Source organism: Dendropsophus ebraccatus, chromosome 5 (genome assembly GCF_027789765.1).
Source record: "Dendropsophus ebraccatus isolate aDenEbr1 chromosome 5, aDenEbr1.pat, whole genome shotgun sequence".
Taxonomy (NCBI): Eukaryota; Metazoa; Chordata; class Amphibia; order Anura; family Hylidae; genus Dendropsophus; species Dendropsophus ebraccatus.
This window is the reverse complement of record NC_091458.1, coordinates 116,408,821-116,480,909: the sequence shown is the minus strand read 5'-3', so window position 1 is coordinate 116,480,909 and position 72,089 is coordinate 116,408,821. Positions and strand designations below refer to the sequence as shown.

General features: G+C 41.2%; 1 protein-coding gene across 1 annotated transcript; it reads right to left on the bottom strand.

Moving 5' to 3' along the window:
* Positions 1-31,003: 31,003 nt before the first annotated feature.
* LOC138794186 (zona pellucida-like domain-containing protein 1) lies at positions 31,004-71,009 on the bottom strand. The gene is made up of 11 exons (XM_069972960.1): positions 70,977-71,009; positions 51,184-51,301; positions 47,165-47,385; positions 45,902-46,086; positions 44,471-44,543; positions 41,320-41,417; positions 38,869-38,949; positions 37,131-37,302; positions 34,872-34,977; positions 31,798-31,821; positions 31,004-31,167 (listed from the first exon to the last, which is right to left on the bottom strand). The coding sequence occupies exons 1-11, from the start codon at positions 71,007-71,009 to the stop codon at positions 31,004-31,006; spliced, it is 1,275 nt and encodes a 424-aa protein (XP_069829061.1).
* Between the last annotated feature and the right edge of the window lie 1,080 nt (positions 71,010-72,089).

Sequence of the window (72,089 nt, the reverse complement as noted above, 5' to 3'; positions counted from 1 at the left end):
CTCTTCTTACCTCACGCACGGTAGCTGGGGCTGTGTACACTACCTGCAGTCACCATGTCTCCTCATGGATCTGCTCTTCTTACTTCACACACTGTAGCCTGGGCTGTGTACATACTCCCTGCAGGCATGACTGATAGGTCACTGCTTGTACAGATAGCTGCCATTACTGTGCTCTATGAGGGAGCTGGGGGGATCACAGGTAGAGAGAGGAGCAGCCTGGGCTGATGGAGAGAAGGACACATACATGAGGAGGAAGATTATTCAGTATGGAGACTGCACTGCTCCCATAATCTCTACATGTCAGTGCAGTGTACACTGTCCATACTGTGTATGACTGTGCTGTATACTCTGAACATGCTGTGTATACTATCCAGGCTGTGTATAGTGAATATGCTGGGCAGGACAGGTTTATGTTACAGTGACCTGTATACAATATAATCTGCAGCTTAGTCCTGTTTCTGCTGTATACACATTATTAGTTACCTCACGTGTTGTACATGGGGTCCCCAGGTCTGTATATACTGACTGCTGTATACACTTTATTTGTTACCCCACTTGTGCCATGGGGGTCCCCTGAGCTGTATCTATACTGACTGCTGTATACATATTATTAGTTACCTCACTTGTGCCGTACATGGTGTCCCCTGAGCTGTATACATACTGATTGCTGTATACACATTATTAGTTACCTCACATGTGTTGTACATGGTGTTCCCTGATCTGTATATACTGACTGCTGTATAAACTTTATTTGTTACCCCACTTGTGCCATGTATGGGGTCCCCTGATCTGTATCTATACTGAATGCTGTATACACATTATTAGTTACCTCACTTGTGCGGTACATGGGGTCCCCGGTGCTGTGTATATATACTGATTGCTGTAAACACATTATTAGTTATCTCACATGTGTTGTACATGGGGTCCTCTGATCTGGATTTACTGACTGCTGCTTACACTTTATTAGTTACCTCACTTGTGCCATATATGGAGTCCCCTGAGCTGTATATATACTGATTGCTGTGTACAGATTTAGTTTCTTCAAATATACTGTACATGGAGTCCTCTGATTTATATACCTTTTCTATGTTAGCCATATGTGGAGAGGCAGAGTCCTGCCCAGGCTCCCTGTTCTCTGTCATTCAGAGAAATGGTTTTAGTATTTTGGCATAGCGCCATGTGGCAGGTTCGGGGGTCCTTGGGGTTGGTGCAAAAGTCATTGAAGAGGTGCACAAGGAGATGTGAACCCCCCTTATTAATGGTTCATCCAGTAAAGTTAAGTTATGTGGTGTCCCGGGACTGGTTAAGTACTACAGGCTCCTGACTAGGTGGTGTTACGGGTAGTGGTTCTGTATTACAGGCTCCTGACTGGGTGGTTAGGAACTGGTGATTGCCCATCTGTTTAATGTTTTAGAGGGCTCCTGAGCCAGTGGTTTGTGGCTGGGGGCAAAAAAACTAATAATTGATGAAACAACTTCCGGTGACTGGATGTTTTTAGCCTCATGGACCCCCTTCCATCTAGTCTTTAACTAGTTAGGATGGCAGCCTTCAGTCACTTTATATATGCCATTCTAAAGCTGCTCTCTATATAATGCTTATGCAGCTTACAATGTATTAAATAAGTACAGGATGTGAATATGGTGTTTCCTTTATTCATGTGGTGACTGGGGAGCACGGCCTGTCTGTATCCAGATGAGTTGGCCTCCTATACCTTATTACTATATTATGGGGCGAGTGTAACTAACTAGGACCCCATAACAAGCGGGGGACCCTACCAACTGGTTCATAGTAAATTGAATTGCACTAATGCAGCTATAAGAATAACTGTTTATTTGAGTAGCGATGTATCATTTTAATTACACCCACACTATATTATATCCTATAATGCGGCATCGCCCATCACTAACATAACATACTCTGTGGTGGGATCTTTCCTAAGGGGTCACCTGTAATGTTCCATCCTGGTACACACAGAAAGCTGCCCAAGTCTTCCCTATAGTGTTCCCTTTATATTGAGCCCATATAGCTTAGTTACAATGAACTTTTTTTTTTTTCTGTTTTTTTTTTTTAAACACATGATGGGGAATGGGCTGGAGCAGCTCTGATAAATATAAATGGTGACACTTAATAATTTGTTCTTATCACTTTAATAATTTAAATTAATATAACACTGTAGGGGTTATGGCTCCTTGAAGTTACTGAAAAATAAATTGGTTGCCTAGGCTCATCACTGTAGGTGTTTCCTGATATGGGGGGGGGTCTTGATGTGGCCCCTGGTGTGGAAATGTAATCATCCCTGTATGACTACCACTCTAGTTGAAGCAAACCATGTACTTTACCGGACCCTATTATCGTACAGTCCTTGGGGTCATGGAGATTACATTTCAAATGCCTGCACAAAACTAAATATGGAGTCCTGTGATTTAAATAAAGCTATTGCCATCTTAACACCAAAAACTGTGTTTTGAGCCTTTATTGCATAGTCTGTATTTATTGTTGTTGGAGTGTTTTTAAGGGAAAGCGAGGGTCCATACCATATCCAAAAGTCAAGAATCCCTTTGAGCCCTAAGCAAAGGGGGACATGACTTTGGGAGGGGGGGGGGACCTATATCCCGAGCAGTTTTATCTGTATACTGCTGTACATTTAAGCACAGGTGGTTCTGCTTTAAGAGGGAGGAGTATAGGGATGTAGGGATCTTCCCGGGGGATGGTGTGTTTGGACACAGTTCACAGCAGACTTGGACTTGTAAAATAACAGCTTGGCGTTTATTTGCAGCATAAAAAGTCCATAACAGAAATATAGCAACACTGTGCTTTAAGAACAAAACAAAAGGTCTTGCCCGTCTGGGCGCTAACTAACAAAGCAGGTTACCTCTCTGACACTTCAGTCGGCAGTATTGCGGGGTGTGAACAGGCCCCAGCAGCGGCTGTCTTCCCAGCTCTCACCAAACAGACCACGCAGGCTGTTTACTCCTGTCTGAGAGCCCCCACCTGCATCTCTGTGGAGCTCTTACCTTCTCAGGCTGATTGCTCACCTGATGGCAAAACCCAAACTGGATCGGGGGGAGGGAATGGCAAGTCCCACTACCAAAACCTACCTGCCATTCCATGTAAATCCAGGCCCGGTAAAAATAAATAATAACTCAGCAGCATAGCACTGCTGAGCAACAGATCCCTCCTGGACTTACCATCTCACACTATGCATCAGCCTAGGTGAGATGTACATCCCCTCGAGCACATCTCCTGTGACCTGTCTACAATGCCTAGTGTATTGGTATGAGCAGGGTGGGGTTTAGGAATAGATATAACTTCCTGTCTTTCTCTCATCCTCTCTTTCACTAGAAGATCTGGAGGAAAACATTTCCCTCCCGCCCTCCCTTTTTTTCATCTTTACTTTAAAACTGTTCCAGCCGTCCCTCATGCCGGCCCCCCTCTTCAGCATCATCAGCTGCTCAGCCTCGATTGGCTGAGCATAACCAAGATGGTGGCTAGGGTCGACAGCATTTGAGTAAGTATACTGCACCACACTTCCGGGGTGGGGGGAACATGGGGAAGGGGGCCATTCACTTAAATAACACAGATTACAAAGTTGTATAACTTTGTAATGTGTGTTATTTAGTGAATAAATGTTAAACCCCGCACTACCCCCTTAAGCCTCTAAGCCCAAGGGTAGAGCAATCCTTCAACCATGGTTCCCTCCACAGGGGTTTTTACCTCTCCTGAGTGCTGGAGGATGACTCTTTATGAGTCAAGGTTTCAACTTGTTTTGCACAATTTTCAAAGTTTTGCCTGGGCTTTTAGTTTTAAAGTGGCTGTACCACCAGGCCCAGGCATAAGCACTAGAGGCGGGCTGACCCACCCTTAGTGAGAGGAAACCCTAGCCCCTCTATGATAGGGTTCCATTGATTCTAATAGAGTCACGTCATGGAGGGGCTGGGGTTTCTTTACACTAAGGGTGGGTCCGCCCGCCTCCAGTGCTTCTGCCTGGGCCTGGTGGTACAGTCACTTTAAGTTATACGTTCATGGCATTGAATTTAGTGTACACAAATGTGTAAAAGATAAAAAAAAATGGAAATAAAATATGCATATTTTATTTTCTGTCACAGCTTTGGTTTGGTGGCTCGGGAGTCAGGTGAAAGTTGCAGGTAAGTTATGGTGGACTTCTTTTAACTCATAGAGGATGTTAAATGGTGGTGAACAGGCTGAGCCTTGGAAGTGGCTGCCTTAAGGATGTTAGGATGGTAATGTCATCCAGGGGTGGGCACGGTGGTTAAGCACAGGAGTATGGATCTTTAGTAGGGTCATTGGGGCCCTATAAGTAGATTGGCTCTTCTAGGCCGGTTGCTGTATTGTAGACAGCTGAGGATCTCATAGTATACGTGAATCCCAGTGACCTAGCACTTCATCTGACTCCTGTGATTGTTTTAAGTGTGTTTTGAGCCTTCATCTCATAGTCTGTATTTATTGTAGTTGGACTGTTTTTAAGGGAAAATGGGGGTCCATCCCATACCCAAAAGTCAGGCCGGGATCACTAGCGGCGCTGCAAAAAACTCACATGTCAGTTTTTCATGGCTGCTATTCATTGAATAGCGGTTACACAGAACCTGTCAGTTCACACAATGGAGCATGCGGCAAGGAATTCTGATGCGGGTGCACACTGATGCAGCCGCATCCGAATTCAGCAGAAGTGAAGATGTTCCGGCCAGTACTGCAGTACCGGCCGGGATGATCTTCAGTAACATCGGCCATTCTGTGATTCGGCCGGTTCACAGAACGGCCAGTGTTATACGTTGTGTGAACGTAGCAATCTGTATGGCAGATACTTTGTTAGGCACCATATCCTTTCCTAGAAGCAAGAGAGAACCCCTTCATTATACAGCATGTGATGGAAAAGACTACTGTTTTCTTACTCCCTTATCTGGACGGCGTCTTTAGTCTAGATGGAGCCTAATATCAATAACCATTTAAATGTTAAAGAGAATGGGCAATTTTTTTTTTTTTTCAATAATGATAATTTTGCTCATAAGCATCACACACATTATGGACTTTACAAGTTCAAAACAATCTGTAGCGGCAGGTACCAAAAATTAAAAATAAATACAGAAATATTTATTGTAATATCAAACTTCATTTCATAAGGTCATGACATTTGGAAACCTAGCAAGAAGCAAACACTTAAGAACACAATTACGCTCCTCTGTGAACACAGAACAGATTGAGAATTATGTATTTACACCACATGAAATTCTTTAAAATCATTTTGTTCCACTCTTCAAACATTCAAGCTGTGTGTTAGGAACCGGACAGCAGGACAAGACAAACAGTGAGCCCTAAGCTCAGCCCCGCCCACTGTCCTCTACCTATTTGCCACAATCCGCCCTAAAATGGCGGCGAGCAACTGGGCGGCAGTCCCTGCGCTGGCTAGGTGGGACACAAGGACAAGACAGACAGACAAAACACAATAACGAATGGTCAACAGTCCGGGTCACAACAAACGGGCAGCAAAAGTACAAAATCACAATCCAAAGGCGAGGTCAATAAACAGGCAGTATGGTCAGGGGCAGGCAGCAAGCAGGAATGGTCAGAAATACAAAGCAGGGTCAGAATCAACAGAGCAAGAATAGAAACAAAGAACCAGGCAGAGACAAGCTCAATATCCGGACAAGATATCCCAGACTGAGGTAGTTATATAGGAGGCCAGGGTTCTGATCCAGAACATAATTGGACCATCCCCCTGATCTCCAAGCACAGACAGCTGAGAACAAAACAGATCCACTGGCAGGATGACCTGTCAGTCACAGCAGAACCCAAACACAGATTAACCATGACATGGCCAGACAGAATTCAGCAGGTGAAGTCGGGTGTGTCTCCCAACAAAGGTGAGCATATAAACCAGTGTTCACACACTACAAAACAAAACACAGAAACAGAATGCAAGAAAATCAGCACCTTCTCGGCCGCACAGCATGAGCAGAGGGACGCATGACGCTCCGCAAAGATACCATCCTGACAGTACCCCCCCTTTTATGAGGGGCCTCAGGACCCTCACCAGACAAACCAGACCTGGGAGGAAACGGACCTCTTACAATACATGTCTCAACATCGCTAGAGATCTCATCGTCCGTCTCCCATTCATCAGAATCAGACTCCAAGTGATGGACAACTGGTCTCCTGACAGATCTCCCATAACCGCTCAAATCGGTACCAGACACAGAGCCAATTTCAGCATTACATGAAGACACAGATATGGCACAATCACCAGGATATACAGAGCCAATTTCCACCTTACACAAATCAGCAGACTTGGTATCCTCGGCGGGACACACACTAACTACACCCACCTGGGCGCCCAGATGACCCTCCTGGTAGCCACCTGGACGCTGATGATCTGGCCTTGCAGGACGCTTGGTACAAAAGCTGATGAAGTGTCCACTTTCACCGCAATAAAAACATAGTCCGTTCAGTCTTCTGTGTTCTTTACGGGCCAGGGATCTTTTAATTTTGCCCAGTGCTGAAGGTTCCTCTATGGTGACCAGAGGACGAGACATAGAAGGCAAAGGTTTAGAGGGGACAGAAGGAACATCATTGACACAGGGGTGGTCATGGCTTAGTCTTAGCGTGCGATCAATTGTAATTGCCAGGGAAATGGCCTCTTCAAGGGAGCTAGGGGTGGGGTGACTAACCCAAGCTTCTTTGAATGTCAAAGATGTGTTCAGGTCCCCTGAACACTTGTCAGGCTCCTTGAGCGTGACCACTGGGGTGGCAGGAGTGGTAGCTGGTAGCTGCTGGGCCAATAGCTGGACCTGCTTGGTCAGCTCAGAAACGAGGGTAGCAAGACCCTCAAAGCGGGCAGATAACTCCTGTGCTGAGTCCATTACTGGCCACAGGTAAGGAGTTAAAAAAATATTGTATGGCCGGATATTCTGTTAGGAACCGGACAGCAGGACAAGACAAACAGTGAGCCCTAAGCTCAGCCCCGCCCACTGTCCTCTACCTATTTGCCACAATCCGCCCTAAAATGGCGGCGAGCAACTGGGCGGCAGTCCCTGCGCTGGCTAGGTGGGACACAAGGACAAGACAGACAGACAAAACACAATAACGAATGGTCAACAGTCCGGGTCACAACAAACGGGCAGCAAAAGTACAAAATCACAATCCAAAGGCGAGGTCAATAAACAGGCAGTATGGTCAGGGGCAGGCAGCAAGCAGGAATGGTCAGAAATACAAAGCAGGGTCAGAATCAACAGAGCAAGAATAGAAACAAAGAACCAGGCAGAGACAAGCTCAATATCCGGACAAGATATCCCAGACTGAGGTAGTTATATAGGAGGCCAGGGTTCTGATCCAGAACATAATTGGACCATCCCCCTGATCTCCAAGCACAGACAGCTGAGAACAAAACAGATCCACTGGCAGGATGACCTGTCAGTCACAGCAGAACCCAAACACAGATTAACCATGACATGGCCAGACAGAATTCAGCAGGTGAAGTCGGGTGTGTCTCCCAACAAAGGTGAGCATATAAACCAGTGTTCACACACTACAAAACAAAACACAGAAACAGAATGCAAGAAAATCAGCACCTTCTCGGCCGCACAGCATGAGCAGAGGGACGCATGACGCTCCGCAAAGATACCATCCTGACACTGTGGCTTTCTGTAAGTCTTTATAGACCATGGTAAAATACAAATATCATTTAATCAGATGTCCATTAACAAACTGTATCTCTGCATTAGACTGAAAACCAAAATACTGTGGATCTGTGATTCCTTATCTAACTGCCCTATCCATAATGGGCTTTTTAATGAAAAGTGAAACCCCATTCAGACATGTTTAGCCCCAGAGCAAGCAATAGTTTTATTAAGAAAAGATTGCTATAAATAAGCATTTCAGTCATCTCATACTGTGAGCCATTGGCCATGTACATTTAGGTTGATGTCACTCATAGCGTTTTCTGGAGGGAAAAAAATAATTTTGTGGGCATTTTTACTTTGTTGAATAACACTGGAGCAAAAAAATATAAATTGGAAAACATTCAAACATGAGAAGTAAATTCTGACTTTTTCTGTTTTTCCCCCTTTTATGACTCCAGGTAATGGATTCAAAACTGCCAATGAAATTCACAATTTTTTCTGGCGACTTGGTGGTAGTCGGGAAGGTAAAGATAGGCCTGGTCTGTAAATGTACATGTTGGAACATACTAAATAAGAGCTTCATTAATGTGGCTTTTGCTCCAAGTTCTATAGGGCAAATGTATCAAAATGCAAAAAGTACAATACAAAAAGTAAAGTAAATGTTCATAGCAACCAATTAGATTTGACTTTGTTTTTTTCAGAGGTTAAACTTATGCCCCTTGCATTTGCATGAGTTTTGTTATGTCCGCCTGGAGATAAAAAAAGGTTAAAGGAGAAGTCCAGTGAAAATTTTATTTAAGTATTGTATTGTCCCCCAAAAGTTATACAAATCACCAATATATACACTAATTACGGGAAATGCACACAAAGTGCTTTTTTTTCCCTGCACTTACAGTACTACTGCATCAAGGCTTCACTTCCTGGATAAAATGGAGCTGTTGATAGTAGAATGCAGGATTTTGTGGCTGCTGGAGAGGATGATGGCAGGGACACTGAGGGACATTGGGCACTGGAGGGATGCCTCTGCCATCATCCTTTCCAGCAGCCACAACCCACAGAGCTCTGGGAGTGGGGTCGTGACATCACCATTTTATCCAGGAAGTGAAGTTTTAATGCAGTAAATGCAGGGAAAAAAAGCATTTTATGTGCATTTCCCATAATAAGTGTATATTGGGGATTTGTATAACTTTTGGGGGGCAAAACAATACTTTAATAACAATTTTTGCCGGACTTCTCCTTTCAAGTCTCTAGTTGCGACAAGCCTTCTTTACTAGTGATGACCGAACATTGAATGGTAGTGAAGTTCGGTTCGAAGTTCAACTCGAACTCGAAACCCATTAAAGTCAAAGGGAGATGTTCGGGTTAATTTTGACCCCTATATGTAGTAGGAGAAACTGTAATTATCATCCAGAAGAGTAAACTGGAAATATGGAACAACTTATAGCCTGAAATTTGGCTTTAAGAATGAAAGGAAAAAATGGGCTCTGTACCCACTCAGGTTAAATTTAACCACCAACTCTGTACGAAACATCGATACATATGAAACAGATAAAGAGATTGATTTAAAAAAAATAAAAAAATATTCAGCAATGTAAACTGACCACCAACTCCTCTGTACCAAAGATTAACTAATCTAACAGATGTTCAGATTAATTTAAAAAATATATATTTTGCAATGTAGACTGACAAAAATGGGCTTTTTGCTCACTCAGAAAAAAACTAACCACCAGAACATGGCAGCAAAGATGGAGGCATTTAAAAAATAATCATTTGGAGGCCTACAAAGACGACGAGGAGAAAGAGGTGTATGCAGTGCGCATCAAGCTCATACAGGTGTATTTTTCAAAAATACATTCAGCTGTAACACTTGGAACACTAGCTGTGGGCAGCAGTAGAATCCAATTTTTTGAAGCAGCAGGCATACGAACTACAGACGTGAGATATAGTGTAGTGGAAATGTGTATTTCACATTTTCAAGAAGACATGCTACAGTTTACTTGTCAGTAACATCGGCAACCGGGGCAACAAAATGGTCAAAGATCCTCGCTTGACTCATTTTTATAAATGTCAAATGATCCACATTGTCAGTGAATAGACGGATACGTTTTTCAGTTATCACCCTGCCAACTGTGCTGAATGTGCGTTCCGAGATAACACTGGCTGCAGGGCAAGATAACTCTCTTATGGCGTGCCGAGCAAGGTCAGGCCATTCATCCAGTTTGGACACCCAGAAGTTAAATGGGTCAAGACCAAGTCCAAAAACATCGATGGTAAGGGACAGATAGTCATGGACCATGGTCTTAAGGCGGTCTCTGTGTGTCATAATGCTGCCCTGCCTTGCCGGCATTGGTGAGGTGGTAAAAATTAATTGCCAAATGTCACCCAGTAGGGTTCTTCCACACTGCCTGTTGCGGCTACTTGTGATTCTACTGCTGCCGCGTTGTGGACCCTGTTCCACCTTGACATTAGAATGTGAAGACCCAAAAGATGTCTCGAGGTGGTCAAAATCCTGCATTCAACTATCAATTTCTCTGGGTGGAAGGGAATTTCTCACTTTGGCCTTGTAATGTGGATCAAGGAGGTTTGCCACCCAGTAATCGCTGTTCATTTTTATTGCCTTGATGCGTGGATCATGTTGGAAGTAATGTAGCATCCAAGCACTGTGTGAGATGCTACCAGGATGTCCCAAGCCACGGGGTTTAGGGGCACCAACAGGATCTTCATCCTCTTCCTCCTCCTCCTCCTCCCACTGTAATCTGTGTCAACCTCTTACCAGTGAAGGGGAATCAGTACCAGTGGTGTCCACCTCTGCTTCCTCGTCCTCCTCTACTTCTTCCTCTTGAGGATCATCAGAGGCCTAGCTAGCCTCATGCATTCTACCATGGGAGCTGTACTGACATCCTGCAACTGCCCTCGACCTAGAACCAGTGCCTAAAGGAGACTTATACAATTGTGAAACAGTTGGGTCCTCTACATCCTCTGGTAAGTTTCTGTGTCTGCCTCCTCCTCTTCCTCCTCCTCCCCCTCCTCCATCACTGCTTAGACCTGCTGCCGCAGACTGCCTAACCCTTGTTCCAGTAAAAATATCACCAGGACGGTGATGCTGATAAGGGCATCGTCTCGACTGATCATTTTGGTGGCCTCTTCAAAACTGGCAAGGGGGATACACAGATCTTTCACCTGTCTCCACTCTCTATGAGTGAACACCCCGGGGTCCGCACCACTGCTAGTCAGGCCATGCGACATTTTGTACTGCATAATAGCATTACGCTGCTGCCACAACCGCTGGAGCATGTGGAGCGTGGAATTCCAGCGTGTTGCCACATCACAGATGAGGCGGTTGACGGGGGGCCCAGATCCCGTTACAATGATTCCAGTCATGCTGAAGCAGGGTGTGAACATTGGAAGTGGGAGCTAAGACCTCGAGCCTTCTTCAGGAGTCCGTCAACACCAGGGTAGCCTTAAAAAGAAATTTCTGCACAACCAGGTTCATGACGTGTGCTAGACAAGGCACGTGCGTCAGTTTGCCGATCTTAAGGGCAGCAAGGAGATTGCTCCCGTTATCGCACACCACCTTACCTGGTGCCAGGTTCTTAGCACCCAGCCAGTGGTCGTTCTGAGTGCGCAGGGCCCTCCACAGCTCTTAACCTGTGGGTTGACGGTTTACAAGACAAATTAATTTAAGAACGACCTGGTTTCTGTTAGCACGTGATGCTACCTGTCCAGATTGAGGATCCTGGCTGTGCACCATCCCAGCAGTTTTGGAGACTGTCGATGGAGACCCAGAGGCACCAGAGGCAGTGTCAACCACCAAAGTCACCCAGTAAAGGGATATGTAATGACCTTGACCGTGCTTACTGCTCCATGTGTCTGTAGTGTGCTGGGCCAGGGTAGGAACAGCTTTTCTTGCAAAGAAATGCCTGCTAGGCATTTGATACTGGGGACATGCCAGAATGTGGCGAAAATGTGGCGAAAGCCATCTGTGTTTACCAGGCAGAAAGGCAACATTTCCAAAGCTAACAGCCTGGCAATGTTGACATTTAAGTTTTTTGGCTTTGAGATGGTTGGGTTAAAAGCGTTTCTTATGCTCCCACATCTAGTACACAAAAAAATGGCTGCCGGACTGGCAGCTGTACGGCGTACAGGTCACACTGGTGGTAGGAGAAGGTGTCAGCAGTGTTGGTGGCTTTGGGGTGCGGCCGACAGTATCTTTGAGTGGAGATGGTGCTGGGTCGTGCTGTAGCGGCACATTGGCAGAAGAGGGCCACTTTGGCTTGGAAGTGGAGGAGGAGGAAGCAGTAGTGACTATTCCACAGAAATTCATGCTTTCCCTGCATGTGCCTGTTTATGCTCGTGGTACTTAAACACTTTTCATTTTTTCTCTACTGACGCGTTGCCGGCAAATAAGACATATCACCTCAGTCGGAGAATCAGAGGCTTGATCAAAAAAGGCCCAGGGTTCACAGGTTCGGGACCTCTTAGATGGCGAAAACCTAGTACCGGTCTCCCCACTGCCACCACTGACCATGGCTGGCGCAGTAATATCAGCAGACTTGTGCGACCGCCCTCTCCCTTTCTTGGGTGGGGCCCGCACTGTAACTACCTCATCCTCCTCATCTTCCACTGATGATGCCCTCGGCAGCTGTCGCTCCAAAGACCACGTTGGATCCGCAATGTCATCATCATCATCATAATCATCATCATCGTCATGACAGGTGACTTCCTCTATCTGACAGTCTACATCCTCCAACTGCAGGCTAGAAGTCACAGGCACTTTCAGGTATTGCTGACCGCTCTGGATTTTTGACGACAGACCAGCTTCTTAATCCTCCTCTGAGGGCATCAGCAATCGGGAGTCAGATCAGACAAAATCATCCTCTTTGGCCTCTTGATGTTTTGAACCACCTTCTGACCCCAACTGCATTGTGTGGTCAAAGAGCTTTTCAGAATCTGGATTATTTTCAGTGGCCTGTATATTGGGTAGGAACATTCTACCCATGTTTGCTTCCAGTTGGACTGACGATGATGATATTTGTTACCGTGACTGAGAGGAAGAGGAGGTCAAAGCGATTGATTCAGGGTCTGATAACCACTGAAGAACAGATTGACGACGCTGTTCATTAATAAGGCGCACAGGAAACCTAGCAAGAGAGGACAGGCCTGATGGTCCTGCTACTGATGATGTTTCTGCTTGTATGTTGGCCAGAGAACTTTATCTCCCATTCCTACACTTATAAACATGCAACCATCACACCCATCCTTAAAAAGCCATCCCTTGACCCTACTTCCTTATCCAGCTATCGCCCCATCTCGCTTTTCCCTTTTGCCTCAAAACTCCTAGAACAGCATGTCTACCACGAACTATCCTCCCACCTTTCATCCTACTCACTTTTTGACTCCCTGCAATCTGGCTTCCGCCCCCACCACTCCACAGAAACTGCCGTGACCAAAGTGGCCAATGACCTGCTAACTGCCAATACCTCACGCCAATATTCTGTGCTCCTTCTCCTTAACCTATCTTCTGCCTTTGACACAGTCGACCATTCTCTCCTCTTACAAATTCTTTCATCCCTTGGCGTCACTTGCTCAGCCCTCTCCTGGATCTCCTCTTACCTCTCCAACCGCACTTTTAGTGTCTCCCATTCTCACACCACCTCCTCTCCTCGTCCGCTCACAGTTGGTGTTCCCCAAGGATCTGTACTTGGGCCTCTTCTCTTCTCCATCTATACTTCTGGCCTGGGACATATCATAGAGTCCCACGGCTTCAGCTACCACCTCTACGCCGATGACACCCAGATCTACCTCTCTGGTCCGGATGTCACCTCTTTGTTATCTAGGATTCCAGAGTGTCTGTCGGCCATATCCTCCTTCTTCTCCTCCCGCTTTCTAAAACTCAACATGGACAAAACGGAACTTATTATTTTTCCCCCATCCCGCTCTACCCTGCCGTCTAATCTGTCAATCTCTATCAATTACTGCACTTTGTCCCCTGTCCCCCAAGTCCGCTGCCTTGGGGTCACCTTTGACTCTGCCCTGTCTTTTAAACCGCATATTCAGGCCCTGACCACCTCCTGCCGCTTTCACCTCAAAAACATTTCCAGAATCCGATCTTTTCTCACCCCTGACTCTACCAAACTGCTAGTACATGCTCTCATTATTTCCCGATTGGACTACTGTAACATTCTTCTCTCTGGCCTTCCTTCTAACTCCTTTACTCCCCTCCAGTCTATCCTTAACTCTGCCGCCCGACTAATCCACTTTTCCTCTTGCTTTGCCTCTGCCTCTCCCCTCTGCCAATCCCTCCCCTGGCTCCCCATTGCCCAATGTATTCACTGTAAATTATTGACCATGACTTAAAAGGCCATCCACAACCTATCCCCTCCGTACATCTCTGACCTGATATCCCGCCACCGTCCCTCACTCAACCTTCGATCCTCTAGTGACCTCCGTCTGCATTCTCCCCTTGTTCGTACCTCGCACAACCGCCTCCAAGACTTTGCCCGAGCCACCCCCATACTCTGGAACTCGCTACCCCAACACATCTGGCTCTCATTCACCATCAAGTCCTTCAAAAGTGACCTGAAAACCCATCTCTTCAAACAAGGCTACAACCTACAATAACTCTGCATCACACTTGAATGGCTGCACTTTACCTCCTGTTTCTCTCCCATTACCTTATAGACTGTAAGCCCTCGCGGGCAGGGTCCTTTTCCCCATGTATAAGTCTGCCATCTGCCTTCATGTAATGTGTTTTGATCTTGTAATGTTCTTGTTTGTTACCCTTGTCGCCTGTATAAGTGCGCTTTATAAATAAATAATAATAATAATAATAATACACTTGATATTGCTCGCCTACCACCTCGGGTTCTCACCATGTTCACAAGATAGATATGAAATCTTAGACAGAAGATACAAAAAAAAAAAAATCAACAGATCTACCTATTCCCGATAAATCCACGTACACAAATCAGATGAACGATTAATTACTGGGTATAACAGATGTCAAGTATTCCGCATTTTTTTATGATGGACAAAGAACGTATGTCAGCTGATAGGAATGCCGCTGTAATCACTGAATAAATGCACGTACACAAAAGAGATGCACCTTTAATTACTGAATAACAGATGTCAAATATTTTGTATTTTTGGTGATGGACAGAGGACTTTTTCAGCTTATAGGAATAGAGCTGTAATCACTAAACAAATGCACGTACACAAATGAGAGGTACGTTTAATTACTGTATAACAGATGTCAAGTATTTTGTATATTTGATGAGGGACAGAGGACGTTTTTCAGCATAAAGGAATAGAGGAATCCTTTTCAGGGCTAAGGAATAGGAATAGAGATGTACCTTTAAGGGTATGTTCACATCTCGTTTTTCTTCACACGTCGGGCTACGCATCAGGAATCAGTGAAATAAGGATGCGGGCGTGCAGGCCGAGGTGCGGCCAATGGCCACATGATGGCCACATTGACTTTAATGAGCAGGACGGAGTCATTATGTGACTGTATTCTGCTCATTTGCGAGACGTAAACTGCTTTTGTGCAGGACTCAAAAGAGTAGTCGACCACCCTTTTGAGTCCTGCAAAAAAGCAGTGTACGTCCCACAAATGAGCAGAACACAGTCACATTATGACTCTGTCCTGCTCATTAAAGTCAATGTGGCTGTCATGTAGCCGTCGGCCGCACGTCGGGCTGCACGTCCGCATCCTTTTTTCACTGATTCCTGATGTGTAGCCCGACGTGTGGAGAAAAACGAGATGTGAACATACCCTAATTACTGTATAACAGATGTTAAGTATTTCGTATATTTGGTGATGGACAGAGGACGTTTTTCAGCTTATAGGAATAGAGCTGTAATCACTAAACCAATGCACCTACACAAATGAGATGTACCTTTACTGTATAACAGATGTGAGCAGACCAAAATACACTTTTGGGCACTATGTATAAATTGGCTAATCCAATATGCAGCCTGCAATACCAAAGCTAAGTAGTTCTGTAACTGCAATGCTGCCAATGGACAGGAAAATGCTTGTTGTAAATATGCTAGAGATGAGCGAGTAGTGAAATATTCGACTTTCAAGAATTCGAATCGAATAGGCACCAATATTTGACTATTCGAATGAGTATTCGATCCCATTATAGTCTATTGTAAAAAAAAATTGCGTCACTTGGAAATCAAAATTCGACCACTTGGAGGTCACCAAGTCCCTCATAAAACCTCCCTAAACGATGCAAACACCTCCAGGATGACACTGGGACATTAGGGGGAGCATGCCTGGGTGCACCCAACACCCCAAAATCACTGTATAATGCCACTCTCTGCAGTTGCGAAGGAAAAATATTTGCGAACGCTTTACAAACATTTATGGCAATGTTCACACATTTCGTTCGTATTTCTTGCGCAGTGTTACATACATGATTCCAATGTTCGTCCGCAGAGCTACTGGAACAATATGTATCACGTGCCTTTTACTGGGCTACTGAAACAGTATATTTCAGGTGCCCTTAGTGAGCTACTGGAACAATATGTATAACGTGCCCTTAGTGGTGTTAAACAGGGACACTATAAGTCACTTGTACACACAGGGTACTGGAATGAATACACCTGCTGCTGATGCTGATGCTGCTGTTATATAATCTATTTCTTAGCACTGAGAAGTGCTTTTGATTCAGAGATGACTTTTTTGCTGTATCTTAGCCCTGAAAAGGACTTTTGGGTTCTGTAGTAAGCCTGCCTAACCAAAACGCTACTAAAACCTATCTCTCCCTGCTGCAAGATCTTTCCCTGGCTAGGTTGAAAGCTCATCTGCGGTCGAGAGGCGGGAGCAAAGGATTTAAGATTCAAGGTAATGTGGTTCAGCCATCCAATAAGGGTAGACACCGTTTTCGGGCTGCGTGCGTACTCCCAGGGTCCCTCACGGCCTCCCTGCATGGTCAGTGGATTAAAAAAAGCGACAACTGCAATGGGACGGCTTTCAAATGTTTCCCTCGTATTCGCCTCACTACTCGATTGAATTGTAATCTTTCGAATACCGCAATATTGGATCGAATACCTTCTCAATTGAATCATATTCGCTCAATCTCTAAACACTCCACTAATCTAACTTCTTATCTGACTAATCTCACTAATCTCACTTCCTATCTGTTTAATTGAAATGCCAGCATGCAGCATGCAATGAGACACTGAGAGAGTACTCTATCCAGCACAGTGAGTGAGCTGAAAATGGCGTCCAGAACGCAGCACAGTGACTTTTATATGAGACGGTCATGTAATTTTAGCAGTCAATGAGACCCATACTTCTCAGCAATGACATTTCAGACACGTCTATGTGCTCTGTACTGATTGGCTGGCAAAAAGGAGCTCAAACGCTAACTAGAACAAACAGTAAAAGGATCGGTTCGAGTTTGAGAGATATTTGACTCGAACCTAATATTGTATTTACCCATCCATTCTCCTTCTCTTTATCCCCTCTATTGGTTGAACATGATGGACATGAGTCTTTTTTCAATTGTACCAACTATGTAATAATTTTCTACATATTTAAGCCAGAAAAAAAGTCATTTATACATGTTAAATGTGCCCAGAGATGAAAGTGATGAAGTTCTCCCATTCATTATAAGTACATGTTCTTATTGAAAAAATAATGATGCAAACATAATACCCCTGTCAAGGGACAGACTAAAAGAGTTACCACCAAGGGCTTTAAGGACCATTTTAGAGAAGAATTCTTGCATGTTACTGTATAATACATAAACCATGGGACAAGGAGCTGGCACTGTTTTCTTTTATTGTCCAGTATTATACTTATCTTTATTTCTCAATTAAGCTACATTTCACCAGCTCTGCTTTCTCTCCACTGTTTCCTGAGACAAAAGACTTATCTGGGAAGTTATAGATTCTTTTATAATACAAGCTAGTCATATTGGATTATCAAGCGGTGCTCAGAAGGAAATTGTCACATTTTTTATTCTTTACAGAAATCGAGAGCTCTTGCATGTTTCAAAGGACTTTTAATTAGGCTATTGGCTAAAGACTTTTAAAAAGGTCTATATTAGGCGTGATAACAGCGGTGCAATTACATCTCAAGTGTTAATGAATTTGTTTAATCTTTTTGAATTCGGCACAAAATCTGAAGTGCTATATTTTAAGATTTTTTTCCTTTCATTGATTGTCAGATAATATGATTTATGTAGACCGCATTAAAATAAATTAATAAAAGTGTTTAAAGTTGTCTGAAAATATCATCTGCTATGCAATATATATCTTCTGATATAGGTAAATATAAACACATGTAATAGTATGGCTGATGTAATGAACGGGCTGTTACTAATGACCTCAGACACACTTATTTTACTCTGAGAAGTGACATTTTGTACAACTTCTAGTGCTGGATTGACACAGTGTTGTAAGGCAAGCATTTTGGCTTGCATCCCAGCCTTGGGCTATGTTCACATAACGTTTAACAGTGTCTGTTAAATAGCATTGTCATGATCATTATTTTGACGTCCACACACACAACATCCGTCATTTTATACACTGTGTGCATTGGATGTCCGTCATTTCACGCATTGCATTAAAGTCAATTAAATCACCCCAATAACGGACATCATTTTAAATAGAAAAGGGTGACATCTTTTCTCTTTTCTTTTGTTAACATAGCCTAAGAAAGTAGCAGATTTATAAAAAGTGGTTTAGACTTTTTGAAAATCCAGTATTAATCCAGTACTAATCCATTACAAATCTTTTAACTAACTAGCTTATGTTATACTGCGTTTACATGAAGCGATAATTCGCCCAATCGATCGTTTAACGATTTTGAAGTAAGAGTTTGGTTTTTATAACGATCAGCGTTTAGACAAAAAAATCGTTTTAAGATCGCTTAAGCCCATCTTTTACATAGGGTGAATCTTTGAAAGACTGTTTACACGAATCAATCTGCAAATTTTTTGCGAACGATAAACGACAATTTGAGAACATGTTGAAAGATCAAAATGAATGATTTTTTGCTTGTTGCTTGATCGTTTCCTGTGTTTACACGGAACGATAATCGGTTAAATGCGATCGTTATAGTGAAAGTTCGAACGATAAACATTCCATGTAATAGGAGCATTACACAATTTTCAAATTGGCTTATATACTTTTAGCTATTTTGGTGAATTTTGGCTCAATGGTATCCCATTTAACCCCTTAAGGACAGAGCCAATTTCGATTTTTGCGTTTTAGTTTTTTCCTCCTTGTGCTTAAAAGGCCATAGCACTTGCATTTTTCCACCTAGAAACCCACATGAGCCCTTATTTTTTGCGTCACTAATTGTACTTTGCAATGACATGCTGAATTTTTGCATAAAGTACACTGCGAAAAAAAATTCAAAGTGTGGTGAAATTGAAAAAAAAAAAAAGCATTTTGTTTATTTGGGGGAAATGTGTTTTTACGCCATTCGCCCTGGGGTAAAACTGACTTGTTATATATGTTCCTCAAGTCGTTACGATTAAAACGATATGTAACATGTATAACTTATATTGTATCTGATGGCCTGTAAAAAATTTAAACCATTGTCAACAAATATACGTCACTTAAAATCGCTCTATTCCCAGGCTTATAGCGCTTTTATCCTTTGGTCTATGGGGCTGTGTCAGGTGTCATTTTTTGCGCCATGATGTGATCTTTCTATCGGTACCTTGATTGTGCATATACGACTTTTTGATCGCTTTTTATTACAATTTTTCTGGATTTGATGCGACCAAAAATGCGCAATTTTGCACTTTGGGATTTTTTGCGCTTACGCCGTTTACCGTGCGAGATCAGGAATGTGATTAATTAATAGTTTGGGCGATTACGCACGCGGCGATAGCAAACATGTTTGTTTATTTATTTATTTACTTTTATTTATAAGCTGGGAAAAGGGGGGTGATTCAGACTTTTATTAGGGGAGGGGGCTTTTTACTATTAACAACACTTTTTTTTTTTACTTTAACACTTATACTAGAAGCTGCAGAGATATGCTGCAGAGATCCATGAGATAGGCACTCGTTTACTTCCGGCTGCTGCATCTTGGAGCGGTCCCCGGCCGGCTTCAGAAACGGAGATCGCTCCTCCGGGATAACATCCCGGAGGAGCGATCTCCTCCACTAGACACCAGGGAGATGCTGGATCCGGTAATCGGATGCAGCTGTCATGTTTGACAGCTGCATCTGATGACTGTATTAGCGGGCACGGCGATCGGACCGTGCCCGCTAATACCTACGGTCCCGGGCTACACGCGGCACCCGGGACCGCCGCGGTTAAGAGCGGGGTCGTCGCGCGGCCCCGCTCTGAACTCCCTTACCGGCATCAGGGCGTAAATTTACGCCCGATGTCATTAAGGGGTTAAAGCAAGAGGAGTTATGAAAAAAAAGGTTAAAGGAGAAGTCTGTCGAAAATTTTTATTAACCCCTAGACTACCCTGGACTAGGGTTACGTCATGGAAGTCTTTCCCCAGACGACCCATGACGTAACTCTACGTCCTGGGTGTTTCTCCCGCTATGAAGCGCGCTCCGGAGCGGAGCGCGCTTCATAGGAGGTGGGGGCCGGCTGCAGTGAGCAGCCGGGACCTCACCGGTAATGACACGCTGCAGCAATCGCGCTGCCGCATGTCATTAACCCCTTAAACGCTGCGATCGCGGCGCGACCGCGGCGTTTAAGTGTAAGTGACAGGGGGAGTCCCCTGTCACTTACCGACCAGGACCCCCGCAGTGCGTTTATGGGGGTCCCGATCGTTCGAACGGACCGCCGGTGGTCTCTCACCTGCCTCCGTGCGGTCCGATCGGCGATCTGCTACACTGAGCCTGCACAGGCAGGCTCAATGAGCAGAGCGCCGATAACACTGATCAATGCTATGCCTATGGCATAGCAATCATCAGTGTAAAAATCCAAGTACTGTATGTACAAGTCCCCCAAAGGGACTTCAAATGTGTAAAAAAAAAAAAAGTTCAAAACACTATAACACTACCCCAAAACCCCTCCCCCAATAAAAGTTAAAATAACCCCCCCATCCTATTATATAAATAAAACATATAAAAATAAATAAATAGATAAACATATAATATACTGTAGCGTGCGTAATTGTCCGATCTATTAAAATATAACAAGCGTCATTGTGATCGGTGAACGGCGTACACGAAAAGAGGGAAAAAAGTGCGCAGATTACCGATTTTATGTTACATTATATATTAAAAAAAATCAATAAAAAGTGATCAAAACGTCCAATCTTCACAAATATGGTATTAATAAAAACTAGAGATCATGGCGGAAAAAAATGACATCTCATACAGCCCCGTAGGTGAAAAAAAAAAACCGTTATAAGCGTCAAAATAGGCCCATTTTATTAATATTTAATTGACAAAAAAAAGGATTTCATAAAAAAAATACATATATAACATTAGAGAATCTGTGTAACCTGCATATGGTTGTGTTCAGACTGACCTACAGAATAAAGGTATCATGTCGCTTTTACCATATAGTGCATTATGTAGACACAGGAACCCCCCAAACGTTACCATATTGCCCTTTTTTTTTACGATTTCACCTATTTATATCTTCATAAATAATATATTTGGAATTCCATCATACATGTTATGGTAAAATAAATGACGCCATTACAAAGTACAACTATTCCTGTAAAAAAACAAGCACTTACATGGCTTGTAGATAGAAAACTGAGAGTGCTAGAGCTCTTAGAAAGGGGGGGAGGGAAAAACGAAAACACTAAGATCAAAATTTGCGCGGTCCACTGGGTCATTTTGGGCCTGGTCCTCAAAGGGTATTGTATTGCCCCCCCCCCCCCCCAAAAGTTATACAAATCACCAGTATACACTTATTACAGGAAATGCACATAAAGTGTTTTTTTTCCCTGCACTACTACTGAATCAAGCCTTTACTTCCTGGATAAAATGGTGATGTCACGACCCGACCCCAAGAGCTGTGCAGGCTGTGGCTGCTGGAGAGGAAGATGGCAGTAAGTGCAGGCAAAAAAGCACTTATAAGCATTTCCTTTAATAAGTGAATATTGGTGATTTTTATAACTCTTTGGGGGGGCAATACACTACTTTAATTAAAATTTTAGACAGACTTCTCCTTTAAACTACACCTACCTCCCACTAAGCTTTTCCTATGGCCAAACATTTTTTAATCTAAATATACCAGTCTAAATCAAAAATATAGAACACATACTTTTATGTACACCCCCTACCCTGCCAACACTTTAGTTTTTACATTTAGGCTATGTTCACACTACGTAAAAGTATGGTGGCAACAATGGCTGTACCTTTTGCGGAGCGCAACATAACCTTATTTGATATGGGATCCCGGCCGTATACGCTCCGGCCGGGATCCCATACGGGGCCGCAAATAACTGACATATTAGTTTTCTGCGGCTGGAATTCAGTGAATTCTGGCCGCAGAAAGCCCTCCAGCCACTCGCTTCACTAATTGCTATGGGAAGCTCTGATGCGGGTGCGCGCTTAAGTACCGGTCGCGATGATCCGGGCACAGACCGGCCGTTCTGCGACCCGGCCTTGGTCACGGAACGGCCGGTCTGGTACGTTGTGTGAACATAGCCTTAATGGAATAGCAGTATTTTGGCACAACTATTACATTTTTATTTCCCCCCAAGCCCCTTTGATGTATCTATAGATGAGAAAAAAACTTTCACAAAGATGGAGAACATCATGTATTAATGCACTTTATGGCAGTTTTCTGGCACATTTCATTTTATAAATGAGAACCAGTGTGTCATCATCACCATAAGGAAAATATATCATCACATGGGGATAATGCTAGCAATGGGTTGCGTTACCGTTCAGTTTAAATACCTTTTTATGCAAAGCACAGAAGAAAAAGACAAGGAGCTCTGCCAGAGATAAAGGTGTTAGTAGGTAATTCAGTTCATTCTCTGTATTAAGTGGACCAGTGTGAAAAGAAGTCCATTTAGAATTAGATCAAACAGTTAATAGGTCAGTCAGCTCATTGCGCTAGTAATGAAGTCATTAAAAAGTCATTTAGCTTATCTTTCTGTTGACTAAATGATTAATGGGCCAACCCCTTGCTGACTTTAGGAATAAAATACTAAATGGGGCAGCCAAATTTTACCTCTAGCAATAAAATGCTAATGGGCCAAATCATATTATTGGAAATGTATGGATTAATGGACCAGATTACATCTAGCTGTATTGAAATAGTTAACCTAGAATGTCTAACATTAGATGTATAATTTTCAAATGTTCGTCATTCCAGTCTTATTGACATTAGAATCAGTTGTAAACAGGACAACGGAAATGGTAATAGCGATGAATGTGTCGCCATGAACTCTGTCCTGTCATGCAGAATTATTCACAAATATTGAGTACAGTGTAAATGAAGAGAATAATCCTGTCAGCAGCTTTATTTTTTCTTATTCACTTGTGAATACAGAAATACAAATGAGAAGTTTGATCACTTTGGACAGAAAATCAATAGAACAGTTTCCTTCCCATATATCAGTTTATAATGCACATTTATAACCCAGTGTAGGAGAGGTTAATTGCTCTGATTGGAAAAATGCTGAACAGTGGAATTATACAGTACCAGACACAATCTTCCCCTCAATCAAAATGTAATTTTTGCTGATTTATGTTTCTCATGAGATGTGGTTACATTAAATACACTATGTACCTTTTAAGCAGAAATAACCATTCTTGTTTGTGAGGAAATTATGATTTACTAGCAACTAAAAAGAAAAGAATTAAAGTATTAGATGCTACCCAGCCCTCATTGCTTTTTATCAGTATTAAAACTGGAAAGATATATATTGGACAATATAATCACAGGCTGTGGTGCTGTCCCGTCTCAGTCAGTCACTGACTGAGCTGTCAACAGGCCGGAGGAGGCCAAAGAGGATGCTAGGGGAACGTGGATGGGTAAGTGATCTTTGGAAAACTTTACTAAAACAGCTAAACAATTGTTTAGCTGTTTTAGTAAAGTTTGTTTTGATTAAAATTTTTGATTGTATACTTGGAAATCTTTCGAGTAGTGCAATATGGAGAATTGCCTATATACAGTACTAGTAGCCTACTGTGATCAAATTGCCCAATAGACTCCTGAGCTATGGTTGGTGTAACAAGGATTTATGGTTAGAGGAGCTTATGATGCAATATCTACTGTTACAGTCTGGGCACACCTCTTTTTTTCAGAAGCGCTGGGGAGGATAGAGGAAATAACATGTTCTCACCTCCCCAGCTTGATCAGATCGGCGATATGCAGACACCTGCACTGGAGAGGAAAAGTGAGAGCATGTTATGTCTTCTATCCTCCCCCTCCCTGGCACTTGTGAAAAAAAAGGTCTGTCCAGCGCTTTCCTTTAACCCCTTAAGGTCAAAGGCAATTTTAGTTTTTGCACTTTTGCTTTTTCCACTTTATGTTTAAAAGTCCATAGCGCTTGCATTTTTTCACCGAGAGACCCATATAAGCCATTATTTTTTGCAAAACCAATTGTACTTTGCAATAGCAGGCTTTATTTTTCCATAAAATATGCTTCGAAACCGGAAAAAAATCATTTGCACTATCAAATTGAAAAAAAAAAGGAATTTGTTTGGATTTCATGGAGTTTTGCATTGACGCCATTCGCCCTATGCTAAAAATGACTTGCAACGCATGTTCCTCAAGTCGTAACGATAACAACGATATGTAACATATATAACTTTTCTTTTATCTGATGGCTTTTAAAAAATTCAAACCATTGTTAACAAATATATGTTCCTTAAAATCGCCCTATGCCCAGGCTTATAGCGCTTTTATCCTTCGGTCTATGGGGCTGTGTCAGGTGTCATTTTTTGCGACATGACGTACTTTCTATCGGTACCCGACTTTTTGATCACTTTTTATTACATTTTTTCTGGATTTGATGCGACCAAAAATACGCAATTTTGCAATTTGAAATTTTTTGGCGCTTACGCGGTTTACCCTGCGAGATCAGGAATATGATTAATTAATATCTTGGGCGATTACGCACACGGGGATAAAAAACATGTTTATTTATTTGGTTATTTATGTATTTTTATTTATAAAATAGGAAAAGGGGGGTGATTTGAACTTTTAATAGGGGAGGGGATTTTTTATTAATAAAAAAACATTTTTACTTTTTTTTTTACTGTAACTGATAGTCCCCCTGGGGGACTTGTATATACACAGCACTGATCTCTCATAGAGATCAATGCTGTGCATATACACAGCAAAGATCCATTAGATCGGTGATAGATTGCTGTGGCCTGCTGCAGGCCACAGCAATCTATTGCCGAGCCAGGATCAGCGTCATTGCGACGCTGAGGCCCAGAACAGGCAGAAGAACGGTCTCAATCCGACCCCCCCCCGCGCGATCGCATCGCGGTGGGGAGGTCCGACCCACTAGACACCAGGGATGTGAAGTGTAAAGCACTTCAATGCAGCTATCATGTTTGACAGCTGCATTGAAGTGCTTAATTAGCCGGCGCGGCAACGGGTCCCACGCCGGCTGATAGAGGCACTGTCCGGCTGCAGATTGCAGCCGGGACCGGTGCCGTTCACACCGGGGTCCTGGCGGGACCCCTCTCTGAACTCCCCCAGCGTCACCATGACGTACCAGGTACGTCATGGGACGCTAAGGGGTTAAAGGAGAGTGCCAAACTAGACAGAAGACCTCTTTAACTCAAAAGTAATTTGAATTTAGAACTTGAATAAACGTGTGGGACTTATTTCACTCAATAGACTGTAAAGATAATCAACAAATGTAGTAGCAGTTATAAAACTAAAGAGTTAAAACAAATCATTTAAAGAGGTTGGGGTCCACACCTGATTTTACCATCTTTTATTTATGGGATAACCTCTTTAATTTAAATGAAGACCGAATTAGGGGCGCGGAGAGCATCAGGAGCGGCACAAGTGAGCCCTCTCATAGACAGGATAGGGCACACTGAGGCAGGCGGAGAGTTCTGACGCGGAATTCCGCCATATTTACTCAGTGTGAACATACCCATGTCTAGTCTTGAAAAGTAAAATTGAATTTATCTCATTGTTGTCGCCCCCCCCCCCCCCCCCCCCCCAGCAAATCTGAACGGGAGGTGGTAGACTAAAAAAAATAAAATAAAAAAGCTGTTTTCTTCCCCCTGCTCCCTGGTGCTGCCCCCCTGTAAGTTGCTGCCATAGACACCAGACCACGGGAAGGAGCAATGTAAAACTATACAAATGTACCATCTGACCTCATGTTGCATGGCATCAAGCATATTAGGCAGTGCAGCCTTATATTAAAAATGCAATAGGAGGTTGTGAAGGGAGGGGGGGATTCGTTAGCTCTTATAAGCTGAACATGTAGCTGGTGATACATTTGCTGCTTCTGTGCAGGTTTGATAACAGCTGTAAACTCTACATGTAGGTCTTTTGTGATTATATAAAAGTCATTATACACATGAAAATAGCATGATTTATTATATGTATATGTGATAAGCTTTATTTTCTTGCCCTACTGCTGAAAATAATTTCATGTATTAGTTTCCAACATGAAACAAGGTTTCTAACATGAATTCCCTTAGATAACAAATCCATACCATCATTATCATCATCATAATCATCAAGCATGTGCATCCAGATTTAATTTCCAGTTTCAGACCTTTATATAATATACCATTAATGTTTAGATATTTCATGAGTATTTCTCCTCTTCCTTTATGTAAAGACGTAGTCCTATAATACACTGCATATTAAGATGGATAAATAAGATAGCTGCTTAGTGAGGTTGTCTAGGGGTGGGGTTTTCTAGGGGGGGGGGGGGGTTAAAAAGTTATATGTAAATAGGGGTGGTGTAATTTTTTTTAACACTATACTCATGTAGCCCAAGCCACCATTGCTTCCATCCTTGATGATTACTGCTCCCCTCAGGAATTGGCCACAGCAGTATCTCACCTTAGCCAGTGATTGGCTGAGCAGGCACTTACTTCAGGGGAGCAACATGACCAGGAACCAGGAAGTAGTCATCATGAACAGGGACTGAAAGCATTGGCCTAGCAGTTATATACAGTTCAACCAAGACTTTGAAACCTTCAACTACAGTAAAATGTCGGTGAGATCCATCCCTGAACGTTAACTATTTTAAACATTTGCATTCAAAAATAATAACTGAATTGAGAATCAATTTAAGAAAATGCTAATTCATTAAATAGTTAAGAGAAATTGTGTTTCTAAAAGTAATTCTTCCTTTGTTAAAGGGGTTTAAAAAAAGTTTTTAAATCAACTGATACTATAAAGTTATACAGATTTGCAAATTACTTCTATTTAAAAATATCAAGTCTTCAAGTACTTAGCTGCTACATGCTCTACAGGAAGTGTTTGTTTGTATGTTTTCTTTCCAGTCTGACACAGAGCTCTCTTTTGCCTCTCTATTATTTTCAGGCAATTTTTGCTTGTGCAAATTAATTCAATTTAAATATCAAAAAAGATTTACAAAGCCAGTGATGAAGAGCCTGCAGCACAACTAGCACAATATATTAAAGTTAACCTAGCACATGGTATTAATGTTTGGATATTCATATTTAACACCATACCCATAAACTGTGATTTTTTATTTTTTTTTGTTAAGGCTTTGACAGTAATTTCTAATTAACTTGTTTATAGCCAGAGGACAATCCAATGAGATATGTTTTCTTCTTGAAGTCGAGATGGTTAAGAAAAGCCTATTTAGTAAGGGAAATTAACCAAAGCCTACATCTGAAACCTTTGCATATTTATACATAGTGTATGATAAAAATGTAATGTATATACATTATAATAACTACAATGAAATGCAATGTCACAATAACATAATAATACTTATTTTTACACATTGTTATAATAGGTCTACATAGTTGAACATTTGCTAAAATAGTGTATTTTTAGTCCACTTTTACTTTTATAAGTTGGTATAACCAAACTGCATTGCAAAGTGCACTACTTTTCTTTTCAGTACATCTTTTTTTAGTATACCTTTTCTATTGTTTGTCCATGGCAGATGGATGCAATTACATAGTGGAAGTCATATAGTTTCATCCAAGGCATTTGTTTAGCAGAACACTTCAAATGGATCTACTGAACATATTGCCCAGACTCATGTCATGTTTCTATGTGGCCTTATGGAATCCTGGCCGATATGTATACTGTGTGTATGCACTCGGACGGGATTCCATAGGACACAATTAGGGATGAGCGAACTTTTGAAAAGTTCGGTTCGGTTCGGCGAACTTTCGTGAAGTTCCGATTCGTACAAACCGAACCTAAAACGAACCTTGCTAAGTGAAATATTTGAATATTCGATAAGCGTACGCATATCTCCTGATATTCGAATATTCGATAAGCATACGCATATCTCCTGATATTCGAATGTTCGATCCCATTAAAGTCTATGGGAACAAGTATTCGATTATTGAAAAACATCTATTCGACCACTTGGAGGTCACCAAGTCCACAATGACACTTCAGGAGATGATGCCAACACCACTGGAATGCAACTGGGACAGCAGGGGAAGCATCTGACACCCCAAAATCGCAGTATAAACCAGCTATTAACAGTTAGTTACGCGTGCGTATATAGGTACGATATGTGTACGTCTAGCGATGCGTACGAAGTTCGTGCGACGGATACATGACATTCATGCGACCATTGCAGTGTGCACAGCAGAAGACAGGAAACATGGCAGAGAGAGCTGCCCCATTCACCAGGCCCGAATTAAAGATCATGGTCCAGTTCTTTGATGACAGGGACTATGATTTAAGACAGGGATGTGTGAAAAACCCCTAACCAACATAAGTTAAAAATTATACAGAAAGTTCTGCGTGCCCTTCGGAGACAGCTAAATGTCCAGAAGACCAGAGGGCAAATCCAGCGAATTTAAAATTAAAAATCCCTGATATCCTGACCGAGCTTAGAAGAGAGATACGTCGCGGTGAGTAATATGACTGCATACCTCACAACTTTTTGCATGGTCAAAGAGGGACATTTCAGCTAAGTTCACACCTAGTGATGAGCGAGTGACAGTGACAGCAAACTAGGTTAGTGGGTGTTTGCATTCAGTGACAGCAAACTAGGTTAGTGGGTGTTTGCATTCAGTGACAGCAAACAAGAGAACTGGGTTTTTCCATTCATTGACAGCAAACAAGGTTACTGGGTGTTTGCATTCAGTGACAACAAACTAGGTTACTGGGTGTTTGCATTCAGTGACAGCAAACAAGGTTACTGGGTGTTTCCATTCAGTAACAGCAAACTAGGTTACTGGGTGTTTCCATTCAGTGACAGAAAACTAGGTTACTGGGTGTTTGCATTCAGTGACAGCAAACTAGGTTACTGGGTGTTTGCATTCAGTGACAGCAAACTAGGTTACTGGGTGTTTGCATTCAGTAATAGCAAACTAGGTTACTGGGTGTTTCCATTCATTGACAGCAAACAAGGTTACTGGGTGTTTCCATTCAGTGGGAGCAAACAAGGCTACTGGGTGTTTTCAGTCAGTGACAGCAAACAAGGTCGCTGGGTGTTTCCGCTCAGTGACAGCCTACAAGGTCGCTGGGTGTTTCCATTTATTGACAGCAAACAAGGCTACTGGGTGTTTCCATTCATTGACAGTAAACAAGAGTACTGGGTGTTTCCATTCATTGCAGCAAACAAGGACACTGGGTGTTTCCATTCATTGACAGCAAACAAGAGTACTGGCTGTTCCCATTCTTTGACAGCAAACAAGGTTACTGGGTGTTTCCATTCAGTGACAGCAAACAAGGCTACTGGGTGTTTCCATTCAAATATGTAGTAGCAAATCTACAAATGTTAGTGCAAGCACTCTGCTGACCAAGTGCTTTGTGCTGCTGATACGTGCTAGACGTCTCGATCTAAAAAAAAGAGTAGTACAGTATGTGTGTTCATCCAGAGCTATGTGCTGCTACGTCATACATAAATGCAACGGGTGGTACAAGCAGACGGCTGTGCTACTATAAGGCACTCTGTTTACCAAGTGCTACGTGCTACATAATACAGCCGTCCAGCTGTACCTATAAAATATTCATACACCCTTTAATAACCAGGTAATTGACCTGTATAACATCGACTTTATTACCAGCGATTATGGGGTGTTAGATGCTTCCCCTGCTGTCCCAGTTGCATTCCAGTGGTGTTGGCATCATCTCCTAAAGTGTCATTGTGGACTTGGTGAACCTCCAAGTGGTCGAATAGATGTTTTTCAATAATCGAATACTTCCCATAGACTTTAATGGGATCGAATATTCGAATATCAGGAGATATGCGTACGCTTATCGAATATTCGAATATCAGGAGATATTCGTACGAATATCGAATATTCCAGATTCGTTACGAACTTTCTCAAAGTTCGGTTCGGTGACGAACCGAACTTTTTGCGAAGTTCGTAACGAATCTGGTTCGTTACGGTTCGGTTCGCTCATCCCTAGACACAATTAAAAATTATAAAAAATTTACGTTGTGTGAACTTAGCCTTAATAGATAACAGGAAACAAGAACTTTCGTTGCTTAGAAGTTACTTAAGTTCCTTTGTGACCTTCTGGACTATATACCTTACTCTTGGTGTGATTTTTGTTGGTTGATAATTCCCGGGAAGGGTAATATTGCATTTGAATTTCCCCAATTTGTACATAATTTATCTGACAGTCGATTGGTAGAATTCAAACTCTTTATATATATAATTTTTTGTAATCTTTTTCTGCCCGATAAGCAGCAACACCTCTTATTCTGAGGTCCTCAGAAATCTCCTTTATTCATACCATCAATCAAAAACATTTGCTTTCCTTGTAATTTATCTTGCGCTTTAATGGACCTACCACATTCTTTTTCTCCTCTTTTAAGTGGGGAATAGCTACAGAAGCATTCATGCATTATATGGGAAGTGTTCATTGCCCTATAGTGGTGCTGCAAGGTCATTAAAAACTTGACAGGCTTCCCCACATATTACAGCCGATCTCTGTGGCAGCAAAATACCTGTTTTATTATGAATTTGGAGATAAGTATAATTAATTGGGTTATCCAAAAGCAGACAACACTTTCAAAATACTAAAGGGACATAACACATGTGATAACTATGGCCTCTCAGTTATAGCTACTATCTATAACCACCATACTTAAAATATTCAATATAGCAAGGGAATAATTCAATACAATGTTTAAATGCCAAGTAGTTCCGTTTTTATTGTCTAGTATGCACAAAATCAAAATATTACATTGTAATCACAGTTAAATATTATCACAATAATTATTACATCTATGGACTCTATATCTCTCCACAGCTTATAAGCGACTTTGCATTTTCTATGTCTATAAACATACAGCCACTCTAATGAAAGTTGTTCTTCTCTGGATATCTGACTTTCTGCAGTCTCCTATGCATAAGAAGTACAATTCCTCCCATAAGTGTACACAGTAAAGCCAAGAATCCAACTGTTATTCCCAAACCAACAGCAGTGCTCACAATTTCATGAGAATCCTTGTTGGAATTGCCTAGAAGTTTAAAAAGCAATATATACGGTATGAATGACTACATCACAAAAAAAATCTTTGACAAAGTATTGCTTTATTGGAAAATATCCGAGACGCTACAATAGCCCAATTTCTATCATTACTCCTGTGTCACACCTCTAAACAAATGGTGCTGCACCAAGTATGTGGAACATGTCCGCCACACAAAGAGACCACATATATTTTGTACCAAATGTAAAAGTATATGGCCATGTTCCCATAACAGGAAAGACTCCATCATTTTAGCGCGTATAAAGAGGTCCTCTCTTGATAATGATATTTTCAGCCGGTATTAACAATGGTAATAGGGAACACAATGAAAATTGTTACAACGCAACAATGGAAAAATGGGAGGGAAAAATAGTTTGGGGATAAGGCCCAAATTGGTTTGGTCACTAAGTACCCGTTCACACTATGGAAATTAGTTGGAGATTCAAACTGGAACCACCTGCGAACAGGCCCCAAGGAGCCTATTTGACACAATAATAATATTTACGATCTAAAACATAACACACACACACACACACACACACACTTGCATAATATCTAATTTGCAAGAATGTACTGTACTCGTTTTTATTTAAAATGTAAAGGAGACTATTAAATACTTACTGGAAATTGAACTGGTTAATTCTCCTGTAAAGAACAAAATAATAAAAAATATTGATTATGTTATTATACAATGTAATACCTTTCTCTTACAAGAAAAGCCTGAAATTACTGGAATACAATAATTTTTGCATGATGTGAAAAGCCATGCTATAACCACTGCAGAAATTAAACATACCCTTTTTTTAGTAGCATGAAATAATTTTGAAAATAAATATGAAAACAGAACTTTTAAGGGAAACTACATGCAGGTTAATTTAAACCTGCTGATATCCTCCCATAGCCATCTACCTCCTATTTCTGGCATCAATCTTGGTATCTTGGTATGTCCTGCCATTTTCATGAAATATTTTTAGAAATAAATATGTAACTTTGCTCCTTAGGTGCACTGTGGGTGTTCCTCGGCCCTCCCAGTGCACCATTTAGCCCGCCACCTCCTATGGTAACGCCTACCTATTCATTTACAAGTATGCATAAGCAGGCCGATCTTTTTCACACATTTGAAATAACAGCACCTGAATATGCATACTTGAGTATGCATAAGTGGGTGTGGACAGAGAAGATAGACGGTGGGCTGATCAGTGCTCTGAGGGGCCTAAGAACACCCCCAGTGCACCTAATGAACTAATCTACATATTTCGCGAAAATGGCGGGACAAACCAAGATCCTAAAACTAGCACCTGAAAGAGGAATTAGGCGGCTTCAGGGAGATATCAGCAGGTTCCCACCTATGCACAAGACACACAAAAACTCAAAAGACACAACAGAACGCTGCAAATGGCAAGACATAAACCAATACAGATATAAAAATTGCTAAAAGCAATTTAAAAATAATATTTTTTTTTCTTTCAAAACAACTGGTGTCAGAGAGTGCCAAAGATTTGTAATTTACTTCTAAAATCTCAAAGTTTTACAGTACTTAGCAGCTGCTGTATGTCATAGACATAGATATAGATATGCAGGACATACAGCAGCTGATACGACTGAAAGATGTGAGATTTTTTAATAGAAGTAAATTACAAATCTCTGGCACTTTCTGACACCAGTTGATTTGAAAGAAAACAAATTGCCCTTCAACTTATCTCAGATCGTAATGGGCCACAGATTTACTTACCGACTGACTACATTATGGAAAGTGAATTTTTGGTGTCATTTACTAATTTGGTGCATGCGAGTTAGTAAATCCCTGATTGGATTTAAAATGGTAAGTAATTTGTGCCAGGCATTTTCATTAGTTTACTCAGCAGGTGAAAAAGTGCTGCTAAAACAATGTACAAAATTGTGTACCGAACTTTGCCGCTCAAGATGACTATATAGAGTTTGCATGTCATGAGATTACCAGCTTTTACAACATACCCAGTTGCCCTGATTTATCAATCTGCCTGATATAATTCTCAGATAGCAACCAATCACAGCTTATTTGGAGAATGGAAAGCTGAGCTGTGATTGGTTTCTATCTGTTAATTAGATTGATAAATCTGGACCACTGTGGAAGTCTATGAGAGAACATATAGTGATTGTTATGTAAAAGAAGTCTGTTGTGACGTTATCTTAAAAGGTTTCCATGAGAAATCTGATTCCTCAACTAAACTGCACTAAATGAAAGGTAAGGCTGGACACTTCTGGCTAGGCTAATGGTATGCTAGAAAACAGGTAGTTTGCATGTTAACTTTGATAGTATGGTATCAGTATGATGGGGTGCCAAAATAATAAGCTTCCAGCCCAAAAAAACTCCAGAACATATTACTCATGTTGGGGTTGTATTCCAAAGTACAATAGTGTTGCTTTTCCACTTAGTAGGAAGACTGTGACTAAATTATTATTCAAAAAAGAAGAAAAAAGAAGAGCGCACAATCTTGTTCCCCACTGTCCGGTCCTGGAAGGCCATGTCCACCAGTTGCTCTGTGGTGCTCAGTCCCAGAAACAACATGTATAGCAAATTGTCCAAGGAGGCAAAACAAAATGATACAACGTAGGGAAGAGAATGGTCGGATGACGCCGGGTCCGACAAAGCGGCAGTAGCTTCTAAACCAAGGTCACCCGACTGTACTCTCCCCCACGTTGTATCATTTTGTTTTGTCTGAATAAAACCGGATTGTTTTACTGCATCGGTGAGTGCCATCGTATATCTCTCCTTGGACAATTTACTAAATTATTATTTGTTCCAGGGATCCCCTGTGCAGGGGGGGGGGCTAACGAGCATGCAGAAAATATATAATCTGTGTCTTTTCTCCTATAAGTTAATAACTGATTACAAACATATGACTGGATACATTGTAAAAATAAAAGAAACTGCAACAGAATGGGTCCAAAGATTAACTAAAAAAATGGTAGAAGACTGTAGACATATTGCTATGAGGCCAGCACATTGCTATGATCCAAGCAAATACAATGTTGCAGCACTCTAATCCAGTGAAGTTAAGTGGTCTTTATTATAAGATGTTAAGACCACCATAATTTACTGGATTGAAGTGCTGTGCCATTGCCTTGGTTGTTTATTGGGGACAGTAATCAAAACTAGGATGCTTGCATGATGGGGGCAGATTCAAAGTTTAAGACCGATGGAATTCTGATTATGCCCCTAGCCTGATTAAAACTAATTACACTGGGTTTACACAGTAAAATAATAGCTAAATATGACTAATTGTGAGTGAAAAAAAAAATGTGAACAGATAAAAATAAATGGCCATATTTTGTAAAAGCGGGAAGTAAATAATGAGCATGTTCATTATTTGTATGGTGGTAATTAATTATGGCTGATATTTTATACAGTGTGTGCACTGCCGTCCAATTTCCCATTTTCTTCAATGGAGCACATTATTATATTGAAAATTAGACCATATTTTAACCTCAAAATTAAAGCTGTATTTTTATTTTATTTTTTGGGGTCTTAAAGAGGTACTCCGGGCATTTTTTGAGTATCGCGAGGCAGGGGGCGGAGAGAAATATATATAATTTTTCTTTTTTCCCTTTCCGAAATACCTTTATTTCGGGATAAGCTTTGCTTAAATCATATTGCTTTTGCGGATTCTGTGTATTGCTATGTATTTATTTATTTATTTATTTATTGTACTTACCCTCATCAATAGTGGTGGTAATTCCTTGAGAAGTAATGGTTGCTGGATCAGAAACTGAACCTGAAGTGTCAGAGGCAGCTCTAGCATTCCTTTTTCTTCTACTGCACTGCAAAGTTAGAACACTGGTATGAATGTAATGTTAATGTTGATCATTATCCTTCTAGACAATCCATTCCCAACTGTCCTATTAGATAATTCTGTCAAAGGCTCTGCCAAAGAAACCTTTGGGTTCTCTGTCTCCCACTCTTTAGGACCTTCCATGTCTAGTGTTACACAGAGAATCCAGTAAGGTGATTGGGAATAGCGCAATGTTAGGCTATGTTAACACCCCCTATATTTTCGTAAAAGTAGGGCCGTTGTTGCTGATTGCAACACCAGCCGTGATTAATACGAAAATATATGTTGCGCTGCTGTCTATGGAATCCCGGCCGGAGCGTATACACATAGCAGCTGCAGAGAACCTATCAGTGCACACAATGGAGCGTGCAGCTCTGGCCGCACGCTCCATTGTGTGCAGTGGGAAGTTCTGATGATCAGTGTGCGCCCGCATGAGAACTCAGCGGCGCTAAAGATCATCCGGCCGGGATGATCTTATCTCACATACAATGTGTGAACATAGCCTAATGGTGCGTTTTCACAGAGAGATTTATCTGACAGATTTTGGAAGCCAAAGACAAGAATGGGTTTTAAAGAGGAGAAATCTCAATCTTTCCTTTATGACCTGTTCTCTTTTTATAGTCTGTTCCTGGCTTTGGCTTCAAAACTCTGTCAGATAAATCTCTCTGTGTAAAAGTGCTGCTTATTTTTTAAGCTTTCCTATTGTTGTGTTGCAGAAAAGTTAGTCACTTCATTTTAGTAAACACACCCATCCAACCCAAGAAAAAGAAAAGTGGACAACCCTTTTATATGCAAATTATTGGACTTAGAACAAAAGTGAATTTCAATAAAATTATTATAGCAATATTTTTACTGAACATGTTGTAGTAGTGAGCCACTACCTACAGCAGATAACCACATTCAGGGATGGACTGAGCAGCACAGAATCTGATCCGAGTGGTTAACACTATTGCTGTAATGACAGTTATAGGTTGGTTCTGAATGACAACCAACTCTATTAGCAGAGTCTAAAGCTACCCATGTGGCTTTTTACAAGATTGGATGTACTTGGCTGCAATGGACTCAAATTGCATGTGCAGAGCACAAAGTTGAAATATTGGCACTAAAGATGAGAGAACCTCGAGCATGCTTGAGTTCATCCAAACCCGAGCGTTCGGCATTTGATTAGCAGGGGCTGCTGAAGTTGGATAAAGCTCTAAGTTTGTCTGTATATCCATGTTTTTCAAATAGCCTATATGACTATATCCATGTTTTCCACATAGCCTTAGGGCTTTATCCAACTTCAGCAGCCACCGCTAATCAACTGCTGAACGCTCGGGTTCGGATGAACTTGAGCATGCTCAAGGTTCGCTCATCTCTAATTGGCACAAATCAGAAAGCAGCAATTTATCACTGGGACCCGAAGAGGTTATAGAATAGTCATGTGAGAGCATGTGAGGACAAATCAGCAGGCAGAACAACCAAGCAAAAATAAATGAGTTAACCCCTTCAGGACTGGTCCAAAGACCTCATTTTTTAAATCTGACCTGTCTCACTTTAGGTGGTTGTAACTCTGTGATGCTATAACTTATCCATGTGATTCTGAGTGGTAAATAGTGTCCGATATCCATACAATTTTTTTTGTGTGAGAAATGCCTTTTTTTATGGAAAATTACAAAATTTGCATTTTTCTCATTTAAAATTATCTGCACATTTTAAAATACAATTATTTCTTTCTTTATTTATTTTTTTACAATTTTTTTTTAGTCCCCCTAGGGGACTATTAATCAGTCACATTAGATTGCCAACACTGATCAATCGTGGTATCCCATCATTGAGGGTGAAAGCTCGGCTGATGATAGCAGCCGGTTGTCACCCGCTATAAAGCGAGCTCAGCTCCTGAGCTCGCTTCATAGTGCGGTACCCTAGAAAGGCGTACATGTATACCCATTTGCGTAAGGCCCAGGTGGCAGGGGCATACGTTTACACCCTTCGCCGTTAAGGGGTAATACTGTAAGCTTTACTAAGGCAGAGACTAATAAAAAAAAAAAATACAAATATAAAGTTTCTATTACAGAAGAGTAAATGATGCAAATACTATTTCACTTTGATGTTTTTAAGCCTTTTGAAAAAACACGTTAATAGAAAGTTTAAAATACTCACTTGTTTTACTCTATTACAAACTGATGGTTCACAAAGTCGGGTTATACAATGCAAGTAAAAAGTGGACACAGGTTGTTGATATTGTTCCAGAAACCGGAAAGCTGTAAAATAAAACCGTGCTGCTTGACTGTCTCCGTTAACGCTCATGAAAGTAAATTTGTCCAGTTGACATCTAAAAAAACAAATGTAATATGTTTTTTTAACAATTTTATTCCTAACTAAAGACAATAAACTACAGTGTACATGGTATCATGTATAGCACATTGGAGGATGTTTATGAAAATGTGCCAGTAATGTTGTAGTCAAACTGTGTATTGGGGGTATTCGGAAAGATGTCAGTACATGTCCTATGTAAACATTCCCTTAAATCTATTTTCTCTTTTAAATATTGAAATAGGATTGGCAACAATGTTGCCCGATGTATCTATCGGGGGTAGGAGGGGGGGGGGGGTAAGTGTCAACTAAAGGCACCATGCTGTTATCCTCCCTTTGCTTGTACTCCATAAGGCTTCTTATGATCAGGTAATTAGGTTTGTTATGATGCTGGTGGCTCTGTAGATTTGTTCATCTATACCAGGAAAGGGAAACTTTCAGGCTAGTTTCACTCGTAAAATATCCGCAAGGGATTTTATGCTGCAAATTCGGATTGAAATGTGATGCAGACGCCTTGCCTGATGTTTTCAATGAGATTACATACTGGCAGCGGGTGACCAGTGTGCATGAATCAGCGTGTTCCCCTGTTCCCCTGGATCCCGATGCACAAACCAGCATGGTCCCCCATTGCTTCCTTCCCCCGATAGTCGGTAAATCAACGGAGGACCACATCGGTTTGTGTGCTAGAAGCCAGGGGAACAGGCTGGTTCATGCACCGGGAGCGGGGGGAACAGGGGACCATGCTGATTTGTGCACCAGGGAACAGGGGACCATGCCATTTCATGCGCTGGGGGCCGGGGGAACAAGGCAATGGGGGATAAAGATGGTTCAGGAGCCAGGAAAATAAGTCAATGGGGACATTTGCAGGGGGGGGGAGGGGGTTGAATGAGCTGCCGGAGTCCCTCTTCTTTACGGATTTCACCCGTGTGGCATCTGTGGAATCAGTGAAAAACATGGATCCCCCAGACTTCTATTAAGCAGTCTGTACCGCAATCAGTGCGAATCGTGACACGGATCATGTGAATAGGCCCAAAGAGTCCAATGACCGCTAAAATCATCCTTGGTCCATGGACATTTTTAGGGAATCTGTGAATAAGGTCTAAGTGAACTGTCATTTTGCAATTTTGTGCACACCTTGTCTAAGCATGCATTCTGCTTCTAAGGTAGACTCTTCCAGAAAGAAGGCTTGTCACCTTCGGAGAATGAACCTTTTTTCCTGGGGGGGGATTTGTCCAATGTTAATATCTCCTCTCAACATCTATTCTCAAGGCTAAACAAGTTAACTTCTTTTAATGTTTCCTCATAACTAAGCTACCCCATTATCCTTATTAGTTTAGTAACATGCCTTGTACCTTTTCCATTTGGAGAACATCCTTTTTTTTTTTCAAGCGGTTCCAATAATAAATTTGTTCTGTTCACAAGTACTACACATAGCATTTCCATTAATATTGTCAGTGCAAAAGAACATTTCTCACAATATAAACAGAACTTGTTCATACAGCAAAGAATATATTAGCATTTTGATTTGCAAGAGTTAAAAAAAAAAAAAAAAAAAAAAAAGAGTAAAAACTACAATTTGTCTTACCCAACAAATAGATCATAATAGGTTGAATTAGTTGGGTATGGTGAAACAGAGGCATAACACCGATCCAGCAAAACATTGAACCTGTAAAAAGGAGGAAAGAATAATATGTATTTGTATAGCGCCACGAGATTCTGCAGCACATGACATGTATTATATACAATGTTACTGTTTTATGAAAGTTTATTTTCTCCATGTGTAACTGACTTACTTCATGAAACACCTGTTTGTACCATAAGAGCCTGTTGACATTGAGCAAATTCAGTGGAATCCCGTCTGCCTCAGTGTCAAACAATATGTCTATGGTAGGGCCTACCCTCCTCCGCTCTTGGCCCAAAGAATTTACGTCATGTCAAAACCTGCCAACCTGCAGTGTTTACTCAACTGCACCACTACGCAGTACAAGGGGTACCAGGGACTAACCTACACCTAATTCTGAGCATGTGTTGAAACCTGGGGGGAGCATATACCACCCCGATCCGTGTGACAAGAGCCACAGACGTAACACGTAACACAACATCTAGCACCCTGAGTTACCCCATACATCCATGAGCCCAGCATTCACATCTTTTTAAAAAAATGTTCATGCCCACCTGACTATTCATATAATAGTGGAAGAAAAACATCCAAAGATAAAAATTTCTATGTCTTGGAGAGACAAAAAGACATTGGGGGAGATTTATGAAACATGGTGTAAAGTGAAATTGGCTCAGTTGCCCCTAGCAACCAATCAGATTCCTCCTTTCATTCCTCACAGACTCATTGGAAAATGAAAGGTGGAATCTGATTGGTTGCTAGGGGCAACTGAGCCAGTTTCACTGTACACCATAAATCTCCCTCATTGTTTTTTAAACACACCATATTTCTTCTCTAATGAGGACACCAAAAAAAATCTCATGACTTCTGCCACATTTTTAGAGACTTTTGATAACACTATACAGATAGCTACAAGAAAAGGGGTGTGATATCAATAAAAAGAGGCATGGCTTCAGGTGTACCAAAAACGTGTCAAATTCTGGTGCACATTTTAGCCAATTAATGCTTTGTCTAAACTTAAACTAGACAGTCTTCAAAGGGCGCCAAATGTATCAATTAACCTGATACACTGTGATAAATCTAGACAGTTTCAGGAAATCTGGGACAAGTGTATGAGTACCAGAATGTTATTCTCTGTAAGTAACAAGCATTTTATTTGTGGTTCAGATGTGTTTTTTTTTTTGTTTGTTTTTTTGTTTCTTGAGGCATACCATTTTTTGAAAATCTGGCATGCCTCGGTATATGGAAATTTTGTGATGCTTTTACTTGTCCAAGTTATTCTAAGCTCATGCATGCCGTGCATATGTCTCAAAATAAAGGGGGAAAAAGCTATTGTGAAAGTGACCTTAGGCAGTAAGATGCCTGAAAGGCTGCATTCAAACGTCTGTGATATCCAGTTTGTAAGTTTACTGTGTGATGATACTGATGCTGTATTAAGACTGGACTCTTTAACTCTTACAGAACTCCCTGCATCATAATTGGTACTGTTCGTGATACAGTCAGCTAACAGATCGCAAATCACAGACATGTGAATGCAGCCTAAGGGTACAGTAGAGAGTGCTGTGCACTGTGGAGGTCCCCTTAAATATCTAACAATGTTTCTCCATTTTAAATGTCTAAAATAAGAACAGTTATGGGCTATGTTCCCACTGTCTTTTTTTCACAGAGAATAATGTCTGTTATTTATACAATCACGGCCGTCATTCCGACAGTGTGAACATAGCCATAGGCTCTGTTACCACTTCGGGAACATAGCGGGGAAAGGTGGCCGTCTCGTAATATTTACGGCTGCAAATAACAATCATGATCATTATTTAGGGTGCATTCACACCTACCGGATCCGCAGCGGGTTTCCCGCTGCGGATTCGCAGCGAGATCCGCTGCGGATCCAGTCCCATTAATTCCTATAGAGCACATACTCGATTGACATCTCGCCGTGAGTATGTGCAGCCCGCTGCAGTGAGCATACATTACCTGCACAGCAGCACTGATTGGCTGAGGGGGACCGGAGACAGGAGCCTGACTAGACATGAGCAAACCGGTTCGGGCGGTATGGGATCCGGTTCAGATTTTTCCACGGTGGGCGGTGGGCGTGTGGGCGACAGGGGGTTAAAGCACATACAGCGGGATGCGTAGGTGTGAATGCACCCTTAACATTTTTTCTAAATTACAGATATTATTTGCCATTAAATGATAGCCGTCATTTTGACAATGTGTGAACTTAGCCTAAACGAAAAGTTATAACTCTGACAATCCTAATTTATGAACTTGCTACAATATATACACAAAAAAATACATATTTGTATATGCACAAAAAATATTATGTCTTCAAATATATTTCCTGCAGTATCAACATAGAGCAGATGTAAATTAAAAGCATCGAAGCATTCTCTTTTTTATATAATGTGCTCCTCTTACTTTTGTGTTAAGTTGGTTGCTCTTACTTCCACATAAACTGTACTGTTAATTTTGATTCCAGTTGGAGGAATAACAAGTTGTTGGGTATAGTTTACATCCTTAAAAACAAAAAACAAAAGAACAATTAATGTGCAGCAATGGATATGGCTACTGTTCTGGGCAAAGTTTACAATTATAATATGAATTATAATATCAAAGTGTTTAATTTTTTTCTATTTACATTGTCTTACAGTAGTCATCACAATGAATGCAACTAATGAATAGAAGCATTTCTAGTGTCGGTAGCGTGTTTTTTTTTTATTAGGAAATGTAATTGCATATTGAATTTATTCATCCTCATTCTGTACACACAAGCATAAAAATGAGCATCATAATAAAGGTGGCAGCATGTTTTACATATTCACACATCAATGAAAAAATTCACAACAATGTGACTTATATTAAAAAATGGGAAACAGATCACTGATCTCTGTGAGATCAGCCAACGATAACACTGTCGGCTGCCGCCTAAAGCGCTCAATACAATTAAATCCTAGGTGCATTGCTCCCTGGGATATTTTAATATGCAAAAGAAGACCCCGTGGAGCCTCATTAAAGAGTCTCAAAACACAGTACTAGCCAAATATCTTTCTGGGAAGTGCCCAGCCAAGGGGTGGCTCCTGTAAAGAAACCACCAAAACCACCATAAAAGTGGCCCAATAAGTCAATGTAATGACAAGGGAAAAACCAAGACCAGGCATCTATCCACAGACAGCTGTTTCTGGGTGTTGCTCCTCATCAGTGTGGAGCAGGATTCTTGCTAGGTTAGAGCAATGCCTAGTATATATTATATATATAAAAAAAATTACTTTCTTATTCATTTATTGAAGGATAAGATTAAATAATAATATCAATAATGTACATATATATTGCATTCAAAAGGTCTTCAGATCCTTTCATTTTTTTTTTTTTTTCATTTTGTTCTGCTCAGTACTTAGTTGGTATCAATTTAAACCTTCAGTCTTCTTGGGCATGATGCCATGAGGTTTGTACACCTGGATTTGGGGAGTTTCTACCACTCTTTGCAGATCCTCTCAGGCTCTATCAGGTTGGATGGGGACCACTGGTGGACAGCTATTTTTAGGTCTTTCCAGAGATTAGATTTTGGGTTTCTTCAGAGCTTTGATTTGGTTACTCAAGGAAATTTAAAGCATTGTTCCTGAGCGACTCCTGTTTCGTCTTGGCTCTGTGCTTTAAGCCACTTTCTTGTTGGAAGTCAACCATCTTCATAGTCTGAAGTCCATAGCACTCTAGATCAGAGATTTTATTAAGGATATCTCTGTACTTTTCTCAATTCAGCTTTCCCTACACCGTGACCGGTCTATCTTTCCCAACAGCTGAAAAACACCTCCACAACAGGATGCTGCCACCACCATCATGCTTTATTGTAGGGACAGTATTGGGCAGCTGATGAGCAGTGCCTTGTTTCCTCCAAACATGACACATACAATTGAGGCCAAATCAATCAATATTGGTTTCATCAGACCAAATAATCTCACAGTCTAAGGGTTCTTTCATGTGTCTTTTATTGAGGATAGGCTTCTTTCTGGTCACTCTGTCATAATGCCCAGATTGGTGCAAAATGCTGCAGTGATTGTTTACTTTCAGGATTGACTTTCTTCCATCTGCATCACAGGATCTTTAGAGCTTAACCAGAATGTCCATTAGATTGAGTGTTCCAAACTTCTTCCATTTCAGAACTATGACCACTGTGCTCTTGGGAATTTTTAGTGCAGCAGACACTTCTTTGTAGCCTTCTCTAGATCTGTATGATATGTCCATACAATCCTGTTCTACAGGCAGTTCTTGGCGATCCACAGCTGCCTGTCATTAACCCCTTAAACTCTGCGATCTATAGCAATCGCAGTGTTTAAGGTAGTCCGTGACAGGACAAGTTCCTGTCACTGACTGATCGGGACCCCTATAGCCATGCGGTGGGGGTCCCAATCGCATGTACCGAAGGGCGGGGGTAAGCCACTTACCGCCGTCCTGTCGCATCAGGCATCTGTGCAGAGTTTGCTCTTAGGCAGGCTCTATGCATAGATCACCGATAACACTGATGTAGGCTATGCTATGGCATAGCATATATCAGTATTTGCAATCTAATGATTGCATGTTATACTGTAAACTAAGAGTGTAAAAAAACCCTTATAAACCCCTCTCCCAATAAAACTTTAATATATTTCCTTGCCCATTCTAAAAATAAAAATATATAAAAAAAAAAAAACATATATCGTGCAGAATTATCAGATATAATAAAATATAACATTATTGTTCCTGCACGGTAAACGGCGTAAATAGAAGAAAAAAAACACGAGGATTGCTGATTTTTTAAAATTATATGTCAGAAAAAATTTATAAAAAGTGATCAAAACTTTTCTTTTACACCAATATGTTATTAATAAAAACTAGAGATCATTGTGCAAAAAATGACACCCCTGTCAGCCCTGTAGGTGGAAAAGTAAAAGCGCTTTGGCTCTTAGAAGGCGGGAAGGAACATTGCATTATTTGACCCGGACATCTGTGCATCAATGGGCTCGGTCTTGAAGGGGTTAATAAATTGGCAAACATTTTGGTTTAAAACTATTTGCAAAAATGTATTAACAAAATATGTAAACAGTAGAGATGAGTGAACCTGCTGAGGTTCGGGTTTGTATAAACCTGAACTCTCTGTGTCTGATTCCCGCTGTCTGCCCGCTCCATGAAGAGGGTGGATACAGCCGGAGGACCGCCTGGAAAACTGGGATACAGCTATAGCCATAGGCTGTATCCCAGTTTTATCCACCCTGTTCACGGAGCGGGCAGACAGCAGGAATCAGATGCCGAGAGTTCAGGTTCATACGAACCCGAACCTCGGTAGGTTCGCTCATCTCTAGTAAACAGGTCTGAAATCTTTCTGAATGCATTGCAATGATTGTCAAGGGCCCAGATTTATCAAGCTGTCTGAAACAAAAATCAGACACATTTTTGTTTTATGCAAACAGCAAGTTATTAGAACTTATTTTGGGAAAAAGTTTTTCTGAATTTTGTTTCAGACAGATTGATAAATAATCCGTGCTAATGTCGTCTAGTATAGGAAACAAAACACCAAGATTAGGTCTGAGCTACTCACTGAATAAAGTTGCATTGAGAGTGTGCTGATGAAGCTTCCATTATTGGTAATGACAGCTATATTATTCCCAGCACTGTAAAGATAAATATATGGCATTACTACCTGTATTGAAAAGTTCCCAGTAATATTTTTGCTATTCTATATACTTTATGTAAAGTCAATATGGGAAAACACAAAATAACAGACTAAGGCTATGTTTACACAACGTCTTTTCAGCTCCGTTTAAAATGACTTCCGCCATTTTGAGTGCGGCTTAATTAAAAAGTCCATTTAATTTAATAGTAAAAACGGAGAAAGAACGGTGACAAAAGAAAAACTGTGTGTGAACAACTAATAAAAAATGTCCGCTGTTTGCAAAAGACGTCCGAAAATAAGGATCATGTTATTCTATACACTATGTGCATTGGATGTCCGTCTTCCGATTGACTTCAATGCACTGCCATTGCTGTCAGTTAAATCGCTGCAAAAACAGACGTTGTTTTAAATAGCAAAATCAGCCGCCTTTTCTATATTTTTGATGTTATGTGAACATAGCCCAACAGTGTATGCCCATCACTGTAACAACCTATACAATACAATACAGAGAACAGCTGGCATTTTATTAAAAGTTAATCTGATTAGTAGCTGTGGGCAAATAAGCCTGTTTTTGTCTCAGGTAGTTTTTATTTATTTTCGCACTTTTGTATAGTGATTAGTATGGTGGAATCAGCCAAGGACCCAGCTAAACCTAAAGACAGCTCTGATCAGGGCGTAACCTAACCTTTCTGAGGCTACAAAATCTTGTAAAAGGTCATCGCAATAAAGTTAAAGCTTTAGCTATACAAAGAGGCCTAATTCCAATTATACCACCCACAGATTTTCCAATAGGATGTTCTTCAGGTGCCTTAACAAGCAAAGCTAATAAAGGCAGACTTTCCATGCATGAGTTGGGTAAGATTCTCTGCGGAAGTTGTACTAGTGTGCAAAAAACTGTAGCCATATTTGTTGGTAATAAACTTTCTCAGAAGATACTGAATACAACAGTAAAAAACAGGGTTTTTTTCAGGTTTTGTTTTTTTTTTCTTAGAAAACTCTTTATATATCCACATAATTTAGAAAGTATATAATAGGTTATCTAATGTTATAAGAAGAGCTGAGTGGACTTCGAGCAAGCTCAAGTTCTTTGGAACTCAAGCGTTTGCCATTTGATTAGCAGTGGCTGCTAAGGTTGGATAAAGCCCCAAGGCCTTAGGGATTTACCCAACTTCAGCAGTTAATCTGTTAATCAAATGCCGCACACTCGGATTCAGAAGAACTCAAGCATGCTCTACTCCACTCGGCTCTACTAATAAGTTGTATAAAAGATAAACATATATCCTACAATTGATACAATCCAATCACTAACTTTAAACCCAATAAATAGGAGTAAACATAGGAGAATTTTCTACTTACACATCCAGCCGTGTGTTGTTTATGAGGTATTCCAGTGGGTAACTGCAGGAATACAAATACTTCAGCTCTGGGCTCCGGGTGATGACACCCACTGTTGGATCTTTTGACTTTATTATTCCACTGATATTCACAGTTTGGATTGATGAAAATTGACTGAATATGCCTTCACCTTGTGCAGAAGTTACCTGTAAATATGGAAAAACTAGATGGTTAAGGCTACAAACCCACTTGGCAGGTCTGCAGCGAGTCCCCTCGCTGCGTATTTGCAGCGAGACTCGCTGCAGATCCCGGCCCTATACTTTTAATAAATAAATAATAAATAAAGATTATTTGGTATCATTTTTTATTTCAAGATAGCAGATGGTCAAAGTGCAGGGTAAAAACAAACTATGGCCGTTTCACTGTAAATCACAACTTTAATGGTTAATCATGAAATACCATAGCTTGAGGAGAACCGCTACAGTATTGTGAAGAAACTGCAATGTGTGAACACAGCCTAAGGCTATGTTCACACAACGTGTGAGACCGGCCGTTCCGTGACCCCGGCCTGGTCACGGAACGGCCGGTCTCTGCCCGGATCATCCCGGCCGGTACTTAAGTACCGGCTGGATGACCTTTCTGGCCGCAGTGTTCTGATGCGTACGCATCAGCGCGCACCTGCGCCAGAAATTCACACAGCACACAATGAAGCAAGTGGCTGAAGCCGCTCGCTTCATTGTGTGAACTGACAGGTATTTTTGCGGCCGCAGAAAACTGACATGTCAGTTATTTGCGGGTCCGCATGGGATCCCGGTCGGAGCATTTAGGATGTGTATACGCTCTGGCCAGGATCCCATTTAAGGAGAGACATTGTTCCACCCCACACAAAGTACGGCCGTTGATGCCGATGGCAACATAGCCTAAATGTTCATTCACACAACTAATTAGCAGCACATTGAATTCAGCTATATCTAACTGCCCCAATCTGAACAATCTTATCCTGGAGAATGCTACTAGCAACACTAAGGCTACACCCAGTATAGTACTATGGTCTTCTGTGTCTGTGAAAATTGTAGTAAAAATACATTCGCTCTCTATACATTTGCAATAATAAGATTGTTTTTTTTTATAATTTTATAGCCTGAATACACATAAGTAGAAGACCAAATGACAATAAGAAATTTGTTGTATGAAAGGATAACCATAATGCGCCAATAGGCTGTCTCTTGAGAACATGCATTGTTTAATATTGCTTTAAAAAATACTGTCAAAATTTCGGCTTACCTGGAATAAACTTCCACATGTTGAACTGTCATTGATTGAAAAAACAAATTTCAAGAACGGTACAGTGCCAGATAAATCCACTGTACCTTGACAACTCGGGTTCGTTAAAATATCATTCATAAAAAGTTGACTTTCATTATAACCAGAATAGTAAATTGGGCACAGGTAAATGTAGAGACTGATCTGCTGAGGACCGCATGTCACTAAGATGTCATTATAGTCTGCAAGAAAATGTTAAACAAATTGATTAGAAATGTTTACATAACAATAATAATAATAATATACTTTCTTTCAACCACTACATAAACCTAAACATATGGCATATTACTTATGACCCTATTTGAGGTAAGCTCACAAAGACAAGCACTTTGCAAATACAGTAGAAGCCCAGTAGACGCCAATATCCCTTCTTCTTCCTATGGAAGAGAACTGTTTTTTAGACGGCTCTCTATTCTGGCTCAGGTACTTTTTACAATTTGTAAGGCTGTGTTCACACATGCATTTTCATTACCTTACTGCATCTTACCACATAAATTGCAGTAATTATTTAATTGCAGAACTGCATAATTTCATTGTAGTAATTAATAATTTCATTGCCGTCCAACTGTTCTTCATTGTGTTAACACAATAAAACTCCAACATCTGAGAAAATACTTTTAGGGTGCCTTCACACCTACCGGATCCACAGCGGATCTCACTTCTGCGGATTCGAAGCGAGAACCACTGCAGATCCAGTACCATTCATCCTTATGATAGCACATATTCGCAGCGGGATTAACATCCCGCTGTGAATATGTGCTTTAACCCCCCCGCCGCCGCATCCCCATTCCCGGCCGCATCCGAGCAGGTACTTTATGCTCTCGGTGGTGGGCTGCAGGATGCGGCCGGGGATAGGGGATGCGGGCTGCTGGATGCGGCCGGGGATGGGGGGATGCGGCCGGGGATGGGGATGCGGCGGCGGGGCTGCAGACAGCGAGGGGTTAAAGCACATATTCACAGCGGGATGTTAATCCCGCAGCGAATATGTGCTATCATAGGGGTGAATGGTACCGGATCAGCAGCGGTTCTCGCTTCAAATCCGCAGAAGTGAGATCCGCTGTGGATCCGGTAGGTGTGAAGGCCCCCTTAGAGAGGTTCCCCTTTAAAATTATTCAATAATCAAAAACTGGGTGTTTGAAGAGGCTCATACATTACCTGCCTCATAGCAACGCGCTGATTGGCTTTGCGCAATCAGTGACCTGGGAGCCGGAGATGCAAGCTGGAGTGTGGGCAGGTAATGTATGAGCTTCTATAAAAACAGTGGGGCAGTGAGGCTACATTATTAAAAGGCGTCATGTCACATGTGGCTTGCCTGGATCCCCCAATCAGCTGAGTAATGCACCATCTCTGACCAGCCAGAAGCAGGTGCAAAGCTTCACTGATTGTGCAAAATTCTGCAGTCATATTAGGACTATGTTCACACAGTACTTCAGTACTGCAGCGTCTTCACAAAAATAAAGCAGTTACACAAATAAATTATGCTAAATTTCACATTTTCGCACTGCCAATCCCACCTGGACAAAACACGAGGTATAAACAATATATCCAATGTTAAATAGCATTGGATGAAGTCCTTATTGTGGGCTCAACCAAAAAGATTAAAGATGCTTGATCATAATATGTGCGTGGAAATGAAATAAAAAAAATTTCAAAAAGTTTTTTTACTTTATGACAATATCAGCGTTATAGGTAAAGAATACAGCATGCTGTGTGGTGTTACAGGTAGAGAACACAGCGTGCTGTGTGGTGTTACAAGTAGAGAATACAGTGTGCTGTGTGGTGTTACAGGTAGAGAATACAGTGTGCTGTGTGGTGTTACAGGTAGAGAATATAGCGTGCTGTGTGGTGTTACAGGTAGAGAATACAGCATGCTGTGTGGTGTTACAGATAGAGAATACAGGGTACTGTGTGGTGTTACAGGCAGAGAATACAGCGTGCCGTGTGGTGTTACAGGTAGAGAATACAGTGTGCTGTGTAGTGTCACAGGTAGAGAATACAGTGCTGTGTGGTGTTACAGGTAGAGAATACAGTGTGCTGTGTGGTGTTACAGGTAGAGAACACAGCGTGCTGTGTGGTGTTACAAGTAGAGAATACAGTGTGCTGTGTGGTGTTACAGGTAGAGAATACAGTGTGCTGTGTGGCATTACAGGTAGAGAATACAGCGTGCTGTGTGGTGTTACAGGTAGAGAATACAGCATGCTGTGTGGTGTTACAGGTAGAGAATACAGCGTGCTGTGTGGTGTTACAGGTAGAGAATACAGCGTGCTGTGTGGTGTTACAGGTAGAGAATACAGTGTGCTGTGTGGTGTTACAGGTTGAGAATACAGCATGCTGTGTGGTGTTACAGGTAGAGAATACAGTGTGCTGTGTAGTGTTATAGGTAGAGAATACAGTGTGCTGTATGGTGTTACAGGTAGAGAATACAGTGTGCTGTGTGGTGTTACAGGTAGAGAATACAGTGTGCTGTGTGGTGTTACAGGTAGAGAATACAGCGTGCTGTGTGGTGTTAAAGGTATAGAATACATCATGCTGTGTGGTGTTACAGGTAGAGAATACAGTGTGCTGTGTGGTGTTACAGGTAGACAATACAATGTACTGTGTGGTGTTACAGGTAGAGAATACAGCTTAGTTCCATTGAAGGGAGCTGAATTGTAATACCACACACAACCTGAAGAAAGATTTGGTGCTGTTTATTAAAGAAAGTAACTATGCTTTTGTAATCCTGAATAATCCTTATATATACTGATCATACAATTCCTTGTAATGTTTGTTTTATAATTATTTGGTGCACTTGAAACTAATGATCTATTTGGAACAAACATTGTGAGTAATAGAAAGGCACTTCTGTTTTTTTTCTGCCTGAGTGTCAGATACTTCACACTATACTGTACTGCAGACTACAGCTATCACTAATTGGCTCATTAGTTCATTATATATATATATATATATATATATATATATATATATATATATATATAGTTACTAATAGTGAATGCTAAATATGATTCTGGGAATGTCTGTCCTTTTACCAGTTCTTACAAATACCGCTGAGTATTAAATTGTGTAACTGTAAAAAAAAAAAAAAAAAGGTGGAAAATATTAATTGTTGAAAGTAAAAACTACATATTTGCTTTGATGACCACATGTCAAAATTGTTAAATATATTAGTTAGAAAACAATTATCATGCCAGTGAAAACAATTATATACCTACTGGATAAAAAAAAGATAATAATAATAATAATAATAATAATAATAATAATCTAGGTTACCACAGTAAAATGAAAGCTAAATATGATTGTGATTTCGAGTGAAAATAAAAGAATGTGATGACATTTATTATTATTGAACGATTGCAATGAAAAAAAAATAATCTGCAGTATATGGTAGGACAATCCCTAATAGACGTGAAGGGAGTGCATTATTATATTGAAAATACAGCTGTAATAAAATTATGTTTGAATTTTTTCTTTGTTGTCTTCTTTTTTGACAGATGTCATTTTGAAGCGAATATGTGGGAGTATTGTGCAAACTGAGGTGGTCATTTGCATTATACAGCTATATTTTCATCTTAAAATGATGGCCGTTAAAAAAAATATGTTGCATGTGCATAGCCTAAAAGAGGGTTAAAAACTTCCTGGAGAATACATCTGTTGGTTAATATACAAAAACCATTTACTTGCTTCCATACACTTCGACCACTTATCCGATAGGCAATTAGCGTTTATCAATCTACTCCTACTGAACGAAATACACATATTTAATTGCCTTCAATGTCACACAATATACAAAGGTTATTAAAATTCACAGCTTACAGCCCATTATGATGACATTTGAAGACTCATCACTTTACCTGGTTTATACACTATTAGGAGTCTGTAAATGAGGATAACAGCATTTCTTTGCGCTCATTTGCATACTATATTTCGGCTTGAATATTTATTTCTTTAAAGCAGTTAAACTTTGATTTATTTTACAGTACCTGGTGCTCGGAGAGTGTTACCACAGTCATTAACAGTAATGCATTGATGTCCGTGAATAAGAATACACAGCACAATATAAAAAAAGTTCTGCTTTGATCCTTTCGTGGATGAGAAAGCCTTAAATTAGATAACAAATATGTTAGTTTAGTTATATACACATTTTTTTTAGTTAGTTCAGTATTGTATGTTCAGAAAATATACTTAGGTACTCTACCTGCATATAAACTTTGAAGTGATACTGCCCCTGTTGGCAAATGTGACATTTGCGGAAGCAGCAGCCACAGCACTACTGCACATTACAAAATGTGTGTGTGTGGGGGGGGGGGGGCACCAGGGCCGGCCTTAGGGTAAATGGTGCCCTGTGCAAAACCCCACCCCCTTCAGCTTCCCACCCCTCCAGACAACATCAAACACCCCCGTTCCATACACACAACTATCCCCCAGCCATTCACACAACTACCCCACCAGCCATACACAAAACTACCCCCCAGCTATACAATTATCCACCATCAGGAAAGTGGAGGAGAGAAACTAAGCACTGTGGGAAGAGGACGGCTAGGGGCACACCGGCAGACAGCTGCACACCTAACCTAGAAAAAGAAGTTAGATGTGCTGTCTGTCTGCCGGAGCACTCTGAACAAACCACCATGGGAGAAGGGTGGGCGACCAGCTGGAGGGGGGCTTCCCCGAAGCGCCACCCTAGCTGGCTGGTAGTGAGGCACCCTGTGCAAGCACACAGGTCGCACACTTCACAGGCCGGCCTAGGGACAATATCACTTTAATTATTAAATTCTCTTTATACAAAAATAACAGATACCTGACGCTTTAAAGGGGTACTTCCTGTTTATTTAATACATTGAATTAATAAAGTTATATTACTTTGCAAGATAACTTTATTTTAAAAAGTATAGTTTTTTTTTTTTTTTTTTTTAATACCTATACACTTGCATATAGTCAGATCCTCCACTCCAAAACTCTGGGTATATTCAGGCGCAGATCCAAGATAGGCAAGATAAAAGTAGATAGAACTATAAAAATGTATTAAAACAATGATTTATTAAAACAAAAATAAATAATTAAATAAATAATAATTATTTTTAATAATAAATAAATTTTTATAGTTCTATCTACTTTTATCTTGCCTATCTTGGATCTGCGCCTGAATATACCCAGAGTTTTGGAGTGGAGGATCTGACTATTTGCTTACCGGTTTGGTCTCTGGGAGTGGCTGCGGTCCACACACATGCGTTACTGAGTGTTGTGCTTTCCATATGCACAACCATTACAGGTGAGAGTCTCCAATTACTCGCCTGTTTTTTTGCACATTTGCCATCAGACTTCACACTATGGAGCGCTGTCCACACTTCTCTTTTCTATACACTTGCATGGACTGGCAGCAGTAAGGAGAGGAAAGACTCCTTCTGCTGCCAACAAATTTTTACTCATGCAGTTCCTGATCCCCTGCTCTGTTCTTCAGCTGCCACACAGTGCTAGAACAGTGCTGTGTCCCATTCTCCCCGTGAACTGTATGTTGTTATATACAGTACATGGGGGGGGGGGCTTCCTGACACAATCTCTGTGTCCGGCAGCCTCTGCACATTAATCGGTGACTGCTTGGCATGTGTTATGTGCAGGAAGAAGGGAGCCTGAGAAACTTGGGGGGGGGGGCTAGTTCACCTACTGAAGATGATCCCCACTGTTCCTGAAAGGTAAATCAAGGCTTCTCTATTATCTATTACAACCCATAAAGCTTAGGGCAGCTGCAAATCATGTAAACACCAGTGCACCTACTGCTGTTTGTGTAATCGTCCCCACCTTTAGCTTCTCAGAAGCAGCAATAGCAGCAGTTTAGTGTCTAGTTAACCCCTTCCTTATTGTGATCCGTGGTGAGTTGAATAACTAGTGTAGGACATCTAAAAGTCAAATTAAAGTGCTGAATCTTAAGGAGCTTTGGAAGCAGAACAGAGCAACTTATGTCCATTTAACAACTGTGTTCTTAAGAAAAACTCAATGTTTTTCTTAAGGAAAGTCTTTTTTAAGAAGAAAATGCAGCTCTGTTTCTTAATATTCAGTATTTCATTGAAGCTAATATATTCAAAAATGAATAGTATACGATCCCAGTACTAAATATATTCCTTTTATATGCCAACAATTTTGAATATACGTTCATATTTTCTTTTAGGCGCAGAACTCTGATCTTTGTATCAGTTTATTATTATAGAGAACTGCATCAAGTGCTTGAGCAAAAGAGAGATAAATCACACCAACTGCATTTCCAAGATCAAGGTTAAAAGTTATATCCTCATAAAAACTAATCAATTTATTTTGGCATAACAGGTCCCTTAGGAACCTAAGCGGACACACTGGTAACAGTTTATTTTTAGTAGTATATAAATGTGAATGTTTTCAACCTCTTGGAACATGAGCAATCAAAGTAGCTGAAATGGATAGTATTGTATTAATAACCTCCCCTTCCTACACGCTCTTTATCAGGTCATTTTTAGGCTTGCATCAATAGTTGTCAAAAATAGAAGTGCATTGTGTTATTATGCAATTAGCTTTTCGAATAGTGTTATTATTTTGTGGTTCCAAAGGGTATAACAAGGATAAGACTATACTGGAAAAGGACATGGGGTTCTTAAAGGGTTAATTTTTATTTATTTATTTTATTTTCGTTTTTTTAAATTGTAAATTACTTCTATAAAAAAAAAGTCTTCCCGTACTTATCAACTGCTGTATGTTCTGCAGGAAGTGTTATATTCTTTCCAGTCTGAGGCAGTGCTCTCTGCTGCCACCTCTGTCCATGACAGGAACTCTCCAAAGTAGAAAAATGTTTCTTTTTTGGATTGCTGCTATGCTGGACAGTTCTTGACACAAATAGAGGTGGCAGCAGAAAGCACTGTGTCAGACTGAAAATAATACACCAAATTCTGCAGGACATACAGCAGCTAATAAGTACTGAAAGATTTTTTTTAATAGAAGAATATAATAGAAGAATATAATTTACATATCTGTGTAACTTTCTGACAATAATATATTATATAAAAAAAAAAAAGTTTTAAAGTTTTCAATATCTTTCTGTTTTGTTCTAACGCACCCCCGAGACATGGACATAATAAAACTACATCCAACCATGCCTCCAAATGCACAAACAATTATATATAATGACCTATAATGTGTGTACAATATCCTGAGTCATTGTAAAACAACTATTGTGTATATGTCTGCTCTTTTCTTTCCATAATTCAACTAACTTTCAACAACAGAGTGAAGCTCAGAAAGGTAAGTATAAAATTACTAGGGCTTTGCTAGAGATACTTGAAACCCAATGTCAAATCATAAAAAATATATATAAAAAGTCTAAAGCATCATTTATCTGTAGGTTTTAGGCAATACTGGAAACGATATTTTGGCTAGTAAATGCAAAATGTTGTAATATGACTCTCAGAAGTACAATCCAGGTTCATGTTCTGTTACTATTGTTATTAAATGATTTATCAAGGCCTAAATACTTTGTAAAGACATCTGGCATTATATCCTGCTGATCTTCCCATTACAGTTTACAAAAAATGATCCCCAGATAGGTCATTATTATGTCTGAAGCCTGTTTTACTGAGTTTCTTCTTGGATTATCTTATTGCAGTATTTGTAAATCTGTACAACATGTCTTCATGTAGTTACATTCACTGTTTTTATACAATGCAAAGTAATTATCATTGTGGGGTTGAAGGTAATTCTGTAAAATAAAATCCCGCACAATAGTATGCATACTGTGTACAGTAAGGGGCATTAAAATGCAGAATTGGTAAAACTGACCATGTTTTTAGATTCAAGCTGGCTTCACTCAGTAAAATAAAATAAATATATTTTCCATATACAAATATACATTTCTACTGCAGGCACAAAATTAAAAAATAAGTATTTGTGACAAAACAAACACAGCAGAGACATAAATGACCATTTGTTGTTTGTTTGTTTTTTTAAAAGTAATATGATGACTACTTACCATGTCTGTTAAAAAGCGCTTCTGCCTTTCCGGCAATGATAAGTTTATGTTTCAAGTCAACTTATAACGTATATGCTATGTTTCCTACAGTGTGGACTTTATATACACATACATTGGGGACTTGCATGCATCATACTTGACAACCAATACGCTCTACACTAATAAACCACATTGTTATGTGAAAAAAGGAAAGGTGAGAATGAAGTCATTGTATAAGTGTAACAATAATTGTGACAAAAAGATCAGTCATATGAATAGAAACAAAATGTACATACGCTTCCTGACCCAGTAACCTGAGAGAAGGGTTTAAACAAGTAAATTCACTTTATTATCCATGACGGGCAGGATGCAATAGATACTGTTTTCATAGCTCATAGTAAGGCATTTTCAGAAAAGAAGTATACAAAATAACCTACGTAAACTGGAGCAGTTCTCTTTTCCTCTAAATATAATGTTTCATGAAATGTTTAGGGATACCCACTTCAGATCCAGGGTATTTAGGGTCATTAAACCAGACACAGTTTGGTTGTTGTTTTTAGTAGTACTGTATGTGTTTTTTTTTTTTTTGTGTGTTTTTTTTTGGGGGGGGGGGATAAGGTATTCCTGTGTATAATATGGGACAGTTTAAAACATCCGGCGTGTTAATAGTGCTGCCGGATTGATGGATCGCTGTCCGGCCTTGATGTCTAATGTAAAAAAAAGGATAGGACAACTGATGCATTTCTGCTATCAGTTTTGCCATCAGTTGTCACAAAAGAAAGACGCCGTACCACCAGATATATGTAAACCTGGCCTTAGAGTTTAGTCTAAAAAACGTTTTAAACATACTGTAGGGGGAGATTTATCAAACATGGTGTAAAGTGAAACTGGCTCAGTCGCCCCTAGCAACCAATCAGATTCCTCTTTTTATTCCTTACAGACTCTTTGGAAAATGAAAGGTGGAATCTGATTGGTTGCTAGCGACAACTGAGCCAGTTTCACTTTACACCATGTTTGATAAATCTCCCCCATATTTTTTTTTTTGACCACACAGTTTAACATTTGGCAAGAGGCAAAGTGTTGCAACAAGGCACCACATTTAGATACCCTTTTGCCTAATATCACCATTATATCTTATTCATAGGCTGGAAACTTGGTGCACCTCAGTGTTTTTAGACTCTCTGTAGCTTCTTTGTCCTTGTCCATTTAGCTGGTCACAAACTTCTCTTTTCCTATGTACACTTTTTGCTCTCATACCTGTCTATGCCAGGTTACACAAAAGGAAGCCCCCCCTCATCCTGCACACTTGTACTGATACTTTATTGTTTCATCCTGTTGCAGTCGCTTCTGCAGGGGAATCTCAGTCTTAGCATTCACGCAGGGCATCCTGAGGCTGGCTTTCAGGGGCTTACCTTCACCCTACTGCCATTGCATCTGCAGCAAGGCCTTGTTACCGACACACAAAGCTGAGAGATTATTGCACTCCATGTGGCTCTATAATGCTCCACGTGGCTGATATAATGCTCCACTTTCTGCTACCAGAGTCGGTAATTTATTAGTCAATGCACCTCTTGTTCTTTCTTACAGTAGGATTCTCTTTGTTGCTCATACTTCAACTAAAATTTCTTATATAACTCTGATAAAATAAAATCTGAGATTGCTATGAACAGTAAATAGATTGAGCGTGATAAAACTCCTCCAAACTGTTTGAATGCCTATTGACCAAAGGCTGTAATAATTGTTGACAACAGAGAATCACAGAATTGGCACCATCAGTTACAGGTGGTGTCACTGAGGAGGGGCTTAGTGTCCACTGAACCCCCTCTCCCTGCCTTATCCCAGGTGGAGAGTGGATAACAGAGAGGGGGCCCGACAGGACGCCAAGCCCAACCTTGGTGACACGGTCTGCAACTGCCGGTGCCAATAAAAGCACACAGGAAAACAACCAATCACAGCTCAGCTTTTATTTCTCTTATAGGTTAAGGAGACCTTATGGGCCCCTCAAGCTCCAGATTCCCTCTGCACTACCTATAGTTAGGCACCGGCTCAGGTTGTACACCTTTTGCCATGGTATTCAATTTTTCAAATGAAGTAGAATTAAAAAGAAAAATGTAAGAAATTGACCAAGGACATGTGACAGTAAAAGCATTTTCCTGACCCTAACAAACATATAGAGTATATGGAGTATGTCAGTTGTCCAACAATGAAGTAGGTTAGGAACCTTGCGGGACCTTCACACATAGCTGGAACCACATCTTTGTGAAAATTATAAAGTAAAGCAATTCTATAGCAATTATGTTGCCTATTCCCTTATGCTTCTAAGAGATGTAACTGTTGCTAACATTTGTCACATGGGTATCTTGAGCTTAGTGAATACAGTATAACTTGACAGAAATGGCAAGAAGAAGCAATCAGAGACTAAGATAATGACATCCGCCCTGTAAAACCACACCATTGAGCAGAATAAGCAATAGATTGAATAGACTTACTATCCCTAGGGTAAATGTTCTGCAGTGAAACTCAATACATCCTTTGCACTTGGTTAGTTGTTCCCTTGATTAAAAACTAAATTGGGAACCTTTTTATTTTAATTGTATAGTAAATTATCTTTCTTATACTATTCCTGTGAGAAAGCTGTACCCATTATGCCCCAATGCAATAATATAATACAGTATAATATACAATATCATCAAAGAATAATAGCTTCATAAATAAAAGAGAGGTTTGGCCCTAATAAACATAAGAGAATGAGGTATGGAGTGAACACAAGTGATACAGCATACTTAGGAGCTAGCCTTGCAAAACGTATAAATAAGAGTAACTAAGCAAAAACTATACAAACCAAATGGCCCATTTTCACGCTTTTCTTGTTCGGTTAAAATACATTTTAAATATTTCATAGCAAAATACATTCATGTTATTTTACAGTTGTACTATTGTAATCAGATGGCCCTTTTTTCACTATAAAACAGATTGTGTTAAATGTTAAAGGAGAAGTCTGGCAAAATTCATAATAACAGGGCCAGCAGGGGTTGGGGGGAACCTGATAAACAATGTATACTTACTAGAGATGAGCGAACCGGGTTGGGGTTCGAGTCAATCCGAACTCAAACGTTTGGTATTTGATTAGCGGGGGCTGCTGAACTTGGATAAAGCTCTAAGGTTGTCTGGAAAACATGGATACAGCCAATGACTATATCCATGATTTCCACACAGCCTTAGGGCTTTATCCAAGTTCAGCAGCTGCCGCTAATCAAATGCCGAAAGTTCGGGTTCGGAACGACTTAAGTATGCTCAAGGTTCGCTCATCTCTAATACTTACCAGTCCCAGTGCCCTTGCAGCGCCGCGTCATGGAGCTCCTGGACCTTGCCAGATGTTATTATCTCTCCATTTCTTATTACATTACAACACAGCAGGAAAGGGTGTTGTTGTTGTAAGGGGGCGCAAGTGACCCTTAATTCTTTCTGAAATTCCTGTGTGTTACATGTAGATTTTACAGCTGATTTTAATGTACATTTTAGCAGTGGAGTTAACTCTATGGTGAGAATCTATGCTGTGAATAGATTATTTCAGAGTTCAGTCTCTAGTTTTGTGTTGTACTACCAATGATGCCAAATGCCTTTCCAAATTAGGGGTTATCCAGCGCTACAAAAACATGGACTCTTTCTTCCACAGACAGTCCCTCTCGTCTCCACTCCAGGTGTGGTTTACAATTACAGTAAGTTCCATTCACCTCAGTGGAACTGAGTTACAAAACCTCGCCCAAACTGGAGACAAGAGTGGGGCTCTCTCTGAAATAAAGTGGTCATGTTTTTGTAGCGCTGGATAACCTCTTTAAGTTCAGGTATTTTATCCACACCAACTGCATACCACATAAAGTTGCAGAGTGAGACCACCAGGTGCTAAAGTCAATTATTTATTGCTTCACCCACCGCAGAGTTCTAATTTGTCTCTGGAAATGAATTCTGGCCAACAACTGTGCATCAGGTGACCTCAACCCCATTGAAAACCTTTGGGATAAATTCAAAGGCCTATTGTAGGCTAGACTATCTTAGGGCCCCTGTACACTTTATTCTGATGTTGGCAAAACACGCTGCTGATGGCCTCCCTTGCCACCCCACAGAAAACACATCAATGTTCTGTACAGGAGCTATAAACACAAAATGATAAATATTTGATCCAGGCTACATGCACAGTGCTTTAAGTTATTATCTTACATAGCTGTACATACTCCTCTCTTTACAAGTTTCTGTCTCAGCTTACAGAGAGAGGAGTAGGTTTGGTTCATAGTCTGCTGAAAATGCGTTAAAAAAGAGGAATATTCACATGCTTTTTTAGGGCCATATTAGATGGCCCAATGACTCCTGCAAGCAAGAGCTGATCAGCTAGATCGGTGCTCGCTTACCAAGCCTATTACATGGCTCTATAATCACATAACAAGGGCTGCACAAACACTGTTAGCAATGTCCAGCAGCCCTTAAACTGTATACATTACCTCTCCACACTCTGGGTGTTCTTCTGCCCTCTGCTCACTTACCAAAGCCACTACTGTAGCTTCAGAGCGGGTCCCTGAACTGGTAGGCTGCTCAGCTAATAACTGGACGATATAGGATTGGCAGTCAGTTCAGAGACCCGCTCTGAAACTACAGTGACGGGTCCGCCTGGGAAGCGAGCAGAAGGCAGAAGAACACCAGGAACGTGGAAAGGTAATATATACAGTTTAATAATTTTCTTCACACAGTCACCAGCTGTCGGCCATGCATCGCTATTACACATAGAGATGCGCACCTGGCGGCCAATGATTTTAGTTCAGGACCACCAGAGAACACAATCAGCTGATAAACATTGTCATTGGCTGATCTTTGTCTCTATGTAAGGAGCCATAATCAGCCGAATCAGCCTGATTTGGCCGATTATTACTCCGTACAATAGGGCCCTAAGGCTAGGTTCACACACAGTAAAATAAATACAAATTATGGCTGGGTTCACACACATTATATTTCAGTCAGGATTTTGGTCCTCATATTGCAACTAGAGATTAGCGAACCGGACGGGGTTCAAGTTCATATGAACCTGAACTCTCGGCTTCTGATTCCCGCTGTCTGCCCGCTCCGTGGAGAGGGTGGATACAGCCGAAGGACCGCCTGGAAAACTGGGCTACAGCCATAGCCTTAGGCTGTATCCCAGTTTTCTAGGCGGTACTCAGGCTGTATCCACCCTCTCCACGGAGCCGGCCGACAGCAGAGATCAGAAGCCGAGAGTTCAGGTTCATACGAACTTGAACCCCGTCTGGTTCGCTCATCTCTAATTGCAACCAAAACCAGGAGTGGATTGAAAACACAAAGGCTATGTTCACACAATGTTAAAATTGAGTGGATGGCTGTCATTTAATGTCAAATATTTGATGTTATTTTTAAACAACGGCTGTTATATTGAAATAATGTCAGTTATTTACTGTTATTTGGCTGCCATCCACTCAATTTCAACATTGTGTGAACATAGCCTTTCTGCATTTTCAATCCATTCCTGGTTGAGGTTGCAATATGAGGACCACAATACTGAGGAAATATACTGTGTGAACCCAGCCTATGGCTCTGTTCACACAATGTCAAAAATGGAGCAAAAACGCCCGATTTTGATATTTTAAATGACTGCCATTGCATTGTAGTTAATGGGAAGACGGACATCCAATGCACACAATGCATTGAAAAACAGACGTTTTTGCCACTGGCGTCAAAATAATGAACATGAACATTATTTTCGGACGTTTTTTTGCAAATGGCGGACGTTTTTTATTAGTTGGTCACACACAGTTCTTCTTTTATCACCGTTCTTTCTCCGTTTTTACTATTAAATTCAATGGATTTTTCAAATAAGCCACAACCAAAGGGCAATTAGTAACCCCCAACCTAAAATAATGTGCAAACACCCATCATTGCACTAAGGGGATGCCAGGCTTCGAAAAACGTCCGTTATTTTAGACTCAAAATAAAGGACATCATTTTAAACGGAGCTGAAAAAAACGTTGTGTGAACATAGCCTATGACTGTTATTTTGAGTGAAAATAAAGCGTGTGGGAACAAAGAAGAAAAAATTACCATATTCTGCAAAAGCAGGTGGTAAATAATGAGCGCGCTCATTATTTGGATGATCATAATGTATTACAGTCATTATTCTATACTATGTGTGCACTGCTGTCCAATTCCCCATTGACTTCAATAGAGCACATTACAATGAGGATGGGTTCACACACAGTATTTTTGCTCAGTATTTTGGTCCTTATATTGCAACCAAAACCAGGAGTGGATTGAAAACACAGAAAGGCTATGTTGAAATCTTGTGGATGTCTGTCATTTTATGAAAAATAATGGCCGTTATTTCATAACAACCGACAATGTTTTAAAATAACACCAATTATTTGCCAATAAATGGCGGCCATCCACTAAATTTCAACATTGTGTGAACATAACCTTTCTGTGTTTTTAATCCACTCCTGGTTTTGGTTGCAAAATTCTGACCAAAGTAGTAAGCAAAAATACTTTATGTGAACTTATGTGTTTTTTCTTTTATTTTACATTGTGTGCACATAGACTTGATCTTTATTATATTATGGCAAGTAATGCTGCATTTACACGGAACGATTATCGTTCGAATTTTCGCAATAACGATCGCATTTGAGCGATAATCGTTCCGTGTAAACACAGCAAACGATCAAGCGATGAGCGAAAAATCGTTCATTTTGATCTTTCAACATGTTCTCAAATCGTCGTTCATCGTTCGCTAAAAATTCGCAGATTGTTTAGTGTAAACAGTCTTTCAAAGATTCACCCTATGTAAAAGATGGGCTTAAGCAATCTTAAAAACGATCGCATTAACGATTTTTCTTACAAATTTTCTTACGATTTTTCTAACGATTTATTCGTCTAAACGCTTATCGTTATAAAATCCAAATTGTTGCCTCAAAATCGTTAACTGATCGATTGGGCAAATTATCGCTTCGTGTAAACGCAGCATAAGGCATTTCAATGAGGAGACTAAAAATTTACTAGAACATTTGGCTTGTGTTGGGACTATTTGGCTTTGATCAGCTTAGCTGTGAAATATGTTTTATAAGCAGCAAGTGCCTAATAACTGTACTGAAAATGCTTGATTAAATCATATTTATGCTAAATAGTTTATAAACTTCGGGTCATTGGAAAGGTGAAAAAGAGCAAAAAACTAGAGCACCCACTGCAAGCTGCATCTAATCTCTTAAAGAGATTAGTCTTAGATTATATCCTTCTGTACTTCAATCAAGTCTTATATTATAGAGGTATTGCTGACATAGATACAATCCTTATCAGAGTTTGTTAAATTGGGAAACTTTCTGAAACGCTGTTTGTTTCTTTTTTGTAAATAAGATTTTCTGGCCTCCTTAACCCCTAGACGACCCAGGGCGTATAGTTACGCCATGGAAGTCTGTCCCCAGACGACCCATGATGTAACCTTACGTCCTGGGTGTTTTTCCCGCTATGAAGCGCGCTCCGGAGCGGAGCGCGCTTCATAGCAGGTGGGGGCCGGCTGCAATCAGCAGCCGGGACCTCACCGGTAATGACACGCTGCAGCGATCGCGCTGCCGCGTGTCATTAACCCCTTAAACGCCGCGATCGCAGCGCGACCGCGGCGTTTAAGTGTAAGTGACAGGGGGAGTGCCCTGTCACTTACCGATCGGGACCCCCGCAGTGTGACTGCGGGGGTCCCGATCGTTGAAACGGACTGCCGGAGGTCTCTTACCTGCCTCCGTGCAGTCCAATCGGCGATCTGCTACACTGAGCCTGCCTATGGCATAGCATTCATCAGTGTAGAAATCTAAGTATTGTATGTGCAAGTCCCCCAAAGGGACTTCAAAAGTGTAAAAAAAAAAAAGTTCAAAACACTAACACACTACCCCAAAACCCCTCCCCCAATAAAAGTCTAAATCACCCCCCTTTCCCATTATATAAATAAAACATATAAAAATGAATAAATAGATAAACATATAATATACCGTAGCGTGCGTAATTGTCCGATCTATTAAAATATAACAAGCGTCATTGCGAGCGGTAAACGGCATACACGAAAAGAGGGGAAAAAGTGCGCAGATTACCGATTTTATGTTACATTATATATTAAAAAAAATCAATAAAAAGTGATCAAAACGTCCGATCTTCACAAATATGGTATTAATAAAAACTAGAGATCATGGTGGAAAAAAATGACACCCCATACAGCCCCGTAGGTGAAAAAATAAAACCGTTATAAGCGTCACAATAGGCCCATTTTATTAATATTTAATTGCCAAAAAAAAATGATTTCATAAAAAAAAATATATATAACATTAGAGAATCTGTGTAACCTGCATATGGTTGTGATTGGGCTGACCTATAGAATAATAGTGTCATGTCGCTGTTACCATATAGTGCATTACGTAGACACAGGAACCCCCCAAACGTTACCATATTGCATTCTTTCTTTTGATTTCACCTATTTATATCTTCATAAATAATATATTTGGAATTCCATCATACATGTTATGGTAGAATGAAAGACGCCATTACAAAGTACAACTATTCCTGTAAAAAACAAGCACTTACATGGCCTGTAGATAGAAAACTGAGAGTGCTAGAGCTCTTAGAAGGGGAGGAGGGAAAAACGAAAGCACTAAGATCAAAATTTGCGCGGTCCACTGGGTCATTTTGGGCCTGGTCCTCAAAGGGTTAAAGACACTTTCATTTAAACATAGTACAGCGGATGATAAATAAAAAATAAAAAAAAAGTCAAAAAGATCAAACAGCTTTATGTGATCTCTACATCTACTATGTACAGGAATGCATGGAGATACAGTAGATAAAAGGCAGAAAGCACAACAACCAGAGATTAATGAAATGCAGGTTTACTTAATATGTCATATAAAGCGGATAGTAAAGAAAAAAATTCTAATTAGACAAAAAATAAAGGAACTTAATAAATAAAAATATGTGATAATGTCACAGCTTATTTAATACAAAACAAACTCAATAAGCACATTCATTTAATACATGTGTCTTCTGTGAACTCTGAAGTTTACTCCGATTAAGCTGTATATATGAAAACTAATTATTAGTCATAGTTACAAAACCTTGTCTCTCATTGTCGATAAACCCATGTTTCATAATACCAGTCTCTAGATTTTTTTTTTTTTAACATATGTTACTATTGTTTTGCCTAAAATAACAATCAACCCATTATTAGGTAAGGTACAATAGTTATGAAAATAGACCAAAATGGGTCATGATTTAAAGAATATATCCTTTAAATCCTTTTAAACCTTTAAAAGGGTCAATCTGAAGCCAAAAATTTAGTAATCTGTAACTAAGTTTATGATGCCTTAAATAATAGTAGCATAAACTAGTTACAAAAATACCAAACAGAACAATGTATTACTTATATCATTCTGTCCAGCCGTTCTCCTAATATGCAGGAGAATGTACTTCATGCTGCGTCACTCCCTCCACCCTCTGGCTGTTGATTGACAGCTGTGTGCCTATACACAGTATGGATAAACAACTTAAATCAGTGGCTGGTGGGCAGAAGAAGCTGGTGCTCATCAATATCCAGGACTACTGAGCGCATACACACATAATGGAGAGGACTAGTTATTTTCCTTGTTATTCAGGAGGATATCTCTGAATCAGCTGCACAGAACAATGTGATAGCTTCTCTGTCACTAGTTTGTTACCCCCTAGATAGTGCAACATAACCCTACTGACAGTCACTTTAAGTTAATTTTCTGTTACTGATCCAGATTGTGTTTTTAATTTGTTGAGCTTCCAAGATTAAATCTGCCAGCATTCCTTGCTAACATCTACAAAATGATTTGTAGTCTGAGTGAGTTATTATAAATATTGAACACTGTGAAGCTGTTTGCTGTAGAAAAGAGTAATGTGCTACTGATGTACAGAAAACTGGCTAACCTAAAAGGGCATACCTGACAACAAGCTTGTCAATGGTTTTTAGAGCCTTGAGTGGATCCATGGACCGTAAACAGGCTACCACTTAGGAACAAGTTCAAGGGAATCTGTGAGCTGCAACCCCTGTTCCAAACTGCTGACACTGTTTGATAGCTGTCAGGTCAATGAGATGCATTGGTGCCTTTCATATAGTCAGCTGTGCTTTCATAATATAGAAAATGCTTTTATTCTTTTATACAAAGAGTCAAAGAAGCTTTCCCAAGCTCCTGAATACCTGAATACTGGAATGCCTCCTCTCTTCCCCACTCTCTCTGCTTGACTGACACTTGGAAGCTGAGTCCCAAGCAGGATCAGGTATAGGAGGGGAAATAAGGAGATTATACAGCTTGCTGCAGTTTTCTACTTTCTGGAAGCACAGATGGCTATGTGAAACAGGGCAAGGAGTTCTGGTGCCCTAGGCAAAGAAGACAAATCCCCCCCCCCCCCCCCAAAAAAAAAAAAAAATACATACAGTACATACATGCACTCACACACACACACACACACACACACACACACACACACACATATATATATATATATATATATATATATATATATACACATGCACCCTCACACATGCATACATACATGCACCCTCACTCACTCATACATGCACTCACACACACACACACACACACACACACACATATATATATATATATATATATATATATATATATACACATGCACCCTCACACATGCATACATACATGCACCCTCACTCACTCATACATGCACTCACACACACACACACACACACACACACATATATATATATGTATATATACACATGCACCCTCACACATGCATACATACATGCACCCTTACTCACACATACATGCACCTTCGCTCACACATACATACATACTGTACATACACCCTCACACACACGTACATGAACCCTCACTCATACATACATACATACATACATACATACATGCATGCACCCTCACTCACATATACATACATGCACACTCACTCACTCACTCACACATACATACATACATACATACTGTACATGCACCCTCACTCACTCATACATACAGACATACATACATGCACCCTCACTCACTCATACTTACATGCACCTTTACCAGGCCCGGACTGGTAATCTGGCAGGGCGGGCAAATGCCCGCTGGGCTGGCCAGATTACCAGTCCGTGGGCCGCCCGGGCTGGATAATGAAAAAAAAAAAAAAAAAAAGATCACCGCTGCGGCCCGCTCACCTCGGCCCGGCTTGCCCGCCCCTGCCCGCTACTGACGTGCTCCTCCAATCTAATCAACGTGGGGCCGATGCGGCCGGCCGCAGCGGCCCCTCGTTAGTTGAAGGAGCACGTCAGGAGCGGGCAGGGGCGGGCAAGCCGGGCCGAGGTGAGAGGGCTGTGGTGGCGGGAGGGGGCTGCGGTGGTGTGTCTCCGCCCCTCCTGATCCCCCCCAGGTGCCTAGGCCGCAGACGTGCCGCGCACGCAGGCACGTCTGCAGGCACCTACATCACCAGGCCCCCAGCGGCTGACGTCACTTCCCTGACGCGCCGCTGAGGACCTGGAGGACAGAGAGGAGAGGGGTCGCTGCCGCCGCCACCGCAAGATGAAACAGCAGCAGTGGACGTGGACCGAAGATCCAAGCTGAGGAAGAAGCTGCTGGGGAGCGAGGTGAGGTGAGAATGTTTTTTTTTTTCTTTAACCCCTTCACATGTGGCCACACAGCGGGAGGGGGGAGGCACGCAGAGGGGGCTATTCTATGGGGGTGTGTGTGCAAGGGGGCTATTCTATTGAGGGGGGGAGGGGGCTATTCTATTTAGGGGGGTGCAGGGGGGCTATTCTATTTAGGGGGGTGCAGGGGGGCTATTCTATTTAGGGGGGGAGGGGGGGCTATTCTATTTAGGGGGGGAGGGGGGGCTATTCTATTTAGGGGGGGAGGGGGGGCTATTCTATTTAGGGTGGTGCAGGGGGGCTATTCTATTTAGGGGGATGCAGGGGGGCTATTCTATTTAGGGTGGTGCAGGGGGGCTATTCTATTTAGGGGGATGCAGGGGGGCTATTCTATTTAGGGGGTGTGCAGGGGGGCTATTCTATTTAGGGTGGTGCAGGGGGGCTATTCTATTTAGGGGGATGCAGGGGGGCTATTCTATTTAGGGGGTGTGCAGGGGGGCTATTCTATTTAGGGGGTGTGCAGGGGGGCTATTCTATTTAGGGGGTGTGCAGGGGGTCTATTCTATTTAGGGGGTGTGCAGGGGGGCTATTCTATTTAGGGGGTGTGCAGGGGGTCTATTCTATTTAGGGGGTGTGCAGGGGGTCTATTCTATTTAGGGTGTGTGTGCAGGGTGTCTATTCTATTTAGGGGGTGTGTGCAGGGGGTCTATTCTATTTAGGGGGTGTGTGCAGGGGGTCTATTCTATTTAGGGGGTGTGTGCAGGGGGTCTATTCTATTTAGGGGGTGTGTGCAGGGGGTCTATTCTATTTAGGGTGTGTGTGCAGGGGGTCTATTCTATTTAGGGTGTGTGTGCAGGGGGTCTATTCTATTTAGGGTGTGTGTGCAGGGGGTCTATTCTATTTAGGGTGTGTGTGCAGGGGGTCTATTCTATTTAGGGGGTGTGTGCAGGGGGTCTATTCTATTTAGGGGGTGTGCAGGGGGTCTATTCTATTTAGGGTGTGTGTGCAGGGGGTCTATTCTATTTAGGGTGTGTGTGCAGGGGGTCTATTCTATTTAGGGTGTGTGTGCAGGGGGTCTATTCTATTTAGGGGGTGTGCAGGGGGTCTATTCTATTTAGGGGGTGTGCAGGGGGTCTATTCTATTTAGGGGGTGTGCAGGGGGTCTATTCTATTTAGGGTGTGTGCAGGGGGTCTATTCTATTTAGGGGGTGTGCAGGGGGTCTATTCTATTTAGGGGGTGTGCAGGGGGGCTATTCTATTTAGGGGGGGAGGGGGGGCTATTCTATTTAGGGTGGTGCAGGGGGGCTATTCTATTTAGGGGGATGCAGGGGGGCTATTCTATTTAGGGGGTGTGCAGGGGGGCTATTCTATTTAGGGGGTGTGCAGGGGGGCTATTCTATTTAGGGGGTGTGCAGGGGGTCTATTCTATTTAGGGGGGTGCTTGGGGGCTATTCTATTGAGGGGTGCGTGTGCAGGGGGCTATTCTATTGAGGGGGGTGCTTGGGGGCTATTCTATTGAGGGGTGCGTGTGCAGGGGGGCTATTCTATTTAGGGGGGTGCAGGGGGCTATTCTATTGAGGGGTGTGTGTGCAGGGGGCTATTCTATTGAGGGGGATGTGCAGGGGGGCTATTCTATTGAGGGGTGTGTGTGCAGGGGGGCTATTCTATTGAGGGGGGGTGCAGGGGGCTATTCTATTTAGGGGGTGCAGGGGGGCTATTCTATATGGGGGGGATGTGGGGGGCTATTCTATATGGGGGGATGTACAGCGGGGGGGGGCTATTCTATATGGGGGGGATGTACAGCGGGGGGGGGGGGGGGCTATTCTATATGGGGTTATGCAGGGGGAGCTATTCTATATGGGGGGATGTATAGATGAGGATGTTGCTGGAGCATGAAGCCTAAAATGTCTGTCTGACAGATCCCGTGGAGAGGAGTCATGGCCAGAGAAGCCTTCATGATGGCCGGAGCCAGATGGAGAAGAAAAGGAAAAGTGGACGTCTGGTCATGCAGAGAAGACGCCTACTGTGAGTGACAGGATGTAACTGCACTATAATCACTTATAATGTCTGCAAAACCTTTACACAGCTGGGATCTACCTCAGTATCAGGGGTGTCACACTCCGGCCCTCCAGGTGTTGCAAAACTACAATTCCCGTCATGCTTTAGCTGTCCAGGCATGATGGGGATTGTAGTTTTGTAACAGCTGGAGGGACGAAGTGTGACACCTGTGTTGTATGGTCACTGCTTTGGGAGAATATTGGTGTTTATATGATGGCTGTTATTTGGTGACAGTATAGTGGTATTATCCAGTCACTGTATGGTGAGAGTAGTGGGCATGGTGTGATGGTATAGTGGTATTATCCAGTCACCGTGGGCATGGTTTGATGGTATTACTCGTCCTGTGTTTTCTGGTATTATTGGTAATATTAGTGTTGTATATAGTGGATTGTATTCAGTCACAGTGTAGCGGTATTAGTCATTATGTGGTGATTATGGCCGTGCTCATGGTGTGGTGATATTATTTGTTACTTATATACTGGTAGTATAGGAAATATTGGTGGGTTTGCTTAGTAACAGTATGGCAGTAATGTGTACAGTATGGGGATAATATTTGCTTACTTATGTTAATACCTATGACAGTATTATCATGCACAGAAAATTCTTACCTATGTTACCCTTATATATCCTAAAATTTGTCCTGGGACCCTACTTATAGATAGATAGATAGATAGATAGATAGGAGATAGATAGATAGATAGATAGATAGATAGATAGATAGATAGATAGGAGATAGATAGAAAGATAGATAGATAGATAGGAGATGGATAGATAGATAGATAGATAGATAGATAGATAGATAGATAGATAGGAGATGGATAGATAGATAGATAGATAGATAGATAGATAGATAGGAGATAGATAGATAGATAGGAGATAGATAGATAGATAGATAGGAGATGGATAGATATCCAGTAGGAAATAGAAAGATAGATATCCAGTAGGAAATATCTATCTAGCACCTCATTACGTATCTTTGATTACACATGAGATCACAACCAGCAGACACATTTTAATAATTAAAACCTTACTACTTATACCGCCATTATATGGAGTGCAGATATAGTCAGGATAAAAGGGATTGAAAAAATATAGTAACTTTTGTCCAAAATCAGCACCACCCTGTCCTCAGACTGTGTATGGTTATTACAACTTGGCTCCATTCACTTCAATGGAACTGAGCTGCAATACCTCACACAAACTGAAGAAGAGTGTGGCGCTGTTTCTGGAAGAAGGTGGCCATGTTTTTCCCCTTTAAAGGAAAACTGTGAGGTCCATACCAGGTCTAGGGCTGTAAATCTCAGCTTACAGGTGTGAGGGAGATATCACTGACAGGACCTTTAGTCCAGTGTAAACTTATATAATTGTCCTTTTCATTTCCAACTAAAGTCCATCAGTCAGAGCAGGAAGGGACGGGGGCAGAAGGTGCTGCTGTGGCTCCACCGCTGTGACACTTCAGGGGTAATGAAAAGAATGGTTACAGAGGTTTACACTGGACTAAAGATCCAGTCCCTGACCTGTACGCTGGGTTTTACAGCCGTGTACCTGGTATAGATACCACAGGTTCCCTTTAAGGGCACGTTCATACCTAATCAAATGCGGATTTGATGCTTCTGATTTAATCAGTTGAAATAAATGCATAAATATGCCGCATCAAATCCGCAGCAGATTATGTTATAGGATTATTTTTAGGTGCTGATGGTGGAGTTCACATGCTTAAGGGAGTAGTGGGGACACAGCTAAATGAAGCAGAATTTGCTACAGCGCGTATTTTACACCGCTATCCATGATATATAGGGAAGGATATGGTATGTGGGCTGCTGGGGTTTGATTGCCAGGGCTGACTTTAAGTCCCAGTCCGGCCCTGACCTTTACTCATACATATATACATACATACATACATACATGCATGCACCCTCACTCACTCATACATACATACATACATGCACCCTCACTCACATATACATACATGCACACTCACTCACACATACATACATACATACATACATGCACCCTCACTCATACATACATACATGCACCCTCACTCACACATACATGCACATACACATATTCAGTTATACACTAACCTCTCTGATACTGGTCTCCTCACTGGCAGACATCCTTGCTGTGCAGGGTCAGGACCTCAGATAAGGACAGCCGTAATCAGGCAGTGGAGACAATTCTGCAAGGGCCTTCCTGTTGATGACGCTGTGTAGGCTTGTGCTGCATGTCCTCTCCTCCCCCATCCCCAGGACCCAACAGCCAGGGCAACCTCAGGGACAGCAGCAGCAGTGTAGGATACACACCACACAGTGTAAGTGATGTTGTGCATTTTCTACTGTTTGCTTTTCTACCACAAACCCTGCTATTGGGTTCAGACTTGTGGAGGCCCCTATGTGGTGGATAGAATAGCGCCCCCCTGTAATTCACCGCCAGATAGCGCCCTAGGCCATCACTTACCCCTGCCTACTCTTTGTCCAGGCCCTGACATGAAAGGTAATAAGGATGTCCTTTACTTAACAGCTACAGTATGAAATGGTGGCATCAATATGGAAATTGAATTGCAGTGACAGATTCCTTCTAAGCTACCTATATGATTTTATAATATAAAGTATAAAATAATACAGAAATACTGTCACAGTGGCTGAATGAGGGGGCAATAAAGGGGGGGGATGTTTTTTTAATCACTAGGTGTCAGAAAGTTCCAGATACAGATTTAAAAATTCTATTTCAGTGACTTCAGTTTAAAAAAATGTGAGCCTTTTGTATTTATCAGCTGCTGTATGCCCTACAGGAAGTGAATTTTTTTTTTTTCAGTCTGACATGGTGCTCTCTTCTGCCACTGCTGTCTGTGATAGGAACTGTCCAGAGCAGCAGCTCCATAGAAACATTTCCTGCTTTGGACAATCGATCCGAACCCGAACGTTCGGTATTTGATTAGCGGTGACTGCAGAACTTGGATAAAGCTGTAAGGTTGTCTGGAAAACATGGATACAGCCAATGACTATATCCATGATTTCCACATAGCCTTAGGGCTTTATCCATGTTCAGCAGCCACCGCTAATCAAATCCTGAAAGTTCGGGTTCGGATCGACTCGAGCATGCTCGAGGTTCGCTCATCTCTACTCCTAAATGCAGGGGAGTGCCGGAACATAATAAAGAATGTATATTTACCTGTCCCCATGGCCCCGCAGTGCTCT

Excerpts from the sequence above, each read along its gene's own strand:
- LOC138794186 (XM_069972960.1), bottom strand. The coding sequence starts at position 71,009 with ATGTCTGCCAGTGAGGAGACCAGTATCAGAGAG. Across the intron at positions 47,386-51,183 it reads TAACACTCTCCGAGCACCAG|ACTATAATGACATCTTAGTG; the intron begins GTACTGTAAAAT and ends ATTTTCTTGCAG. Across the intron at positions 31,168-31,797 it reads ATTAACCAGTTCAATTTCCA|GCAATTCCAACAAGGATTCT; the intron begins GTAAGTATTTAA and ends TTAAACTTCTAG.